Raw genomic sequence first — 72089 nt, 5'->3', positions numbered from 1 at the left:
GATAAATATAACTTTTAAATTTTAAGATTATGCAGTGTATTTTTACTTTTTTAGCCAATTTTCCCTTTACAGCTTTTTAGATAACATAAAAACATGAAATAAGTCGCCATTAGAATACTATCCGGTTAAAAAACCCATATAAATAAAAATGAGTGAAAAAATTAAATTAAATTTATTAAATAAATGTTTAAAAACGCGTTAAAAAAGATTGAATATGAGACATGGCAACAGGCCCAGATCTATAAATTTTCGGCCCCCTAGAAAAAAAATCAGCAGAGCCCCTAACTGCCTACTGGATCGATTTCTCTCCCCCCCCCCCCTCCGTCCTCCCAGAATAATGAATTGTTAAACGAGTACGTAACCTTTTTTTTAACTGCTTTTATATTTCTGCTTGTATTTTGGTTGGTTTCATTAAAAAATATATTTTTATTTATTTTTTTTTATTATTATTTTAAGGTTTATAACTTACCCGTTTAAAGCCCCTTAGGTGGTCATGGGAATTTTTAATCCCGATTTTTGAAAACTTTTTTTATTTATAAGCTATGTTTGTAAAGAAACAAGACTCCCATGACTTAATATTGTTCGAGAGTTAACCAATCTTTTAATTTCAATCCAAGCTTTTAAATAATTCCTAAGCTGTTCCCCCTTGCAGACTAAATCTTGATTCTGAAAGAGTTTTCACATAGAACGGAATTGGCATATACGTAATTTGGTTATAGATTCAGCTTTCATTCTGTAACAATACGAAACTTGAGATGGTAGTCAGAGATTTTTTACCAATCAAGGCAATTTTCGATACAATACAGTTTAGATGAAATTTTATGAGCATAACAATAACATAAAACTTAAATTGGTAGTCAAAAAAAAAGTCTTAAGTAAAAAAAAAAAAAATTATGCATACTAGTATGCATACTTTATATTATAGCCTGTGTCACCTGCAAAAATGTGCCTTTCATACAATAAACCAATTTTTTGAAAAAGTGCAATGGTTCCGGTGATTACCGGGAACGTATAAACAAACAAAGTAAACCGTCTCTCTTTATAATATTAGTATGTCTAAAAACCCTCAAAGGATAGCCCGAAATGCGGAAATTAGAACTTTTAGAAGCACAGATTAATATCCGCTATCTGCACTAATTGAATTCAAAAGCTAATTTCCACGAAGCGAATCTCAGTTACATTTTGTTAAAATAAAGTTTGGTGCATAAACACTCTGCGACTCTAAATGGTTTGCAACGTCCACGGCGAATGGAATGCCATATACCTTATTCTCTGCAACCTCACATACATGTTACAGTTAGACGGTTTTTATGCTGACCTCGTAAACTTTTTTTTCTTCAGTTCAAAGAGAACCTTCAACTATTTTGTGAGTGCAAAGGCGGGACAATCGGTGCTTGTGCTTGCGTTTATAAGAATAAAACGGTACGAAACATAAAACTGGTGGTGTAGACAAACTATTGGTTTAAAAAAATAGTATAAACACATATATGCATAATTTATAGCCTATGTCATTCAGTAACAATGCGCCTTTCATATAGTGAAGGATTTTTTCATATAGGTGCAGAGGTTCCGGAGATTACCTCGAACATATAAACACACAAAAATCCGCTCTCTCTCTCGCTTTATAATATTAGTATAGATAAAGAGATAACCTACAAGAGAAATATATATGCATATTTTTTCTTGTTCCATTTTTTTTCCTTCAGTTAAATGCTTGTTTTCAACACAATACAATTTTTTCATCAATGATATATTTACATTTAGTCATTTCGGAGGGGGTCCGGATTCCCCCCCTCCCCCTTGGCTACGCCACTGCATCACGGAAAAACTGATTCAAATATGAAAAATGCGAAGAATTGCGAAAGGAAATCAAAACAAGTATTGTTTTAATGAGCTATTCCTGATGGTGCATTGACTTTTTTGCACCACTCGGCGAGGCTATAGAGAAAAGAGCGCAAAATCTAAAACAAGGAGAAAATAAAATATTTTTATATTTTCTCCTTTCTTTCAATTTTTCAACAAAAATAGAACATTTTTTCGAAATACAGTCGGACCCCGATTTAATGATTTTTCTTTTCCCCCCGAGTAAAATGAAGGCAAAAAACCTATATTTAACGAATAATAAACTCCGAATTAACGAAATATTTTAACAGCCGATTTTTTTTTTTTTTTTGTTAATTTCAGTTTGGAGATACTGGATTGTTTTTCAAATGATATATCCATCTTATCCGAAGTAGAAAACGACTTTTTTTGGAATCAGAAATTTTTGACGGGCAATGGGGCAACTAATGAATAGCGATTATGATGCAGAATGCGAAAATGAAACTCTCATTACCACTGCTGCTTTTTCTAATGCTTTACATGGCCTGGAAACTAAAATCATATCTCCTGCAGCCAGGCCCGGCTCTTGGGGTAGGCAACCTAGGCAGCCGTCTAGGGCGGCAAATTTCGAAATTGAATTTTTTTTTAAATAGTATAAATATCTGTTTCAGCGTGTTAAGATTCACTGATTCAATGCTAAATAATAATAATGCTCATAATAATAACTTAGAGTGTGTATCAGTGCTTAGATATGCAAAACATAAGTTCAGAATTAAACTAGAAATTCAATTTACTTTTAGAGGCGGCAAATTGCGTGGTTTAAAACTCATTTGAAAATATTAATATCTGTTTCAGCGCCATAAGATGCTCTACTTCAACGTTAATAAAAATATAACTTAAAGTGTGTACCAGAATGTAACTAGAATCTCCCTTTAATTCTAAACATTTTACTATTATTTTCATTTTATTAAAATATCATTAGATTTACGTTATTTATTTTTTTAACCATGTGGTTTTTTTCAAGAATGTTTTTTTTTTTTTTTTTTTTTTTTTTTTTTGAAAAACTTCATCTTTTTCTCTCAAATGTTTTCATAAATTTTACTTATTATTGCAAAGAGTAAAATCCAATTGATGTAAAGTAACTAGCAAACCTTTATATAAATGAATTACAGATTTAATAAATTTAGAAACTTATATTTTTTAAAGTAATGCGAGTTTGCTAAATAGTTTTTCTTTTGTTTTCTGTTTTTCTTTCTTATTTTATTTCTATGTAACTTTAATATTAGGTGCATAATTAATTATACAAGGCAGATCAACTAAGTTTTTCTAAAATTATATGAAGAAATAAACCAAGTAGCTCTTTTTTTATTTATTCAATTATCATTATTTTTCAGTTTTTTCCATTTCAAAATAGTCTAAAAAGCATACTTTAACTAAAACTTCATTTACTACCTAATTCGCTTGATTATTTAAGATTTATTGAAATAAATTATGTACCATTGAAGCGGTGCATAGTGTATAATGCTTAACGCTAGGATATTTAAATGACGAGAGAAAAAAAATAACTAAAGGAGTCCAAGAACACTTAGAGTATGCATTAAATTGTGCTTATACCTGCATACTTTTTGCATCCCTGTTAGACAATGCACAGTCAGATCAAGAAAAGAAAATATATAAAATAATGAAAACAGAAAATATTCATGTAACTCAGTGCTCTTATGAAAAAAATATATAATGCCAAATTTTCACCCTTTCAAAGAACTTTTTTTATCCCAATATAATAAGTCTCACGTATGAATGCTGGAAAAATCAATAAACATTAATTTTTGTGACCATCTTCATTATTAATGTATGTTGGAAGAGTATTTTCATACTGAGACTTTTAATTATTATTATTTATTATTATTATTATCATTATTATTATTATTTGATAAAAAAAATTGTATTCTAAATGCATTAAACCAGGAGAAATAATGTCTAATGGAAAACGTGATTTTCTTGTACTTGTCCTGTCTCTATAATATTATCACTGATACATTCGATGAATAATTTACATGATTTGTAACTTTCTTTTAAATCTTTAAACAAAATATGCAGTGATCCTTTGATTTTTAAAGTTCTGTAATGTACATCAGACCTGTGATTCATTTGTAGATACTGCAAAATACTTTCCATGTTTAAGAATGCATGCTTTTTATTTTTTATTTATTGTAGCTAGCTATGATTATGAGGAAATTAATTTACAAGAATTTATTCTTGGTTATTTATGTCTGAACTATCACAGTAAATTATTTCTTTGATTATTTATACCAAGGTTCATTTACGTATTGTATTTTTTAAAATAGTTAGAGATTTTCAAACAATATTCTCCTATAGAAATCTCTACGTATAAGGAAATGAAATTACAAGATTTTATTCTTAATTATTTAATTAATTACAAAAAATTAAGTACAAATATGAATATTAAACATTCCTTAACAATTACTTGATAAAATCTTCATGATGTACCCAAAATATAATTGTTTTTCTTACAAATAGTGTTTAAACCAAAGAAACCTGGTTTAAACCAAAAAAAAAAAACATTTTTTTACCAACCCTGTTCAATGAGGGGGGAGGAGGGGGGCACTTGTCAACATCGCCTAAGTCGGCAGAACTACTAGAGCCAGCCCTGCCTGCAGCAGGCTATAAATGACACAGTAGTTGTTTCTCTCCATAGAGTTGAAAGAGAACTATTCCGAGTCAATTATCAAGAAAATTGTCAAACACCTATTAGTCAGTACTTTTAAAATTTTAAATTATCTAGTGTGTAATAAGTCATGAAATGCTGAATAAAAACTGTACACTTTCTAATTATGGATATTTTTAGGCAGTTGCTTATCAGGGCTTTCAGATAAGACAAGTGAAATTTTTTTCGCACCCCGGTATTACGAATAACCCCGATTTAACGTATAAAAGTTTCGGTTCCTATTATTTTGTTAAATCGAGGTCCGTCTGTATATGTTTTTCAAATTCAACCCAGAAGCAGAAAATGTTATCGGAATGTAATACAATTTTATATTTTCTCTTAAAACATCAATTTCCCCCCCTCCCCCACCAATCACCATAAGACGATGATTCACCCTAACGTTTACATTGATATTGCTTTAAAAATTTGAGATACATTTTAATAAAAGCATTGTTCAACAATGACAGTGATCAACAATAAACTTCAATTAGTATTATAGGTTAACTTACATGCACGTTACAGCAATCTGATACGAATTATCTCTTCCTCTAGCTCGAATGAGATTGCGTCTATGGTTTGGCATAGATTTTGCCAAATAAGAACATAAATTTTTTATCCCTTCCTCACTAAACAAAATTTTCTTAACTTTCTCAATTTTTGTTTCCTTTGATCAGCAGTCCATTTTACTCACACGTTTCTTTGCAATGCTCCACAAATTTTTGATATGGTTTACATCAGGACAGGAGTGTTACCAGGGAAATCCAAAACCATTAAATTCTGTTCTTGAATTTTTTTTTAAAAATATGATCTAGTTAAGAGATACCGACACCACCGGCAAACCTTTGCATCATATGCACAATTTTATCTTTCTATTTAATATAAAGATAATCTAATATTAATTATTAGACATGTATTTTTTAGAGCTCATCATCCCTTCAACTAGTACTGAGCTACCAGGTCCTCCAAAAGTAAAATAAACCCAAACATCTCTTTCTAAGGTGCTTAACTATTTGAACAAGATGTTTTTCCCTGATGAGTTCTCCATCACTTCACTTGACAAATCTTGGTTGAAGCCCTTGCACAATAAAATACGTTTTGTCACTGAATACAACCTTTTTCTAGTCTTGTGCACTCCAGGATTGATATTTTCTGACCCAGTCAAAGTGTTTTCTCTTCATTGCAGGGGTTAATGACTAATTTTTTTGATTGGTGTTCTTGCAAATCTCTGAGATTCAATTAGCCTTTGTCGAATTGTCGATGAACCCATGCTCACACCAGTAGCTAATAGTTCGCTCTGAAGATCTGTACTTTTTTTTTCAAGGATGCATTTTACTATTTCGTACAAGAAATTTGTCTGTTAGAGTTGTGGTCTTTAGTTTTCATTCACATTTACCCATTTGTTTTGGACACACTGTCCCAAAATTCTTTTGCTGATTCATAATCCTAGAAATACTGGATTTTCCAACACCAACTACTGCAGCAATATCTCTCCCAGCCGTAGAAGTATATGCAGACTAAAAGGGTTCTAGTTCTTTTAATTCTAGTTCTTTAATTCTAGGTTCTAGTTCTTTTTTTAATTCTAGTCCTTTTTCTTAATTGATAATAAGTTTTTAAATACACATCAGCAGCAGACAATTCACACAATCGACCACTTCTTGCAGCAACTGAAGGGGAAATTTTCGACATGTCATGATCAGGTAGTGAAATCGGAGTAGATTAGTCAAGGGCAGTCACGCATTTTAAGAAAATGCAGTTGAAACTGGTTTGAGGCAGAAAATCCCAGCAGAAGGAAAAATTTCTTTAAAAATATGTCCAGTTAATTTGCACAGTACTACAACACTAGCATGAGTTCTAGTAAAGTATAGCTTTGTCGATTTAACACTAAATATGCTTGAATTCCAATTTCAGAAACCCAAGTGAAGTAATTTTCCTTCAACCCCAGGTTAAACTTTCATGTTTAAGGAGCTACCTCTGCTTTTCTGTTAAATTGAATCCCCCCCCCCCCCCAATATCTTAAGCACTTTTAATCTCGATAACAGATGAATGTCCTCTTCTCTGCACCAGCTAACCTACTTGCTTAATGATGCCACACTTTTTTCAATCATATCCAATCACTATCTTCAACTCTTGACAATATTGATTGAATCCACTCTTCCCCCTTGTCAAAGTGTCACATTTCATCTTAGCCCACCCCCTCCCTCCCCATGTCACTCTACATTACATAAACATATGAAAAAATTCCTAATGTCAGATTTCTTGTTACTCTCTCTCCCCTGTGTCACAACCTATCACACCCCTCCTTATCAGGGCCCGATTAAGATATCAGGGGGCCTTAGGCCATATACTTTTTCGGGGCCCCTGTGTAGTCAACCCATGCAATTTTAGCCATTGGCGAAAACAGTTTTAGTTATTGGTTTTAAAAAAAAATTAGCCATTTGGGGGCCCCTAAAAGTGGGAGCACTAGGCCAGGGCCTCGTTGGCCTATTCAGTAATCAGGCCCTGCGTTCTTCTTCCCTCAAAGTGTGACATCATTTGTGGACGACCCCTTAGTGAGATTATGATCAAAATTTTGATCTTAAAGCACATGAACCATTTTCTAGTTTCCATGGATTGAATCTCTTCATTTATGTTCTTCTTACACAAACAAAAACTGAAATGTATCTTTTAAATGGGCTGTTAAACAGGCTCCGGCCAGCATAGCTGTGCAGTGTTGCCAGATGGTCAAATCCAGATTTCTCCAATTCCCTCCCAACTTTTCGCCAAAAAGCGATGTTTTCTATAAAAATTCCCCAAATTAAAAAATTATTTTTCCACTAATATTTTCATAAAATGAATTGACTTTCTCTGATAGTTTTGTCTCTTGAAATTTTTTTTTCTCCCCCAAATAGCCAAATTTTCTTATAAAATTCCCAACTTTTTTTTTCCTTCCCATTTTCGCTTTTTTTTTCTTTATCTTTACTAATAATAAAGCTGAAAGTCTCTCTCTCCGTATCTCTCTCTCTCTCTCTGCCAGGATCTCTGTGACGCGCATAGCACCTAGACCGTTCGACTGATTTTCATGAAATTTGGCAGAGAATCAGCCAGGTAGCATGGGGGTGTGCACCTTTAAGCGATTTTTCAAAAATTCGATTTTGTTCTTTTTCTATTCCAATTTCAAGAACATTTTCCCGAGCAAAATTATCATAAGATGGACGAGTAAATTACAAAATTAGCATAACGTGGAACCATAACATGGGCAAGCCAATTGGCGAGAAATTCATCATGCGTTATTTGGGGAACCAAAACATCTTTTAATTTTCTACTACGGGCAAGGCCGTGCAGGTGCCACTAGTCATAAATACAAGTGCCTGACCGAGAGATAAGAAATAACCAAATTTTTTTTTCTTCTCGCATTTACTACTTTGCTTCTGTATGTGCATTTAAACTATGATTTTTGTATATATTTATCCAAGAACATTTTTCATACACTTATTTTTGCCTGTTTCACGCATCAACTAGTAACTCAAGCAAAACTATTAATGCAAATTCTGTAGCATAATGTTCCACATAATACAAAATGCGAATTCCATAAAGTTGAGCAAAGCTAAACCAACGTTGTTTGAATGTAACTACCAGATGTCAAGACGTAAATTTTATCACAATTTTTTTTCTGAGGTTTTCTTTCCCCCAGGTTTTCCACAAGAGAAATTTTTTTCCCCAAAGAATTCCCCTCAAAACCCATTTCCCCAAAATTTCCCCAGAGAGCACCAGATTTCCCCAAAATGGGGAAATTTCCCCCAATCTGGCAACACTGTAGCTGTGCCCAGAGCCTGTTGCTGGTTGTCACATTTGTATTCGTAGCAAATGGGAGGAGCAGGTATTCCCATGAGGAAAAGTTCATGCTGCAAAATGTGCCAATGAAATTTTTAATAATAGATAATTTTCGCAGGTTGGTTTTGTCTCATTTTGGATGATCTTATTCTTTTGGGAGTTAGTCATTGGCCTTTGGAGGATGGGTACCTGCACCGCTGGTGGGATACTAACTAAACACTTATAAAGGGGAAAAGTAAAAATTTGATGTGCATTCCACTCATTTGAATGCTTAATTTAGTGGCTAATACACATCTGCAAAAGCTGACACCCCTGTAAACTAATAGATACATCTATTTCCACCTGTAAACAGGATTTGCCTCTCCATCTCATCGGTGGTCAGATTGTATGTGGTGTGTATTTTAAATCAACATAAATAGTGGAAAATCAAAAAGGAGCAATTTATTTGCAATAAATATGACAGTAATAATCACATGCGATTTTGATTCTACATTATAATAGATTTGAAGACCAAAAATTCTAAAAAGAAAAAGGAAATATTCCTTGAACTATAGAAAACTATGGAAAACTATAGAAGAACTATAGAAAAACAATGACTTTGTAATTCTTGATTTAAAAAATACAATACTTTTCATGACCACTATTTTGCACAGAAAGTGTTTTTTACTATTGTGTTTAAACTTATAATAGGCAAAACAGAAGATTAACGAACAAAATTTTAAAAATTAATCATTACACAGAAAATAAAACATGTTATTTATGAAAAGCAAATAAAATCCAGGTGAAGACACTTAACATTAAAAAAAGTTGATATCATGAAAAGTTTTAATCAGTCAAAGTTTTAAAACATTTTTTGGGGTTTTTGAAGTTAATCACAAGTACAAGTTTTAGGCGAAACAAAAAAATATTACTGCGATTCAAAAAAGCTGTTCTTTTTTACAGAAAGAAAATGTAAGCTTTGGCATAATGATAAATGCAATTTTTGGTTACAATACCCGAAATAAATACAGCTAGATATCATAAAAGCAGATCTAGAAAACCTACTCATTGTAAAAATACAAGCTGTATTGACTAGAAAGGAGAATAATTTCAATAAACTGCTTCCTAAATGACAATGTACAAAGTAATTTCACATTTAAAATATCAGCAAATCAATAAATAAAAGTAGAAAACTTTCAAAAGGGACGGGGACAACCATTTTGATATGAGTTTAAGTTTGTTCTCAAAACATAAAAACAAATAAATAAATAAATAAAACTGATTATCTTTATTTTGGACAAAAACAGTGAGAAGAGAAATTCTTTTTAAAAAACACACAACTAAAAAAAAAAAAAAAAAAAAGAACTAAATGGCCTCACAAACATATAGTTAGAATTTTCAGTGTCCAATCTTGATACGAGTTGGCTACTCACCTGCGTAGCACAGAAATTACAAGATGTTTTGAGAGTTTTAGAATATGTAGGGATATTTCAAACTATTTTTCTGTTGGTCAATAAATCTTTGTTCTATAGGAACATTGATATGACTAGAAGTTAATTATAGGATTATGATAATCACATTTAAATATAATATATTCAAGAGTACAAAAAAATATGGACAATGAAAGTATTTCTACATCACATCTTTGGTTTACAGCACAATACAGGAAAAAATAGAAAAATTAACCGCTCTTATCATTCTATTGTCTAGTTACAAAGATAAGAGGAAAAAGAGATCTTTTTAATAAGCATGTTTTAAAATGCAAAAGTAGACAAACTGTTAAAACATAATAGTACAAAGAAAAATGGCCGATATTAATTAAAATAAAAATAATGATTTTTTGTAAATAGTTCATACACATTAGGTCTTAAAAGTTAACATAGCATTTCAAAAAAGTCAATATTTAAAGTAAGAAAATCATGAAAATTAGTACACTGTTACTCAGCGGCGTAGCTACAGTTTCTGTCGCCCGGGGCGGTTCCTCTATTTGCTGTCCTTTCATTGATACACATCTAATACATTAAACTGTCAAAAAATTATTGAACAAATTGAAAACTTCATTTAAGGAAGAAAGGGGAAACTAATTTGATCTGTTTTCTTCCTACAAAAAAAAGTGGAAGGAGGTGGGAATGTTAGGAGCCTATCTCAGACAGCTATTCTAAATTTACATCAAAATCGCAGTTAAGAGTAATATTTTGGGGCCGTGGTAGCCCGATCGGTAGAGTGTCGGATTCGGGGCCGGAGGGTCCTGAGTTCGAACCTCGATGGTCGAAGACCCACCGTCGTCATTAAAGGGGACTGGGCGACGTTAAATACAGGGCTACGGAGTCGGAAGGAAAATGGCCGACTCCGACCCCGACTCCAGGATTTTGAAACGCCCGACTCCGACTCCAACTCCGACTCCGGATTTATTTTATTTTTTTACTTGTATTTTTTCAACTCCCTCTCTCCCTTCAGGGGAAGGGGGGAAACCTCTAAACAGAGATTTAAATATTAATTACTTTTTATGAAAATTTCGCATTTTGCTTTTTATTGTAAACCTAAGACGCATACAACGTTAGAAATACAATTTAAAAATCAAATTTTCGAATAGTTACGAGTTAAAAAGTGAGATGACATAAAAATCCCTTTTAAAAAATTTGAAAAGTATTATCAGTAATTTGCCCCCCTTTAATGTTTAACAAATTGATATTGATCAAATCGTGTGCTTTCAATTTTTGAAAGCTGTAACTTGAGAGAAAAAAAGCTTTTTTTCTAATTGCTCCGGGTGACACCCATCTGGTAGATGACACCAAAAGTTAATTTCAGAGTTTATAAAAAAAATATGAATATTTTAATTCTGAAAATTTTCGCGAATATGTTTTTAATTATATTTCATCAATACAATTTCAGCGAAAATAGGGCACATATACGTCAGGAGCTAATTTTACACAAAATGCGGGGGTATACAAATTTATACAAATAGCTTTTACTATACCTATATTTCTTCTTCGCTAAATTTTTAATTTACATTTTATTGGCTGCTTTAAGATTAACCTTAATATGAAGATTTTAAGATTAACTGCAATTATTGAGTGTTGTAATCACTAATAATAAGTCTTAATAAAGAAAAAAAAGCATGAGATTATTTCATCGAATCTTTTGGATTCGTGCTTTCGCGCCATAACTTTTTTGAATTTACCGATCACCCTTAAACGTTTCAACCTTAGCTACGGGCCTCGACTTACGAATTTGTTACATTTCTTTTACTATTTTATAACTGAGATCGAACAAAACACTATATTTCTATTTTTATTTGAAAGTGATTAATTGAAAATGTTAGGCAACAAAATCGTTTGCTGACAGTTGCTATTAGTTCAGTTCAAAAGCAAGCAAACTAGGGGACGGCTACAGAAAGTTCGGTAAGCACTCAGGCTAGCTGATTGCCATAACGGCTGCTATTTTCTCATTAGTATCTTTTTATACATGTAATCGAACCAATTGGTAGTCAGTTTTTAAAAATTGCAAGGAGAATCAGTGAAAAGAAAAGAAAATAAGAAGCCTGGAGTCGGAGTCGGAGTCGGCATGTTTTTGAACAACTCCGACTCCTTTACCCCAAAATCTATCCGACTCCTACTCTTCGACTCCGACTCCGACTCCACAGCCCTGGTTAAATATGCTCGTGGTCTCAATGTCCTCCAAGTGAAACGATACCTCTGGGGGTGCTAGCACCAGGTAGCTATTAGCTCCTGGACTAGTTCTAAATTCTCATTAACTGTTCGATCCGGAGATGGTGCTGCCATCTATCGGTATTTAAAATAATGGAGGCAAGGCACTTAGTATGCAGTCTTCGACATAAATACAGTTGTAGTCAGTTGTGACTCTGAATAGGAATAGGAGTAATATTTAGGGGGATGGAGTTCTCTCTCGAATCTTCATCAAAACTGAAGTTAGTTAGCATTTGGTGACGTTAGGAAGTCAGGGTCTTTTCTCGAATATTTTCGAAATCTATGTTTTAAAAATACAATTTAAGTCTGTCTTAGTGGACATTAAGGGAACGAGAAAGGTTCAAGGGCTCACTACAGAAATATTTAAACTTTGAAAATGAGAAGCACAATTGTAGTCACAACAAAATCTTACATTTCGAAGGGGTTTTTTTTCTTTGCCTCCAATAATAGATTTCAAGTATGATTCCCTTACTTTTAGATTTTTTTACACACATCAAAGGTGTTGAATCGCCACCCCTAAAACTATGCCGCCCGGGACCGACCGCCCCCTCCGCCCCACCCTAGCTACGCCAGTGCTCTGCCGTGCTAAGCACAGATGTGGTATCTGCACATTTTATCAAAATTGAGTTATTGTCATCAGGTGATCGTTGGTAATTTAATTTACCTAAATGTCAAGTTTTTTGGCGATTTGTGAATGCGAAATATTAAAAAAAGCTTTAAGAAAAAAGTCGTAACTGCACAGTTTGTGTGGTTTGCTAAGGCAATTTGAACATAAGTGACAAATACTAAGCCTTTAAAGTGGTATCTGCGCAGTTACCACTTTTTTCCTTAGTATTTTTTGTAGATACGACTTTTATACCTTAGTAAAGCAGCATATTTAATAATGTAGCAGTTTACACAGAATATTAAAATTAGTTTACCATTGAATAGTTGATACAGGTTGATAATAAAAACTAATACAACTTTGCATAATTGTTAAAGTAAATATTCAGCTTTTTCTATTTAAATGTTTATTTAAAATGCAATTCTAAAAATGAAATGCATGTAAAATATTCATATCTAATTCTTTCAGGCAAACAAACCGCATTTCATTCTGCGGCCAGTAATATTTTTATTTAAGTATCGTCTGCTGTCAAAATTATCTTCATGCTCGGTAAAAATGAATCTAGAAAATAAAACATTATAAAAAACACATTCTTTCAAAATAAAAAACAGAAAATTGTTATGGATTACAGTGTCCAGAGTTTTGAAAATGGTATCTTTCAGAAGGCAGATTCTGTTAGATTTGTATTAACAGAATAAAGCGAAACAGCTAAGTCCAAAGAAAGCAGATGTTTTTAGTATTATTTAATGATACTTTGAGCACGTTTTACTAAGCTATTTTTGTCGTATCTGTGCAGATACCCCTAAAAATGCCTAGTAATTGTCACTTACGGTGAAAATAGCTTAGTATATGAAACGGTTTTGAAAAGAAAATTTGTCGTAACTACATTTATTAATTTTAAATTAAGATTTTTACAAAAATGTAAACAACTACCGCAAGTTGAGCATTTAATTAAGCAAAGAAACGAGTTGTAAAACTTTAATCGTCAATTTCTCATTTTGAGCTCTACTGTAGATACCACATCTGTGCTTAGCACGGCAGTGCTGTTACTACTCATCCTCAAACAACCACATGAGGCAGTGAGAAGCAAAGGGATGTAAGTGGACATTTTCAAGTTTCAAGTAAAACAACTATAAAGATAAAGTTCCAGGTAGGCTTTCATTGATTTTTTTCCCTAAATCATGTTATACAACAGCACCTACCAGGGCTACTAGTACCATCTCTTGCCCCAAGACAGAGGAGTGGTTCACCTACCATTTGTGCTGGTTATCTCCAAATTTTTAATTTTGACACTTACATCCATTTGCTTCTCACTGCCTCGTCTTTTTTTTTTTTTTAAAATCTAGTTAGTTATTTTTACACAAAATGAGATAGTTGAAAGAAACAAATAATACAGCACCATCAACTCAAATTGTATAAAAAGAAATTCAAAGTATTTACATTACATATGATCACATCTTTGTGCATGAAAGTACTTTTATAAAATTGTTTGATAATTTATATTATCAATTTTGATTTTATTTTCTTTAAGTGACAAAATAGTTATTATTTATCTTTACATTAATTGATATTAGTTAGGAGCAACAAATAACATAGAACACAAAATTTAGGTAGCATTTTATGAAAGAAATATAAATATTCACATTGTATATGATTCCATCACTATACATAAAATTAAGTTTCATAAAATTGTTTGAAAGTTTCCATTAAAAGTTTTGATCATCAGAAAAAAAAAGGTAATAAAACAATTATTTCCATGATTGTTTAAACAACTATTTGAGTAGGTTGTCTAAATTTTTGCATTCATGTTTCTATCTACTAGAATACATGATGAAATTCCAAGAAAATAGAAAGATTCGAAAACTAATAATTGATACAACAAATTGGTGTGAAATGAAACAAAATACAATCAAGTAAAGGATTGATTAAGTAAAAACATCAATGTTTCACAGTATAAATATACTTTGACACTCAAATCAGTTGTGCATAGGAATAGAAATAAATTTGGCACAATCACGGAAAAAATAGTAATAGTACTGAACACATCACATTTTGTTCAGACGAAAATTAAATATAAAAGTATTAAATAAATAAGAACTATCCAAAAACGGTGGATGAAATAATCAAAATAAATATTTGTAAATCAACAAACAGCTATGTATAGGTAAGTAACAGTCACATATTTTAATGCTTCATCTGCATCTCAGCTAATACTATAAAACTTTCCTAAAAAGTCTTTGTTTAGACATAAAATTTAAAGTGAAAGATAAAGACAGTCTGTGAATTTTATACATAACTGAGCTTCTAAGTCTGATATACTGTCAGACTTTCTTCACTTCATAAAACACCCAGCTGGAAAATTCTGTTAAGGAAAATATTTGAAACTACAAAACACCAATAAATAAATTTAGTAAAAGCACTTATTTTAATGAGCATTTATTTCAGCGAAAATAAAAATTAGGTGATTTCATGAGCAGAAAATTTCACAAATTTTAAGTGAACATAGATGAAAAATTATTATGTATTTATGTATGCAAATAAACATTCTGAATTGATTCAGGATTTAAATTTATTGACAAAACTGCTTTAAATGGAAATTATAAAAAATATTGCAATTTAACTTAAAGGATACTTTTCCATAAATGATGGAACATATGCAGCATGTTTTTCAAATTGAACTTTGACAGGCAAACTTAAAAGTACATTTTCATATGTTTTCAGTGGTTCAAAGCAACTCTCCCCAAGAGCCTAGAAAAGATGTCAATGTAAATAACTCACTTGAATGAAAAAAAGTAAAGTGAAAACAAAAACAAATACAAAGAATACTTGTTTCTTATTTTTCAACAATCCTCATTTAAATAATAGCCGATGATTGAGTAACCCGCAAGTTTCAGCAATGAAACTCACGCCACGGCTTGATAGTTTGATAATATGTTTTGGTAATGTTTAACATGCAGGGAAAAGCTTTATCGTGACAAGGTCTGAACTCGATCTGGAAACTTAACTGTTTTACTGATGACAGTCATTTTAGGGGAATGAAGAATCAAAAAAGTGGTTGAAAAGATACGCTATTCACTGGAGTTTAGGGTAAATCCACTGGAGTTAGGGTTAAAATTTCAACTATCAAAATATCATCAAACAGGCAATTGCTTTGTTCAAATGTAGAAGAGTAGAAGCAATTTTCAACAGTCATACCTTAACGCGCGACTTTCTAGTATTTATATAAAAATACAGCATCAGCTACAATATATTTTCACTAGAAAGTTCTATGCATGTAAAACACCATAAATGAAACTTATTTATGTGGGTTATGTTTTGGAACTCCAACTTCATTTCAACACAACAAACAGGCACTTTTAATCTGAAATTGGAGAAGCGATATGAATCCTCACATTTAGTATTTAAATTATTGGTTCAAATGACTATTACTTGATTTGCTTGTTTTGAGGTAAAATACGGAAGCATTAAAAAACAATGAAATACAAAAAATATGAATTGTGATTGAATATAAGAATTGTGAATGAGTAATGAATTACATACATCAAATGAACACTCATATCACAGCAAGAAATCACCTTCTGGGTGGGAAGAAGGTGATTTTTGGCTGCAATATTGGTAGATAGTAGGGTTGCAACATCGATGTTTTACTTTCAATGTTTTTGAACCATCAATGTTTTGGTTTTGATGTTTTTGCATTTTAATTGAAAATTATCATAAAATCTGCTCCAATTTTCTCGCTAGGTAATTGAGTTTACTTATGGCAGGGACGTAGCCAGGGGGGGGGGGGGGGGGCGGGTCCAGGGGGTCCGGATCTGCACCCTTCCTGATAGGTCACTGTCCCCCTGCACTTACATAAACAGAATTTTCCAAAAAAAAAATTAAATAAAAAATTCTTTTTTCCTAAATATTTTCATTAAGTGACAACTTTCTCACGTTCAGTTTAGTTCAGAACAACAGAACCTCTGGGAGTGGGGGGAGGGGGGAGCGACAGAAGTCTTCAAAGTCTTCAACCCGTGGTACGAGTCGCAGACCTGCCCAAAGGAGACATTTTATCTTAGTCCCCTGCCTCGCAAGAAAATCGCCGGCAGCTATCCGAAAAAGGAGACATTATCGCAGTGCCTCTCCTCACAAGGAAATCACCGGCAGCTCGTAAGCAAACATTTATTGTTAACAAAAGCTTGATGAGAGTCATCAATGATGAAAATGTCGGAGACAGGAAGTTTGTAGGAATGTTTTTGCGGGAAGGTCATATAAAGAGGAAAGCAACAGCGGGGTCAGCCGCCCTTGTAATATAGCACCGTCTTTTTAGAAGGTGCCTAAGGCTCCTCGAGTCATGGATAGTGCAGAGCTCTGTTAGGTCACACATTCACTTTCTCTATCGCTGCCATTGGTATGAGTCGATTGCACGAATGATTTCCTCCAAAGTTAAAGGGAAAAATCAGGAGCAAAATCATAAACACATAAGAAAAAATTAGCCAACCCCCACTGAGTAAGTTGTATTGCAGTTTTTTTTAATGTGTTTTTTTCCTTTTTTTTAACAATAGGAGCAATTTTATGCATTCTCATTTATGCCTTTTTCATTTATTTAAAAATTTATTCAGACAAAAACAGCATCATTTAAAAGCATCATTTAATAGCATCATTTAAATTCATCAAAATATCATTTCATTTTTTAACCAATCAATTTAATTTATTTCACTTATAATTTTCATTCGTAACAATGATGAATTACTTATATAATTGTGTCCCGGAAGCTCGCAACTTTTAGCATTCATCTAATACTCTAAACATAGTTATTTTACTAACAATACGGAAATATAAAAATTTTAAATTTCTACAGTTTTTCTTTGGAGGTAATATTTGCCCTATTTGTGATAATATGGCAGCACTAAAATTAGATCCCAAATTAGATATACTGTAAAAAGCTAATCATCCTTCGGTGACACAATATAAAAGGTTTAGAGGTAGTTTGAAGCCTCAATTAGCAAACATTTTGCTTTAAGTCATCAGATGTTATAATCTAAAGGTTTAAAAAAAGACAAATTTCTTGTAAAAACTCTAAGAAAAGTTGTTAATGCCTTTCTACAACATGGTTGTAGATTGCCTTTCTACAACCATGAAACTAATGCCTGGAAATTCGTTCTGAATATTAGTTCATTTTCATCACAAGGTAACAGATTTTTTTTTCTTTCACTCTTTGTGAGCAAAAATGTACCGAAAAGAACTAGAATTTTTGCGAATGTTTTACCTTTTGCGTTTTTATATATGATTTATAAAAAAGGAAAAAAATTTATGTATCTGGAGGTAGTAAAAAAAAAAGATGAATAAATAAAGGTTAATACTAATATAACAAAATTGATTTCAGTGATATCAAAGTTTAAAAAAACAATTAAATTGAATTTTAAAAAAAAGTTTGGATGTGTTAGATTTTTTTAGTTTTAAGTTTGGAATGATTAACACATATGTAAAGATGTACGAGTTTAAAGATACATATATATTTCACAATGAAATTATTTTAAATCATTATTTTAAAATACTAACTGAATTGTGTACACGAGGTCAAAAGGAAAAGTTATTAATTAGTTTAACTGAAAATATATATTTTCTTCTATCTTCTAGTTCCATTTTTCGAATAAAATATTATATAATATTCGTGCATATGCTTCATTTAGCAAATTTTTTGATAGCTATTTACTGACTTCTTTGTATTTAAGAGTCATTTTTTTTAAAGCTGGACAAAGTGAATGGGAGCCTGATAGTTGACACCTTCGATTTTCCTGAAACTTTCAGAATATGTTGCTAGTATTGTGATAAGACAAAGTGTAGCTTCTTTCTTCTCAAATTTGACTTGTTGGCAATTCAGTGGAGGTCAAAGTTTAAGGACGTGAGAAAAAAGAGCTTAATATATGATTCCTTTGCTTCAAAACCAATGAGTGTACCAAGCCAATTTTTTTTTGTGGATACTACTTGATACTAGGTACATGCCAGCCGAAATATTTTGGTCGCTCATTCATGGCTTTGAGGGCAAAGGTCAATTGAAAATGCTATTTTTTTAACTTTTTTTGCCTTGTTTGGGCCCGGATATCTGCTAAAGCCGTGAGTAACCCTCGGAAATAAGTATATACCTAACTACTCACCACAGTATAGTACTAAGAAAAACATGAAATATCATGGGTTACTCTTTGCTTTAGTAGTTAAACGGTCTCAAAGTCGATGATTTTTTAAAAATAGCCAAGTTTAGACGTCAATAACTCTGATCGCGACGCATCAACAACTTTGGGACACAGCTGTAGTTATAGTCCAAGTGGTCTAGTTTAAGGTCCAGGTTAGAAACCCATGGCAACTAATAAACTTTTTTAGTTATACGGCCTCAAAGTTGAAAATTTGAGCTATAATTTCTTTTTTTTTTTTTTTTTTTCAATTACTCTATGATTGGTGAGTTAGTAACTTAGAAAAACATCTGTAATTACATTCAAAGTGATCTAGTTTTAGACTCAGGCCAGAAAACTTTGGGATCTAATCATCTTGCTTAATTAAACGGTCTCACAAAAATGATAATTTTAACATAAAGTGTCAAGTTTCAACTAAGCTAATCCACGAAAACAAGACTTTCAGACACAGCTGTAATTGTGCTCCAAGTGATGTAGTTTTAGAATCTGCTTCATACCCATGACACTTTTAAAATTTCAAAAAAATATATTTTTAATTCGAACTTTTACTTGTTCAATATAGTTAATAGCACGTGTTGAGTTTTCTCCCTTTTCAAAATGTATTTCTGATTTTTTTAAAAGTTTCGTACTTTATTTTATAGATGGCTTCATTAAATTATATGTAAAACCTATAAAACCGGATAGTAGTGGCTGATGTAGCCATTTTAAACAATCAACACTGAACCGAAGCTTTGAAAGGCGGAGCATTTCAAAATAAAATCTATCAACAACCAGCTTTTTTTAAATTTTTAGCAGAGAGAATGTTGGCCAGATATTGTGTAAAGGTAAGGTACTGCTATTTTTTTTAATGTTAACCAACTATTTTTTCATTTAAGTAGTTTACAAGTACTAGTGTTCAAATAGTTGTACTATTTTAATGAGACTTAACACGTGGTTTAGTAACAAACTGTATATAGTTTAACAAAATATGTTCAATTGAAAGTAAGGTAGACAAAAATTGATTCAAGTTTCAAAAAATAATCAATATAATTTTTTTCTCGTTAGTCAAATAAAATATTTTCTGAAAATTGTGGGAAAAGAATCAAGGTAGAAAATGTTTGAGACCTATTTTCGTGTTGATTTACTTTTTTTCTTTTTTAACAGAAAAAAAAACCACTGTATTAGTGGACCGCTATTGGTCAGGTCTGATATTTTACTTTACCCCTAAGTTGCATATGAGAAGTACAAAAAATATGCTTAGTGCACCAAACAAGGCCATCCTAAGTTCGTGACCTCATTTATGATTGACTACTCCAACTTTTGCACATTCATTAGATAACATATTTCCATGGAAAAAATATAATTTTCAATTACGTTTTCCTACACTGTTCTAAAAAAGAAAGGCAAATTGGCTAAACTAGGAACATTGGTCTCCAACTCTGAAAAAAAAACCTCCGAAAAGAAACCATTCTCTGTTGCCAATAGGATAGCATATTAAAACACATTTGACACGTTCAATAAACTTGTAAAAAAATCAAATTTCCTTCAGCGGAAAGGTGAAAGTACAATTGTCACATTTAAGACACTGATAAATTGGCATTTTATGATTTTTGGTCACTCAGCACAGTTCGTAGACATATGTTTAGCGTAGGCAAGACAGGATCATATCCTCCACCCCATCACCCGGTGTCCTAGTGAGGACACTGGGCTGATAAGGCTAACCATGACCTTAATGGGCAAAAATATGCTTTTCTAGGTTAAAAAATCAAAGGAAAAAGCAACGGTTCACAGCGGCATTTATGTTTTTTTAATTCTTCAACTACATAGATTGGGCTTCAAGAAAAATAAAGAACTATTTTTAAATACTTATAAACGACAGTTAACCATAACAAAACAAAATTTAAAATCACGCTGCCTTGACGTCATTTGCATCAACTACATCACTTAGGGTATGATTACAACTGTTTCTCGAAGTTACTAACTCATCAGTCATAGAGTAATTGAAAAAAAAAAAAGTTGAAATTATAGATCAAATTTTCAACTTTGAGACCGTGTAACTAAAAAAGTTTATTAGTTGCCATGGGTTTCTAACCTGGACCTTAAAATAGACCACTTTGACTATAACTACAGCTGTGTTCCAAAGTTGTTGATGCGTCGCGATCAGAGTTATTGACGTCTAAACTTGGCTATTTTTAAAAAATCATCGACTTTGAGACCGTTTAACTGCTAAAGCAAAGAGTAACCCATGCTATTTCATGTTTTTCTTAGTACTATACTGTGGTGAGTAGTTAGGTATATACTTATTTTCGAGGGTTACTCACGGCTTTAGCAGATATCCGGGCCCAAACAGGGCAAAAAAAGTTTAAAAAATAGCATTTTCAATTGACCTTTGCCCTCAAAGCCATGAATGAGCGACCAAAATATTTCGGCTAGCATGTACCTAGTATCAAGTAGTATCCACATAAAAAAAATTGGCTTGCTACACCCATTGGTTTTGAAGCAAATCAATCATATATTAAGCTCTTTTTTCTCACATTCTTAAACTTTGACCTCTACTCAAGGGCAAACAAATCAGTTTTTTAAAAAAATAAACTTCACTTTTTCTTATCATAGTACTACTAACACATCCTGAAATTTTTACGAAAATCGAAGACATCAACTATCAAAAGTGTCCAAGCTTAAAAAAAATGACTCTTAAGAATTATTTAATAAGTATCTGTACGTTCAATGGTTAAAAAGCACAGTAGACTCCGAATGCAAGAATGTCAGTTGTTGTTCTTACCCTCATATATATAACAGCCAATGATTGAGTAACGCTCTTGATCTCATCAACAATGAAACTCGCTCCACGCCATGATAATTTGATAACATGTTTTGGTAATGTTTAAAATGCAGGGAAAGGCTTTATTATAACAAGGCTGAACTGGATCCAGTAACTTACCTGTTTTACTGGTGAGACTGTCATTTCAGGGCACTAAAGAAACAAAAAAGTGGTCAACAATGAACGTTATCTACTGAAGCTTAGGGTTAATCCACTGGAGTTAGAGATTAAAATGTCAACTATCAAAATGTCACCAAACAGGCAATTTCTTCGTTCAAATGTGGAATCAATTTTCATCCATCATATCTTGACGGGTGATTTTCTATTTGTTATATAATTTCAAAATATCAATTTAAATCATATCTAGATTTTTAATTTACAAATTTTCTTAGAGTTTTTACAAGAGATTTGTCTTCTTTTAAACATTTAGATTATAACATTTGAAAACTTAAAGCAAAATGTTTGCTAATTGAGTTTTCAAGCTACCTATAAACCTTTTATATTTGTCACCGAAATATAATTAGCTTTTTACAGTATATCTAATTTTGGTGCAGCCGTATTATCACAAATAGGGCAAAGATTACCTCCTAAAGGATCGAAATCGGATGACTACCGCCAAATGTAGAAATTTAAAATTTTTATATTTCCATATTGTTAGTAAAATAACTAGGTTTAGAGTGTCAAATTTTGTTGTGATGATTCATTACTGTTACTATCGCTCATTTCCCTACAGTTGTTGTTTAAATTGAAATTTTAAATTTAGAATGGAACATTTTGCACATAAGTTGTTTTGAATCAGCTTAATAAACTAAATCAAATCCATAGTTCTGTTCATTTGTTTTCTTGAAGAGGGGTAAAGACTATACATAAAAATACTATGTATATACAATGTGTTCGTAAGTGTATTTATTCATTTTCCTAAGTTCTAAAAGTAATACTTCCTCTTATCACCCTTAAATGACTCTGCATGCGAAACTCCTAAAATAGAAAATGTCCAAGAAAAATGTTTAATATCTTCGATGACCTAAAAAACAGTATTTATAAACAAATTATCATTCAAATTTTCCTCAAAATTTTGACAAAGAAATTTTATTGTTTAACTGAATTCATCGTAAATACCATAACTGTTCCTTAGGTATCTATTTTAGCAATACATCACAAGAAAATACTTATCAACGAGCAACGACACTTTCTATGTATTTTAGTTGTTTGAACAGCTTTAATGTTTTCCTAAGCTTTTATACGAAAATACTATAAAAAAAGATGAAGATTAGAAGTATCATTCCATTTCTTATCGTTGAATGAATTCTAAAAATTTAAATGAATTAAGAAACATTTCGAGCTTTTCTTTAATGAGCCTTGGTGATATTTTCATCCATAGAAGCATTAAATGCAGTCCAAAATCCAATTCGAAACAGTCAGGAGTGGGGAATTATGGAGCATTTATTGAGTTACAGTTGATAATGTAGTTAAAATAAATATGAGCATTTTTTTTTTTTTTTTTGAAAGTAAATATATTGCAAAGCTTTAATTATCATATTTATATTACATCATTACTTAATTAATCTAATTATCATACTTATTAATTGTAGTTTTGATTGGAATAGTATCAATTTATACAATTAACAGTTAATGCTTCTTATTTAGCATGCCTCCATTTTTAAAGTTCGTGCAACCTTGGACCCCTCTCTTAGCAAAATCCTAGCTACGTGCCTGCTTATGGAGTTGCCAAAAAAAAAAAAAACATTTTTTGCACCCATTTTATAAGATCGATTTTTCTGTGTAGAAGATGATTTTTAGGAAGATCACTACAAGATAGTAGAAAATTAACTAGAGAGTGAGGAAGAGGTCAAAGCTATTGGAAGAACCTAAGACTGGTAGTCTATTTCAAGGCTCCAGATAATAAACTAAAGGAAAATCCTATGCGTTACTACGGTGAAAATTATAAGTTTAAAAATTCAGAGCTGGTAAAAGTTGCTTTAAAGTATTTGATAGTGATGGCAACTTCTGTTCCATCGGAAACAGAGATTTCTCTAACTGGTGGGATAGTCTGCGAAAAGAGAAATGTCTTCTGGGGGACAAAGTAAACAAACTTCTTTTCTCCAAACTGTCAACACCAATATTTGGTGTTACTTATCAACTTCCCCCAACAAGTCGCCCCTGTATTACTTACAATTTGTGTTTAATTATTAACTAACAGTACGACACACATTTTTTGCTCTTAAAAATAATTGTTAGAATTAATTTCGCATTTTTAAGATAATTAGCACAACCTTTTCTCATCATTCAACTGATGGTAAGTGCTATGATACATTTTTTGTTAGATTCTTTTTGGATGTAAATTTACTTTTAGTTTCATTCAGTTAGAAAATATTTCCTTATAACGATAACTAGTTTGTATTAATTGGTGCTTGTCTTATATTATAAATTTTTATCCTACTATAATACTAAGATGTTGCGAAATTATTCTTATAAAATTATATTCATGATTTGAGGTTCAGTATTTTCAAAATATTCGTCGGGTACGTATTCTTTTGTATTGCTTAAATTAGTGTAGCATATTCAAAAATGTATGTTACACATTGATAAAAAGTTCGATGTTTTTTGAGCGATGCATCAATACCATCAATGTTTTAATTTCTAACATCAATGCTTTGAAACATCGATATTTTGCCATCGATGTTGCACCTGTAGTAGTATAGAATTTGAATGAGACACGATCGATTGCCCCTTAATGTTCCTCTTGATAGTTACAGCCACCTCTCCAATTTTTTTCCCATTTTAAGGATAAAAACTCAACTCTGTAAACTACACATTATAACAGCAATACTGCTGTGGGCAGGTAAAGGGCAGTATCTACAGAAATGAGTTTTTGAGATATTTGAACAAACGGGTTTTAAGTTCAATACTAACAATAGAGAAATGTTGGAATTAGAAGTTTTTTCGCTCCTTCTTTTTTTTCAGCGGTAACCAAATAAGCAAGCTCGTACAATAAAGCTAATGCACAGTAGAAGATTAAAATGCAAAAAAATAGAGGGGGGGGGGATGAAATATTTGCAGTTTTTGCCCTAATACCTGCCCAAAGCAGAATAATAATAAAGTCTTTCTATGATATGTAGCAAATAAATCAATCCCAACACACTTTCTAAAAGTTTGTTAATGCAAATCTTAAATAGAAATTGTAAAAGTTTAAAACACAAAAGGTTATAATATTTGATTAAAACCTCTAAGTATCTTTCATAATTTTTCTCTTGAAGAGAATTTAAAATCATCTATAAAATAAGACCATTGTTTCACATTTTCTAAAAGGTTTTTTTGGAAAATTATTTTTGATAATCATTAATTTTTTTATGAATAAACAGCAGAGTATTTGAAAAATATCACAACCAACCTGCAATGTATTTTATTATGTCAGATAACAAATAAAATTTTAGAGTGGAAAAGATAAAATACAAAAATCACATACATGATTTAAGTAGCTGCCGTCACGTCTCAGAACTGCAAGAGACATGTTCACAATTTTCTTCACAAAATCCCATAATTCACCTAAAATAAAAATATGAAAATTTTCACCAAAATAAATAAATGTGTCAAAAAGTTTTAACAAAAAGCAGAAACAATAAATTATATTTAATAAACTTGAATTTTTGCCTCGTGGCAATGTAATATAACAGTACAATCATGAGTTTCAACTACTGTCAAAGAGAACATTGTTATCCGCTGCTACTTTGTTTTTTTATAAGCCACCAAACCCCATTCTATAAAGTCAATTCCAATTCTTTGAATTTTCTTAGTATAAATTCAAATTAATTATGTCTGCACAGTTGAATTATAGCAGATTTTTTAATTAAATTCTTCAGAAGCTGAGTTCTTGATACAAACCACTCAGGGACAGAAATGGGAGATTTTTTTTAAACATTTCAACTTTAGAACAAATTAACATATGCAACGAAACATACACATTTATCCATTATAATGGAACTAAATCTAATCTAGATCTTTTACTTGTGCCTGCAGATCTGAGTCGGTATACAAAATCGAGTAATACAATACCCGAGAGCATCTGGCTCTGGCTACAGACAAATCACAGCAGAAATATTTTTCCCTGTAAAAAACAGGCCCATTGAACATAAATCTTAAGTTTAATGGAATTTCTCGTACGCTAACTGGAAACTTTTCACTGACACGCTGTAAAATTTCTCACAAAATGAGCCAGTTTACCCCCCCCCCCCCCCCCCGCTCTTACTCAGATGTTATCTCCTCCAAAATTAACAAAAAATATCCTAAGAGGCAGGTTCAAGAGATACAATTATATCACGAATGTAGACTTTCAAGAATATATTCATAGCAATTATTATGTGCCGGGAAAAAAATGTTTTATTAAGCAACTCATTCTGAAAAACAATTGAGAAATATAAACAGAATTTCATATCTAATAATTGAATAATGTATTATTCAATAAAGTAATACAGTACTTCAGTATGAAATTTCCAGTATTTCATTCTGTTTAAACATCAATTTACTGATGGCATCCAGGAAAAAAACTCCTCTGTAATAGCATGAAGCATGAGGTTTTAGAAACAAATTAAAACCAACCATAAAAATGTTTCTTTTTAAAATCGCTATTTATTCTCAGATGTAATTTTTAGTTTTCATTGCTATGAAAAGTTCATTTTTCAATTTCTTTGTAAAATTCTTCAAATTCTTAATCTATACTTTTTTTTTCCAACTTCATAATGTTCCTATTTTTTTCTCCTTTGTTTGCCCTTTACTGTATTCATATGTGTAATTTTGAAGAAACGATAAGAGTTGTTTCCTTATTAGACTGACTGATAGCATTTTAGCATCAAATTATGCATTTAAAAATACAGCTTTCAAGATGAAAATAGTGTAAATGCAAAGGAAAAAAGAAAAGAAAAAGTGATTTATCCTTCTTAAAACAATGTAGTCAAATTAATGAAATACATTACATTTTTTTCTTCTCTTTATTTTTGCATTGCAACTCACAATTACAAAAATTCCTCAATTTAAAATTTATCAGCATATCAATATCATAAATCAAAATGATCATTTTTAAACTATGGAAACATTATTTGCTCAGAACTTTTTAAAGCTGTCAGTTATTTAGTTATTAGTTTTAATTTTCATTGACAAAATATGCAAATTTTATGTCATACATTTTTAAAAATTTGCCTGTAGCTTGTAATAACTCTAAATCTCTCGCAAAAAATAAATAAATAAAGGATTACAATGTCCTTTAATTAAAAATACTTGCTAAAATGGAACATATGCTTTCAAGTAGCAAAACAGACTAATTGAGGATGCTTGATTCAAATACCTTGTGGAGAGGTTGCAATTGGAATATCAGTCAAGTCATTTATAATAATATCAAACGATCTGCCTTCATCCTTATATTCATCCAGCTTTTTCAGACAATCATCAATTATAATCTGTTAAAAAAGCAGAATACATGTATTAAGAACCTTTTAGTTAGTATTTGGCAAATGCTTAATGTGCAAAACCTTAAAAAGATAAAAAGTTTGACAAATATAAAACTTTAAGAAGTTTTAAAGTGTAAAGTTTTAAATTAAATATGGGAGTGAGAAATTCGTACCCTTTTTCAATTTTTTTCCTATAATGAGAACTCTGGTGATATCATAACAAGAATTAGCACATTTTAAGATACAATAATATTTTTGAATAATCATTATTATTCTGATTACTGATACATAATGTTTTCAGATTTTTATTTCATTTTATTTATTTATTTATTTTTTTTATTCTTAACAATTTTTAATTAAAAAAAACTACAAGTATCCAATTACTTATTAAAATTTTCAATTAAAAATCTAAATAGGTGGTTATCATGCATCATTTAACTTTACTTTAACAAGACATGAGCTTGAAACATGCAGTATTTTTTATTTGTATGCAATATTTGGATACAATACACTCACAATGAAAATTATTATTTACCTTATAATTTGATCCTTCTAATTTATCCAACGAATCTCCACAACAGCCTCTGAGGTGCAGTCGACAAGCATCAATAACCATTTGGTCTATGTAATAAGGTTAAGGATTTTTTTTTTTTTTTCTTTCAATACACAACTTAAAAATAAAACACGCTGCAGATAAGGCTAGTTTGACCTTAAAGTAACTTAATTCACATCTGAATTAAAGTTCCATTCTTCAAGCCATGTGAATTGCATTTATATTTTAAATTTTATATATTTTTGTACTTAACTTTAATATAAACCCAATTAATAATATGATAATAATATAATAATAATAAATATTACTTCCAAAACAATTTTTCAAGACAATTCTAGTCTAATATGTACCTCATGTGCATGTTAACATTGCTAAATCCAATCTTATGCACAAATTTGCAGTTTTAAATGCGTTTCAGGGAAACAAGGAAGTTATCGGAGTAATTTAATGGAATTATACGAGAAAGAAAGATTTTGTTCTTGCATTGTCACACACTGAATGGATGCCATGTAAATTCAAAATGCTCATAACACAACTCTCACTACAAATTTGGAATACATAATGATGTCCTTTTTGAAATTGACTGCTTGATCAAAAGTAATTCCATTAATTAAAGAATACACTGTTAATATCAATGTTTTTGAATTACCAAAGTGTTTTTCAAACATTTGATGTTTTCACCATCAATGTATAAAGGTCTGAGTTTATCTAACACCAATGTTTCACTTTCAGTGTTTTATCCATGTCGATACTTTATAGTTGAAAAAAGAAAAAAAGGAACATCCAGTAGCGGATGGGTCAGCATAACCGGCCCTGGCATTTACTAGCCAGCCGGCCCCTTAAGAGCTGTTCCTTGAAGAGGAGATGCCATCTCCCCCCCTCCTTTTTTTTCCAAATATAAAAGGGAGAGCGGATACAGCTTCCAGTTTTAGGAGGTTTTATGAGGACTCATATTAGGAGAATTGCGTTTACGAATGTGGAGAAAAGGAATTAATGTTACGAACACTTCAATAGTAAAAAGTGTAATATTCGTGCAGATGATGGGGGTTCCGGGAGTGGGGGCGCTCCCCCAGAAAATTTTCGAAATAATAGCTACAAAAACGTATTGTTAGACTATTTTTAAATGATCTTGAGCAACGTTTGCGGGAGGGAGAATTTGGAGATTTCCCCAAAATTTTTCGAAATCAGAGCTTAAAAACGCATGTGTAAGCTATCTTTGGAAACACTAAGAGAAGGAAAGGGACACAGAAATTGTTTTCTAGGCAAAATATCTAATCTCAATTGAAGTTCCCAAAGTGCAATTTAGACGACAATTGACTCTTTATGGGGGAGGGCGATGTTTTTTGAAATTGAAGTTCTTCAACATGTTTGTTATACATTTATTGCCTTCCCCCTCAGCCCCCAGTCAGTATATGCAGGCTCTGTGAGCAATAACGATTGAAGAGGAGTTACTTTTCACGAGATATCACTAGAAAACAGAATGTATAATTTTAATGAACGCGTAAAGCGAAAATTCAGACGATTCTTGTGGAGGAGAATTAGGAAGTGATCCCCCAGAAAAAAAATGCTGAAATTTAAGTTCTAGGATCACACATGTATAGACGATCTTGACGATCTTTGCATAAGTTAGGGGAGAAGGAGTTTCGGGGGTGCTTTTTCCCAGCTATTTTTCCGAATTGAAACTTTATAAACGCTGTTGTTAGATCACTAATTACGTTAAGGATAGGATGGTTGTCATTGGAAATTCTTGAAAATTTAACTTGAAAAATGCAATTTTAGACTATCTCTGACAATGTTAAAATGAGAGCAAAGATACAGCGCCTCCCCCCCCCCCCTCGGGATTTTTTTTTTTTCATTTCTTGTCTTAAAAATGCATTTTAGATGATCTTACGTTATGTTAGGGATTAAAGAGGTTCTCCCCAGGAAAATTTTCGAAATTGAAATCTAAACAATGGGATTGTAGGTCTTCTTTGATAAAGTAAATGGGACCGACAATTCTTCGAAATTGAAGCTAAAAAAATGTTATTTTAATCGACTTTCAATGACGTGAGGGGGAGGAGTCTTCGAAAGATAATTTGTAATTGAAGCCCATAAAACGAATTTTAAGATGACCTCGCTGACTCTTCTTCGGTTATTTTTTGAAATTTGAAACGAATTCTAAAATTTCTTTTTGAATTCTAAAACGCAGCTGTAGATGATATTCGCTAATGTTAACAAGGGTTCGGGGGCTCTTCCAGAAATCTTTTTGGAATTGAAGCCCTAAAAAATTTCAGCCCATCTTTCTTGATACAAGGAGGCGGAGTGGTTCGATGACCTCTGAAAATTTTCTAAATTGAAGTCCTAAAAGTGAAATTTTAGATGATTTTTAAAGATGGAGTGGAGGCATTTCTGCAGGATTTGGATGATCACTCTCCTGGAATTTTTTGAATTTGAAGTCCTAAATACCAATTGTAGGTCATCTTTGATGACGGTAGGCTTTAGGAGAAGGGACGGGGTTCCGATTTGGAAACTCTTCCCCGGTACTCTCAAAATAAAAGTTCTAAAACGCGTTTGAGCTACCTTGGTGGTGCGAAATGAAGGGATAAGGTTCGAGAACCTCCCTCTCTTCCCTATTCCTGTCTAAGTCCCTATCTTCTTTTATCAAACTTCATTGATACAAATGTTGTGTGAAAACCTCCCCAAGTATTTCTTTTCAAAGACCATCTTAGTTCTTTAGTTTTTCTATAGCGAAATTTTCAATTTCCAACCTCATATTTGTACTTGTTTGAAACTAAAGTGTTTGGGATTCAATAGAACAATCTTTTTACAGTTTGGACTGATGTGGTACTTTTCAGTGACACCGTAGGTCTTCTTTCCCAACTTTTTTTTTTTAATATCATGCTTCCAGAATCTCTTGATAAAGTTTTTGTTTACTTTCGCTTTGTATAATACGTTCAAACACTTAGTATTCATTACAATATTTCAAATCACCCTTACTGCATTTTAACTTTTTTTTCTACTTGAAACATGCTTCGGCGGCCCCTATGAAATTATCATGATTATTTATCTACTAATTTCTTGTATTAAGCTGAAACATGTCACGGGTTTGTACTATATACTGAATAGTTTTTTTCGTTGAAAAAAATGTTCGAAATTTGACAGAATGTATCCAAACATTTGTGCTGCCTTTAGTTAGGTGAATTTTTGTAAAGAACCGTAGATATCCTCATAGAGATAATTGCCGATGATCGAGTAACGCGCATGTTTCAACAACGAAACCCGCGCTACGGCATGATAATTTAATAATATGTTTTGGTAATGTTTAACATGCAGGGAAAGGCTTTACTGTGACAAGGCTGACCTCAATCCAGTAACTTAACTGTTTTACTGGTAAGACGGTGTCATTTCAGAGGAATGAAGAAGCGAAAAAATGGTCAAGAATGAAAACTACTTACTGGAGTTTAGGGTTAATCCACTGGAGTTATGGTTACAATTTCAACTATCAAAATATCACCAAACAGGCAATGGCTTCATTAAATGTAGAAGAGTAGGAGCAATTTTCACCCGTCGTACCTCGACGGGCGAATTTTTAGTTTCTAAATAATATTCTAATATTTAATTGTTTCTTATTCAAAAATTGCATTTTCTTTTAAAGTTTTGCTGAAAACGAATACTTTTTTGTCACTGGAATTCCACTTGCTATTTTATTATTACTATTTATTTTTTTAAAAATACTGGGTACGTTTTCTTTCTTTCTTTTTTCTTTTTTTTGTTTATCACTAAATAAAAATTGGCAGCCTCGGTTCAGCAACCTTCTCTAGAGACAGCCCTGCCTTTACGTGTCGGTTGTCCCCTATAAACTAGAGGCAGCTGTTAGGGTCTTAGAAGGTCCTGGACAGTTATGCAACAAAGTTATCGTACCAGCCGATGAATTTATCGACACACCTTGAAACAGCTTACTCACAGAATGAGTTTGTAAAGTTCTTTTATTTTTTTAAATTTTGCGATCATTACTTTTCTTGCAACAATTTTCTTGTAAGTCGTTTAGAAATGCACCGGATATCAAGCCCCGGATCTGCGTACCCACATACCTCCCTTTCCCCAATGCGCGGGGGGTGAGGGGCTGTGGCCCGCGTCTTTAAAGGACCCAACGGACCAAAATTAATTGAAAAAAAAAACTAGTACTGAGACTTATTAAAGTTGCAAATTTTCACTGCTGGCATCTGGGGATGGGCCTAACTAATTTTGTTGCAGGGAGGCCCAAAATTTTTAGATCTGGGGCGGATTATTATGAAATTTCCATAGATATTTAAATAGTTTATTTTTTTAAAGGAAAATAAAAGATTTTTTTTTTTTTTTTGTACTATTCAATTGTAAAATTCAATGCGGCCCAAACAGAGGCGGCCCACCAGGCATTCGCCCGGCTGCCCGCCAGCCCCATCCGCCACTGGGAACATCTTAATAATTGTGCTGAAAGTTAACATTATTTTTTTTATTACTCAGGTGAAAAATTAAAAGCTGCTATGGTATAATTTCCTTTAATTTGTTTTGTTTCAATAATACTTTCATTGAGGTGTTTTCCTTGCATTAATTAATTTGAAAACAACATATTTTGAATGATTCATTAGAATTACAATCAATTTTGTTTCTCAATTTAATTTGAAAGTTCAAAAATGTAATCACAGTTATGTGCACTGTCAAATGAATTCTGTTCTGATAATATTATTTGTAATAGATTACTAATGTATGTATAGATATTTAAAAAAAAAAAAAACTTGCTGATTCAGAACATGGATTTTTCTTGGTCTAGGTATCAAGTGTTCAAGTTGGTCTAAGCATCAGTGTTTTCTTTTCGAACATCAATGTTCTTTTTTGTCATCGTTGTTGCATCTTCACTTTCAACCCATCTGTCTGTACTAAAAAAATGACTACATCATTGTATTTAGAACAAAATAATAGTAATAAAGTTTAGGATTTACATCTGTAATAGATTTGCCATAAAAGACTAAACACTACAGAAGATTCAACAATGAATATCAATTTGGAAGTCATGCACTGTAATTAACAACACTTTTCATACATAAATTTTACATTTTACAATTTTGACTTCAATTGCTTCAAGAACACTTGCAATTTTGGTATTTTGATTTATTTACTGAGCAGTGTCATTCAAAAGAATATTGTCATTATTATTTTCATTTATTTATTTACGTATACAGTTGATGCTTGATCTCAAACTCCTTGGAATCACAAAAGAAGTTTTCAAAAGTGTGAGTCATAAAATCGAAACCCATAAAAAACTATATAGTACACATGATTAATGTATTTATATAGCAAATTCTAACAATAAGCTATTAGATATCTTATTTTTTGTTTTGTTCCAAACAATGAAAAAAATTAATAAAATAAAATAAACAAAGACATTCAGATCGCAAGACCCAAGTTCTGCTGACCACTTTTAAACAAGTTAAATTAAACAATAATTTTTTACATTTCTTTATTAAAAAAATGAAAGCAAAGATGGAGGAAGATAGAATTACAATTGAAATGAAAGAATCCCCTCCCCCCCCCCCCGAATCACCGCCACTCACTGTACTAGTATAAATATTTTTTCAAGAGTTATCAACAAATCTATCGTTTCATCAAAAGTTTCAAAGGATATATCAACCATGGTAACAAATTTTGGGTTTTCTTTAAGAAGCTCGTGTAACAAACCACCATCGCCACCACCAAGAATAAGTACTTCTTTTCCGGAATATGGAATAATGCCATGTTTCATTAATCCACGCGTATAGTTCAAATCACTTTCCGCAAGGTCTGTAAAATTAGAAAGGATTACTTAGAGCTTTAGATAATTGGTATATAAAAAATTTAGACCTGCATCAAAATCATGGACTTAAAAAACAAGAGTGAAATATCAATAAAATGCAAGAAATAAATAATTAAAGATGTTTCATAACAAATCTTTAATATTCAGTTTAGATAAATAAGCCACTCAAAAATCAATGCTGAACTAAAGTATGTTTTGTTCTTTTAATGTATTTCTAAAGTTTAAAATTTTTATAAAATAATTACCAGGAATAATCTAAAAGTATACATAATCTAAAATAAATCTAAAGTATAAATAATCTAAAAGTAGTAGTAAAATCGTTATACATTCCTTTTAATTAAATTAACAAAGCAAAAATTTAATAATTAATACATTAATACAGATTCACATTTTCTGATACTTTTTTCCTACACTGCTATAGCCCAACTAAAAATAAAGCCCCCCCCCCCCCCGATTAAAAATATTACTACAAAACTTGCAGGGGTAAATTTTTTTAAGGTAGTAAACAAACAAATCAGTCTCTCTCAGATGCATAACTTGATTTATGCAAAAAAAACAATATGTGTGTTGAATAAATACAAAAGAGTTTTAAAAGTTTGTCTGGAACCACTATTTCAATTTCATTTTGATAGCCTACCATTTAGAGATAAGTATAAACAAAGCAAAACAAAACCAAGTTCAGAAATTATAAACTATATTCACCTGAGAGACAAATATACTGGCCAAAGGGTTAAGAAGCCCTTAGTAAGGTTAAATTATTTTTGCAAATTATATTTTTTCTGTGAAAACCGGTAGCAGAAACGGTGCAAAGCCCTACACAGATTTTTGAGGTGATCTGCAGACTATTTCTGAATGGGGAAGATTTTTTATTTTCTTTTTCTGCCCGAATTTTTCAAATTTAAAGCACAAATGTACAATTCAAAGTGAATAAAAAAAAGGAAAAAAAAGGCACCTAAACCTATGCAGGAGTCTTCAGTAGCAAAGAGGTCAAAAGCACTTGCTCTCGCGGCTGCCTGTGCCTTAGTTTTCTATTTTATTTTGAAGCTTTTTAACTTTTCTTTAACTCAAAATTTTTTAATTAGCATTTTATTTTTAGGCATTGCTTTTAGTTGATTCATAGTAAGTGTTATAACCAATCTAATGCTGGTCTACCTCGCAGACTATTTTTGGGTTTTTCAAACTGTTGCAAACTATAATGAAAAAAACTCTGCTACAGGGTTGTGCAATCATTTCTTTTGAAAAATGAAAATGTCCACAAGTTCAAATAAACATACTTATAATTAAAATTCATAAAAATTGAAATTCTAATGATAATTTTTTTAAATGAAAGTTAAGGGTTTGGAAACTGTGTTAATGATTTAAAAGTGAAATCCATGGTACAGTATCAAAAAAATTCCAATGTAACTCCGATACTGCATGTCTCCTATTTAGAACCCCCCCCCCCCCCCCAGCTTTTAATACTATTTTTATTATAACAAGATAGTAAGTTTTCTTTTAAAAAAATCTCAGCAGCAGATTTTATTTAGGCTTGAGACAGTGTCAATTACTTTATCAAAACATTGATCACATACACAAAATATTTAATCACATACACTAAACACTATTCTTACTTTGCAGATCATCTAAAATGAGACAATTCCCAAGGGTTGGAGAATGCAATATTTTAACATTCTGGTATGGAGAATCTTCATGGAAAATCACTTTGTCAAAATCATACTCTAGAAGACGTTCATCAGCAGTAGTGAAATACAGTGGAACAGCAGAACCTCTTTTTACAATTGGAATTCTGAAAGTGCAATATGATGTTTAAAAAACAGAATGTTTCTGACATACATGAAAGGATTGATTATATACAAACTAATAAGTCGACACCAGTTCCAGAATTAAAAGCTAAAAAGTAAATTTGAAAAATATTATCAATTTCAAGAATATTCTGTTCTGCCGGGGTCAGTGTTAGAAACAGTTAAGGTTCAACGAATACAGCACTAAGCTACCTTATAAAAGACTGATGTATACATTTTTAGCAAAGGAAAAAAGAATGATGTTACCAGAACGATATGGTGTCTTACAATTCAAATAGTAGGATATGAGAACTCAGAAAGAGCGAAAGAGAGGCTGAAGAGAACCAAGCCTTGCAACGAGTGGTCTCTTTCATTACATGTTCCAACCAATAGAAAGAAAAAAGAGACATGGAACATTCCACTGCCAAACAAAAAGGAAAATAGCTCTTTTTTGGTACAAAAGCTACAATATTTTTGTTTTCATAAAAAAGACTTCTAGACAGCATTCTGGGTATTTTATCAAGCTGAAACCATAGGTACGTCACTGATTTCAACATTATGAGAGTCCATCAATACTATTATTGATCTTTGGAAAACAATACTTACATGCAACAAAATAAAATAAATATACAACAAACATACTTGAACAATGTTTGAAAAAAAAAATCTTATAATTCTATAAAAAAATCCAATCTAAAAGCCATTTATATTTTGGCTATTTGAACATTTTCATTTTCTTTTTTTAATGAATTAACTACAATTTATACATTTAATTTGATATTTAAAAAAATTACAATACAATTTCCTTTTTATATCACAAAAGGCAATTTAACTGAAACATGTACATTCTTAGAGGTGTACCGTTTCCACCTCTTGTGTAAAGATGACAAGAGAATGCATGGTCTTTTAGAGATGTTTAATGCAATCAATATTTACAGCTATGTCACAAATTACAGATTATTTAATGTTACAAAGATATTTTGAACTACGAGAGCCATCGTCCGTGACTCCCCAGATCTTTGCTCTACGAGTGTCTCCCCCTTTGACCTATTTATTTTCTCTTATATACGGAGATTCGTTTGCCGGGGAATGCACCCCTGTTTACAACAGTCAGACGATGTTGACAAAATGGGTAAAGACATTTTCCTTCTGCTGTCTGAGGTTTCAACTGCGTTGACAGGATGGTTGAAAAATGTTCCCTATAGTGTCACAGACATCATATCACACCAAACGGAAAAAGTTTATGTGCACAACAAATGTCCAGCTAAGGATAAAATTCAGCTATTCTGAAGATCTAATTTCGAACATTTCTCAGAAAAGGGGAGCAAAAGCCGTATTTACGTGTGGTCCTATACTTATCCAGCTTCCATTTTGGTGACAGATATAAAACACCAGCGTAACATGTTTTTCTCATGATGAGTGTGGTCTGGGAAAGAATTTCTAGATCGACCCCACACATTGAATCGAAATAGCAAACAACTGGAGAAATCGCATCGGTATAGAGGCATCCAAAATGATGCTACTTAAAAACTCCCAGCATTAAATAACAGCATCTCCAATTTACACTAAAACTATCTAAAAGTCCTAAATTTTCTCTTTCTATTAAAAAAAAGTAAGGTCAAAGAAAATTTTGAAAGGAAGTCTGTGGAGGGCCTGCGTCCAGGAGACCCCATAGCACCCACAGCCTTGAAATTTTGTACAAAATTACGAGTCCCTGTGGTTTGCACATGGGGTTCCGTTTTTTAAAATTCAAATTAGTTTTTTTGTAATTTATTTTTTAAGCTCAAATTTCGCGTAATTGCGTATTATTGCCTATTAAAGGGGTGAAAAATTACTTCACATATGAATATTATATATCGTTGGCAAGGGTAGAATTTTCTGTGTTCTACGCAATTTGTTCCAATGCTCTAAGTTAAATAGGGCGGGAGTTATTTGCGTTTTTAGCTCGAACTTTTTTAGACTTAGCTAAAATTTAGGTACTACTTTCTGTATTAAATCTATTCAGTAAAAAGAGAAAAAAACTGTCCCACGGTTTTCTTTTTGAGATCACTGGAAAGAGCGGTTTTTTTTACTCCCGATCAAACTCGACCTATAGTTGAAAAACTTAGCTTCTATCTCCGAAAAAAAGTTAAAAGCAATTTTAATCAAGTTCGAAAAGTCTCATTTCCATTCATATTAATGATGTTTTATTTGGCCTTGCCAAAGATACGTCTTTTTGATTTGTTTGATTATTCTTTTTTACTCACAAACTTTAGGGTTTCGATTCTAACGGAAAATCTTAGGCTCAACTCAATTCAAGCCATGAGCTAAAGAGCAAAATATGTTACTAGAGACCACGAATATGAAAACGACTTTTCAAAGGTACACAACTGCAGTTTTGCAATGCTCAGAGCCTTTTAGCCCTTATCGCTCTGCAAGTTGGTACAAATTATTTTTAAACCCGGGGAAGGGGTGCTTTTTGTTTCAAAGGGAACTCATAATACGTTTTTAATCTGTTTCTTTTCAATTGACTATTTAAATCTTTGCGAATCAAATAAGATTGCAAAGCAATCTTCGAGGGTTTGGGAGCGTTAGTGAGCAGGGGGCAGAGCCCCCTAGTTAAATACGAAAAAGCTTGACCAAAAAAATCGACTTGTACCATTCAGTTCACCCTGACATTTTTTCACACCAGAAAAACAAATCCCTTCAATTCTCAAAAATTAATGAAAAACATTTTCAAAATCTATCTAGTTCAAAACGTGTCACAGGCTTAGTAAAGATATTAGATTAACTGCTTACATGCCTCTTATTTGAAATATCTCTATTAATTAATTCATAGACGATAAAAAAAAAACAATTTGACATCTAGTGCTTGGTTTTAAAATCTTGATTGGCAACTTTAGAAATCTGTGGTGACCTGATTATCCACTAATAATACAGATGTTAAAATATTTCTTCTAATGATGCCCTTTCTAATGCCTTTGTCTAAAATTCTAGCCATGCTTTTATAGGAATTTTGATCTCATTGGGGGGGGGGGGTCATTCTTGGAAAGGCAGTCCATAGAATTTAAGGGGGTGCACCATCGCCTTAAGGGATAACGAACTCCCCTGATTCTACCAAATCATGAAATTTTGTTTCTGCATCATCTATCATAGCAGCAAATACTGATTCCATCATTGAGAAACTTAACTGCTTTCTTTAGAGGTATGCAAGCAATGAGACAACTATCTAATAAGGTCAGTTGATTCTCCAAGGAAGTTCTTTCGTCATAAAATCTCCATTAGTGTGAGTCTCAAGCTCGGAGAAAAGGTGTACACTTGGTAAACCCTCCGAAGAGTCTTCTGAGGATTCCAGTTCACATTATGGAATGGTGCTCGATGTTGATAATAAAAAATCACCTAGGAAAAAGGACATGCCCCAACAATGTTTTCACTAAACTGTCCTTCAACCATTTAAAAAATAAATGTTTCCTTAAATGACTTAGTATTGGAAAGGCAGAGAAAAACTTTTTTGAAAATTGGAAAATTGCCAAACAGGGAAAGTTTTCCCCCAACACAACTGAGCTTACATTAAACTTGAGAAACAAACAAAAATGTAAATTTAGCCACATAAATGAATATACCTTTTCTCATTTAAATTAAAAAATAAAAAAGAACTTATAATTTGAACTTCATTCAGAAAAATCAAGCAAACTTACTTCTCTGCTTTAACTTTCAACTTAGAAGTTATTTTTTTCCTTAAATCTTCTAATATCTATATAAAAAAAAAGTTTGTCTCATAATAAATATACAATAATTGTATAACAAAATAAAACAGTTAGGAATGCAATGTGTTAATATCTATAATTACAAAATAAACTTACAGGATTTGTAAATGCTGTTTCATCCAGGCAATCTTCAAGAGTCAAAGTAATTAGCCCAAAAGGATAAGTCTTGAGAGTGATAGTCAAACTTAAAAAAAAAAGGACAATTATATAAAATTCGCTTTTTGAAGTATAGGGTAGACTGACCAACAAATAACACATGAGTGAACCAATGCGTGAACAGTTTGTGATTTGTTTCAAAAAATAAGGATTCAAAGGGCTTTCTAACATGAACTGGCAAACAGTATCTTCTAGTGCAGGGGCGGCAGTTCACCATTTCATTTGGGGGGTCGAGTTTCTTAAATATGTATAACCCCAAAGCGAAACCAAACACACATTAGCTAACAAGAACTTGTCATAAAATCGGTTTAATATGAATAAAATTAGTGTTTAGAAACAATTAAAATTTTGATTCATTGACTAAAAAGTTATCATACAAAAAATCTCGCTACTAAAGTTTTCATACCTATTGGAAAAGTTATAATGCATGATTTTCGGAATTCGGAAGAGCAGGGAATCGTGTTACTAATCTATCAGTGCCCAATGTCGTGCTCTTTTGCCAGTTCAGCTAAATGGAAAAGGTTTTTTCCCCCCCTTTGTGCTTCGAAAATATTTCTCAAAACTTCCTGAGACATAAAAAAATCTTTCTCTACTAGCTAAGCTGATTGTAATAGTTAAAAAATAATTAAAGTAACACAAAGTTATGTATGAAAACACTTTTTATATCTTGCTCTTCAAAATCACCCAGGCTACTTCAAAAAACTGTGAGGGGCTTAAACTTTTCATCATTGAATAATCTAGTCATATTGGCGCTCTCAGCTTCAATGAGATATCATCTGCCTCTAGCTCTGTCATTCACCATTCCAGACTGATGAGTCCATAACAAGGACGAAACTGCAGTCTCTGGATGTGAAAACTATTCTGTCGGTATATTGCTTGTAATTTTTCTTGCCTCATGCTAAAAATTTTATTCTCAGTTGAAATATTTTATTTTTTGTTTTCAAAATCCAATCCAAATAACCATAATTCCAGCCAACCATACAGAAAAATAATTATCATCAAATCTTGTGTTAATTTCGTTCGAAACTGAATCTATTACCTCATACAAAATATTCAAAAATCAATCTTTGACTTCACATCATCCTGTGGAATTTTTGTCACTTTTTTTTTTTTTTTTTTTGCGTCTCTTTAAAATTGGCTCGGAGGAAGAATTTTTTTTAAAAAATTTCACGATGATTGAAATATGCATGTATTAAAAATCTATTTTCAGTTTCAATTGCAGATTGAACTGTGTTAGTATGGTGCACAGATCAATTGTAGATTGAACTGTGGCGTGAATAGTCGAGTAGCGGATTGAAGATATAGATTTTGATAGAGTAAAGCATTTTTCAAAAACCTTTTCCCAATGCAAACAAATTGAATAAAAATTCAAACGAAGTCATACATGCTAAAGGGCATGATCTTTTTCACCATTGAAAGAATAGTTTTGCAATAATTCTTCCAGTCGTCAAATCACTGCTTTGAAGTTATAAATGTTTTTATCGTTTTAACTCTTGAAGATTATCTTGTGTCACTCTGCGATTGCATTAATTATAGAGCCCCATAAAATGTATTTGGTTGATATGTCTTTTTTTATTCAATAATCACATGCATTTTTAAGAAGTTTCTATGAAAGCATTATAATGTATTGAGCAGCTGAAACGTGTTTCTAGCAGAAGAAAGCGATGAACACTCATTAAATAAACATACACTTAAAAATAAGCGTAAACATGAATGTAAAATATCAAGGAATTTTCTTGTGAAAACCATGCTGCCATACCACTTTTCACAAGTCTCTCATATTGGACATACCATAGTTACACTGGGCACACAATTGTGAAATATTTAGCCTATATAAGGCAATGTCTTCTTTAGTTAAAAATAACCATGGTCCTCAATCAGTTTTCTACGTTCTGAAAAAGCCGAAAACACTTCATCAATTTTTAATTTATCATCCAAATAACGAAAAACACTTTTTCTAGTCTGAGAATGTGTCGAGTTTCATCAAATAGTTGCTGAGAACCAGCGAGATTTTCTTTAATGAACATTGATTTCCAACTTACATAAATTGAATTCACCCATTTTCTATCATTCTGCTCAAAATATTTGGGGGTGCGACCGCCCCCTCTTGACCCCCTATTTGCCACCCCTGTTCTAGTGATGGGCAAAATTGAGAACTTTTGAAAACTGAGATCTCGGAAATCGAGTACTTTTCATAATCAAGTGATTGAGAAACAAGTTCTTTTAAAACCGAGAACAAGCGATTGATAATAGAGTCATTTGAAATTAAGAACTGGAGATCTTTTGAATTGAGATCTCAAGTGATTGTCTTCTGGATTATTTTGAATCTAGAACTTGAGATGTATCAATCGAGAACTCAAGGTATGATAATCCCGAAATCGAGATACAAGAATTGTGAACTCATAGGCGGATTTAGGACTGAGTTCCTGGGGAGCAGGCTCAAATTTCGCGTAAATTGCTTATTACAGGGGCGAAAATTACTTGTACATATTCATATTACATATCGTTGGAAAGGGTGGAATTTTCCGGGTGCCACGCAATATGTTTCAAGGCTTTAACTGAATTATAGCAGGAGTTATTTGCGTTTTTTGCTCTATTTTTTTAGGCTTAGCTGAAGTTTAGGCATTACTTTCTTTAGTAAATCTATCAGTAAAAAGTGAAGGAATTGTCCCACAGTTTTCTTTTTTACATTTGTAAAAAATCTGCAGTTTCTACAGCTTTTTAGAACCGCAGTTTTTGCAGATTTTCGGCACAGCAGTTTCCGCAGATTTTCTGCACCGTGGTTTCTGCAGAAATTTCACTAAAATTTGCAGAATTTCTGCAGAAATTTTGTCAGTTTTCCTCTCACATTTGAACAGAATTGTTATGCAGCTCAGGCATCTCTTCTGCGATGTACGTTGCAAATTTAGTAGTATTCTGCTATGGGGCTTACTGCTTTAGATCTACACTACTCTTACTAATTTTTAGATCTACCCCACTAACTAAATTTTTGGGGCCTCGGTAACGCAGTTGGTTGGTGAGTCATTGTAGTAATCCGGATGTGGTGGGTTTGATTCCCGCCCGTTGCCCTGGTTGTAACGTCCTTCTCTGTGTTGTTAATTCTGTCCTCCACTATGTGCTTTAATTGTGCTACCTGTCATATTGGACGTGAGTTCATAAACGGGTCGTGTGTGACCAAGTACACGAACTTGAAATGTATGTACCTGTATGTTGTCAATAACTAAATTTTAGATCTAAACTACTAAAGAGCATAAACCAATGACTGGTCTAGGCTTGAAAAAATTCTGCACTCCACCCCTGTACTTTTTTGGAGATATCTAACTTGATCTATTGCAGTTAATCAGTTTGCACGATTTGCTCGCGCATGTGTGTAATCCATTTGCAATAATGAGAGCTTTTTTAGCTTTAAGCTTTAACTTACAGTTATTGTTTTACCTAAAGTTTAAATGTATGCAATTTTTTTTTTTTTTTTGATATTTTAAAGTTATTGTATACACTAGAATCACTTTTACCTAGCTTGCAAATTATCCACAAATTTGCTTATCCATGGTTGGTTACATGCCTCCCTATTCCGTGGATAATCGGGAGTTAAGTGTAATGAGTCAAATGTATTACAGTAGACGACTGTTATAACTCACACCTTGAGACCAGAGGTTTTGTGTAAAAAAGATTTTGGTGTTATACACATAATTCAAAAAAAAAAAACATGTTCAGAACATATCAGTATGTGTGCAAATCAGAATAAAATATAACTAAATTGGGTATTAAAATTTAAACTATGCAAATTAATTACCATTCACAAATAAAAAAGCTTCATACTAGAACATTATCCCACACTTAAAGGTTTGCATAGCAGCTGCATTTTCAAGGACAATGCAGCTACTATGCAAACTATTACTAATGTTTCAGCTTTGAATTCAGATAAAAAGATAAGAAACAGTTTCAAATTTTAATTTGTCCAAGAGTGTATTACGTTAATTATGGTTGCAACGTAATGTTATGTTCAAATGAATACATTAATTATGATTGCAATGCGAAAATAGTTGTTTTTTTTACTACACAACTTATTGTTTTATTCTGAAAAGTATGCTTTAGAGCACTGTATTATATAGATCAGCAATTTGAAGGCAATTGACTGTATTTATTATTAAATTTATAAATAAACTATTCTTAAAACGTAAGAAAAAACAACGTTAAAAAAAGCACAAATTGCCAATTACAGCAGACACGTGTTTCAGCGTTACAAGGAACGCCTTTTTCAATGTTAAAAGTAATGAGCTTATGGATGAGAAGACATCCGACAAAAGCCAAGAGCAGATAAGCATGCAGCTTAAATGATAAAAATAGCGGATTAACCAAACACCAATGAGAAAATTATTAACCGATCAGGAACCAATAGGAATGCAAGCAAAGGCCAAGAGCTCTCTCTTAAGTATAGTAAACCCAGAAAGAAAGAATTCAATTGGACAAAGATCAAGCGGAAGCTTAAACAAAAAGTAAATGTCAGTAACCGTGAACCGCAAGAAAGGAAAAGCTGAATGGAAGAAAAAAACACCACGAAATAAAATAGGATAGGGAAAGGAAGATAGATAAAAATGAATGGGGGGGGGAGGGAATGGGTAAAGGACAGTATTAAAGATATGGGAGCCAAATGGTGGAAAAATATGGAACTGCTTTAAGATCATTAACTAAGTTAGAACTGTTCCTCAAAATATGAAAAGATTCCCAAAAGTCAAGGTCTGATGAATTGGGGCATTTTTGGATAATCTGATAAGAGTTAAAATCAAAAGAGTGATTCGAATCCCAACAATGTTGAGCAATACTATACTTATTTAATTGTTGTTTTTTCACATAATTTTGATGCTCTTTCAAGCGAATTTTTAAAGCACGCCGAGTCTGTCCAATATAGGCAAGTTTATAACTACAATTAATTCTATAAATTCCACAACAATTAAGAGGGTGAATATGATTTTTTAGAGAAGAGAATGAAAGTTTATTAATAGGAGAGAGAACACCACCTGGAATTGGAAACATTTTAGAATCTTAGCAACCTGATAGTTTACAGATGGAATGAATGGCAAAACAACCAAATTCTTTCTGCTGTAGGTTCGGTTAAGAACATTAGTTTGGGATTTATTTGAAAGTTTTTTATAAATGGAATCAATCAAAGTTGGCGGATAGTCTCTATCAATTGCCAAAGCTTTAAGATAATTGAGTTCCACTATAAGAAGTTCTGATGAAGAACAAATATTAATTGCGCTATAAACAAAAGAATTGAAAGCAGAATATTTTTGATTTGGTGGATGAGACAATAGTCTATGAGGAGGTAAAGAAAAAACAAAAGGTTTGCGATAAACAGTAGTTTCAAAACCAATTTCAGTACAAGAAACAAGTACATCAAGAAATGAAATGCAATTATTCCGTTCTTTCTCACAAGAAAACTAAACCTGTATTTGCTAATACTGTTAGCTGTTCTGTTAAAGGCTTAGTTTCAAATTCTGATCTGGTTGTTACCAAAGCTGACAAGGGTAGCCAAATTGTTGTACTTGACAAATCATCTTATGTTGATAAAACTAATGATTTGATTTCTTCTGGTCCATATGTTGAAATTTCTAAAGATCCTAGTGATAAAGAGTTAAAAACTATTTCACCTGCTGTCAAGTTTGTTAAGCCTATTCCTTCAAATGTTAAACGCTCTGTTGTTCCATCTATTGCTAATTGTGTTAGTTTTTATGCTTTACCTAAGGTGCATAAAACTGGTATTCCTTTCAGGCCGATTGCTTCCAATATTGGTACGGCTTCGTACAAACTTGCAAAATATTTAGTCTCTGTGTTTTCTCCTCTGAGGAGTGACGATTTATTTACTATTAAAAATTCTGTTGAGTTTGTTAAAAAAAATTCATAGTTTTGTTCCAAATAATTCTTTTTGGCTTCTTTTCATGTTAACTCTTAATTTACGAACGTTCCCGTCGAGGGTTCATTGTTATGCCTTCGTAGAAGACTTTCTGAATTTCATTTCACCAATACGGAAATTGAGGATTTAATTTTCCTTACCTGTACTTGTCTTAAGCAATGTTCTTTTGTTTTTAATGGGAAATTTTATATTATATTAGATGGTCTGGCTATGGGAAACCCACTTAGCCCCATTCTTAGTGATATTTACATGCATTATTTTGAGGTTAAGCTGTTTCAAAAACTGCAGTTTCAATTTTATTGTTCGGTATGTTGATGATTGTTTTGTTGCATTTCATTTCTTGGTGTACTTGTTTCTCGTAATGAAATTAGTTTTTAATCTACTGTTCATAGCACACCTTTTGTTGTTTCTTTAACTCCTCATCGACTATCGTCTCATCCTCCAAATCAAAAATATTCTGCTTTCAATTCTTTTATTTATCGCACAATTAATATTTGTTCTTCATCGGAACTTCTTAAAGTGGAACTTAATTATCTTAAAGCTGTGGCAATTGATAGAGGCTATCCTCCAACTTTGATTGATTCCATTTATAAAAAACTTTCAAATAAATCCCAAACTAATGTTCTTAACCGAACCTTCAACAGAAAAAATTTGGTTGTTTTGCCATTATTTCCATCTGTAAGATATCAAGTTGCTAAGATTCTAAAACCTTTCCAATTCCAGGTGTTGTTCTCTCCTATTAAAAAACTTTCATTCTCTTCTCTTAAAGTTCCTATTCACCCTCTTAATTGTTGTGGAATTTATAGAATTAGTTGTAGTTGTAAACTTGCCTATATTGGACAGACTTGGCGTGCTTTAAAAATTCGCTTGAAAGAGCATCAAAATTATGTGAAAAAATAACAATTAAATAAGTCTAGTATTGCTCAACATTGTTGGGATTTGAATCACTTTTGATTTTAACTCTTATCAGATTATCCAAAAATGCTCCAATTCATCAGATCTTCACTTTTGGGAATCTTTTCATATTTTGAGGAACAGTTCTAACTTAGTTAATGATCTTAAAGCAGTTCCATATTTTTCCAACATTTGGCTCCCATATCTTTAATACTGTCCTTTCCCCATTCTTTTTTTTTTTCATTCATTTTTATCTATCTTCTTTTGTTTATTTTTACCTTTTTTGTTTTGGTTGACACCCCCACACCCCTTCTTCTTCTATTTATCTTTATTTTTTCCTTTTTCCGAATATTTTTGTTTCTATTTATTTTATTTCGTGTTGTTTTTTTTTTCTTCCATTCAGCTTTTCCTTTCTTGCAGTACATGGTAACAGACATTTTCTTTTTGTTTAAGTTTCTTCTGCTTAATCTTTGTCCAATTGAATTCTTTCTTTCTGGGTTTACTGTACCTAAGAGAGAGTTCTTGGCCTTTGCTTGCATTCCTATTGGTTCCTGATCGGTTTATAATTTTCTCATTGGTGTTTGGCTAATCCGCTATTTTTATCTTTTAAGCTGCATGCTTATCTGCTCTTGGCTTTTCATCCACAAGCTCATTACTTTTTGCATTGAAAAAGGCGTTCCCTGTAACGCAGAAACACGTGTCTGCTGTAACTGGCAATTTGTGCTTTTTTTAATGTTTTTTCTTACTTTTCTGTTCAGCAAATCATTCTTAAAAAGTTTGACAACTGTACAAATTTAACATGAAACACTTTTTATCAGATAAAGAAATGCTTCAAAGGCAATAGACTTAATGTCTACTTAATGAAATCTTAAATATTCAACTCCTCAAAAATTCTTGTGGACGGGCTCTTGCTCTTTGCATCTTCATGGTATTTGGGGAGAGGGATGCTTCTGTGTTCATGGGAAGATAGGATGGGTAAGCCCAAATGTCATGTTTGAGGGATTTTGGTTATGCCAAAAAGACACGGGTCAGCTCACAAAACATGTGCCAGCTTAATTTAAAATGTAGACAATTTTTTGAAAAGGTATTTTCAAGCAATTTACATTACATTAGTATTATTTCTTTATATTTTGAGGGACGAGGTTCCCCACAGCTACTGCATTGAGTTTTATTTTAAAATGTAACCAGTACAACTAAACAAGCTTAAAAATAATAGACTCACCTCCCACTTTCATTACTAAATAGAACAATGTATGAATCACCAAAAGCACCTTCAAACTTCTTTTTTACAAAGAATGGCTGCAGAATATCTTCTGTATCATTAATTATTTTTGCTCGTTTATCTAAAAAGTAAGGTTTTTAAAACAAAATAAAGTTTACAATATTGTTTGCTAATTCTTAACAAGAACAAATTGTAAGAATAAATGCAGTGAGTTTCAAGCTAAGTAAGACTAAATAACTAGTTTAGTCTAATAATTAAGATAAAGTAGTTTAGGCAAATAGTGCATTGATAATGCCTTTTAGGGAATCAAAAACTTACATTTTTACAGTGGTATAAATTCAAATTACACTTTTACAAAATGCTGGAGATATGTTTCTGTTCTGCCACAGTAGTAATATCAGCAGTTGTTAACGAATAATATTAAGATGTAATATCACATGGATAATTACCATAAAGAAACTAAAATACACATACATTATTTATAATTTTGAAACTGTTTTTAAAAAACAGCAAATTTAATGTAGTTGGCCACAATCTCAATTTTACGTAGTACATTTGAAGCATGGTATACATGTCCATATTCGAATAAATGCATGCAACAAACTGGGGGGAAAACTTTCTGTTCAAAATTTTTGTAGTTTATTTAATAACAACTTACTGTTAAAAAGATTGATTTAACAATTACAAAAATCACATCTAATCTCAAATTAATGGTTGAATGATGATTTGATTAATTTAACATGTAATACTTTTGGTACTTTGAATGAGGAAAGCTAAGGGCAGTTATGAAAAAGAAAAGATATCTTTTTTACAGAAATTGCTGAATGTATATCTGAAGGAAAAAAATTCAAAATGTGAATTGCATATGTTTTTATATATTTAACATTTCATGCTTTCCAAGAAAATACAACTATTAAAAAACTACTCTTTTATTTTTTTGCAAAAATTCAATTTTTTCCTTTTTTCCATAAATTTTCTAAGAAAAAAACTTTTTTTTTCAAGTGCCTCACAATTTCCAAAAATTTTACTACACATTTATCTATGTGTCATTCTACGCCAACTGAAACCACAACATGGTTTTTTGAACTTAAAGCAATACCCTTGTATTTGATATTATTTTGAAGGATTGATTTCTGGATTGAATTGGTGTTTTTGACAGAAATGCATAATTATGTCTAAAATTTGAGACAAATAGAGACATTTTCTGATTTTGATTTTTCGCTTTAAAAATATTGCTTTTTAAAACAGCAATAAATGCTTAAAATACAGCGACTTTTCATACTTTTAATACATGATGGTTCATTGATTCTGAGTATATGTGCGCAATGATTTTTTCATTCAACAAATATTTTTATTTTTTAAAATTGAAAAGCTTTCCAGAAATTAATTTTTCCCCTCTGTTACAAAATTCTAAATAAATTTACTTTGTGCAAAATATTAAAGAGTTTCAAACTTAAAAATAGGTATACACGGTAAAATTTAATAGTTTACTCATATTTTGTAATAATTTTGAAAAGTTCTTACTAATTAGAAGAAATATAGCCATAACAGTGGGGACATGGATGTGTAACAGAGGAGACACAGCTAGAACTTCTTTCCTCTCTGTTACAGCTTGACGTTGGATTTTTTAATAAAATCTCACTTGCTGACAATGTTTATAAAGAATTCTGGAAGTGCATAAATGGGTAATAACATCTTGTTTAAACCTATATCCTCAGTGTTTGATCACATCAGGGTTATTATGCTCCTTATTAGCTCCTTATGGGGCGCCCATATAGGGGGGCACAGCCCCCCCCCCCCCCCTTTGAAATTAGAACTTCCTTGCTTTTAGTAGTTTTTTCTTCGCAAAAATGTGAAAACATTTCTTCTCCAGCTGTTAATGAATAAGTCATTAAAAATATCAAATTTTAATAACTCTAATCTGCACTAAAATCAGTTTCGATGGGGAAATATCCTGTTAAACCATGGGGGGAAATATCTGAGCTCCCCCCCTACAATTTTGCATATGGGCGCCCATGTATTAACTCACTGCTTTTTAAGAAAAGAAAAATAGAGCCCTTAAATTCCTGAAATTTTACTACTATCTCCTTACAACTCCTTATTTTTTATTCGGAAAGTAAATGGCCTTTAAGTTTTTCTTCTCTACCTTAAAGTTATCTTTCCTTAAGGTTCAGATCATCCCAAGGACAGTAAAACAAATGGATCTACTTTGTTCAAGAGGATTGGAGCAGAAAAACTGACATTCTCATTCTAGTTATAACCCCTTTTTCACCATCAGGATTTTAATACCACTTAGTGTCCATGTAGGCGGACCTGTCTGCCCCAATCTGATTTTTTAAAAAACCTTGAATTTCGCTGCTACTAAAATACTAGCTTTTTAAAAATTTAGCCTATTGTTTGATGTATTTTTAAGAAAAATTTTTGGAGACTAATCTCATCACTTTGCAATAATAAGCTTTGGTATTTTACTATGCAAGTACATGATGTTTGGGTCCTCGTACCCATGCATTGATTACTGCATTAATCACAATTCTTATTTTATTAAATTTCTCTTCAATTTGAACTGTGAAAACGGTAATTAGTTTGGTATTTTAAACAGGTTGTCAATTAGTTTTTTTTTTAACTGCACTTCTTTGTTTTTTATTCCCTGTTGCTTTTTATATCATCCTACAGTAGAATGAATACAGAAATGAACTGCTTTTGTTTTGCAAAGCAACTTTGAATGAATTAAACATGCATTTTTTCTCAAATTTTATTGCCTTACTAATATTTTTCAGTCTTCGAGATTTTGATCTACTTTCAAGATTAAATAATTTTTATGATTTTTTTTTCTATAAAATACTGGCCTGATATATTTGTCCAAATTTCCTCTAGTTCTATCTCATATGAGTAAAACATTATTATTAAACATGCCAAAATTGAACATGAGCTTCACCCCAAAAATTTTTTGCCCCCCCCCCCCCACCTCTAAAAATGACCCCTGCAAAAACCAGAAGCTATAGCTGGATCCACCTTTGATGCATACTCATTTTGGGATAGAAATGTACTCAGTTATATATATGAGATAAATTCACTTCATTAATCCAGAACAAAGAGTTGTGAAAAAACAAATTAAAAATAAAAACTTCTTGTAAAATCAGTACACATACCTGGATTAGATAAAATTGCAGAATCAACCTGTATATCAATCATTGATGTTCTTGCTTCTAGCATAATTTTTGGTTGTTGCTAAAAACATACATTTTTACTTAATTTTTTTTCTTATAACTATTAAATCAATTTGCAAAAAGAGAAAAAATAGTGTAACCAAAAACATGAGTTGAATAAAAAGTAAAATAAGAAATAACAATGTCAAATAGCACAAATTGCAGTTTATTTCTTATTCTACAATATACATGAGTTTAGTTTTTTTTGGGGTGTGGGGGGGGGGGGGGTTGAGGATATGTATCAGTTGATATATATCTGATATGTATCACAATATATATCCAATATTTATTTTGAAAATATCATATTTTGATATTTATTTTTCCAACTTCAGTATTTTCAATATAAAAATTATATTAATTATAGTAATATTGCTCATTTATTATTAAAAATAACTAAAAAGTTATGTACTATATTTTTATGATGTATTAATACATCATTAACATAACAAAATAATACAATATTCTTTTTTTATTTTACATTCATAAAATTAATAGTAATGTAACAATTTTAATTTACGTTAAAAGCACCTAATTAAACATTGGTTGGAAAACAAGAAAATGTCTTACAGGGTTCATACTCAATTTGGATAAAAAATTCCATGACTTTTCCCAGACTTTTTCAGGCCTTCATAAAGTTTTTCATGACCTTGTCACACGAAGAGAATAATACTATTTAATGTAAAACTTAACAGTTTCCGGAAATGGGCATTAGAAATATTGTTACGTGAGTGCCACTAAGTCATTGGAGCACTTACTTGTGACTGAAAAAACATCAGTGCACACTGCAGAAACTAATTATTCTTATTTGTCTTTATAATACAAATTCAAGCAAAATAAAAAAGAGTGAATGCAACACACTGATGTTTAAATGTCTAACAAATATTTAACAAAATAGGGCCATATAGTAATGCATGGGACAAAAATTGAATGAGTCATTACTAAGTTTCCAAAAAAAAAAATAATTAATTCATAAAAACATTGTCCTTTGGTGTCAATAGTGCATCTAATCATCCATGTGACTTGACAGTATATGCATTCATTAAAATAAAGCCACGTTTTTCAGCAAATTCCTTTTCGTAAACCAGATATTTCAGTTGGCCACGAGGATCAGTTTTGCGAGCTGTATGTAGACTGTTTTAGAATATTAGAATTCCCCTATTTCTATGTTCTATTGCCTGTCTAAAGTCTTCATTTTCTAAAGCCTTCAACATATTAAGATACTCTGGTAAATTTAATAATGAATTTTTTACAAGTAGTTGAAACAAACTTGGATGCAATTGAACTACTCTTTTTGAGGGAGCGCAGCAAAATCAAGAATGTGCAAGTCCACTACTGAAGAATACAAAATATAAAAAGAGCTGAAAATAATGGTGGATTCAAAATTATTGACGCCCCAGTAGTAAAATCACATTACAAAAAAAGGCGAGCGGCTGTTACAGAAGCAGATGAAATTGGATTTCAAAACTCGGATTTGTTTTTGAGATCGTTCAATTTATATGCAATATTACTAAATCACTCAATATTTCAAGCGCTCTTTTAGCTATTGTTACTTTTTTACTGCCCAAGACATTTTTCCATGACTTAAAATAAATTTCCATGACTTATATTGAAAATATTAATTTTCCATGACTTTTCCAGGTCTGAAATTTGTTTATTTTTTTTCCATGACTTTCCAGGATTTCCATAACCCGTACGAACCCTGGTCTTATGACTGCTCCTAAATATTGCATATTGTTTATTTCTGAATCATATAACTGTAAAAGTAGCTAACAGAAGACAAATGAGTAAAGCAGCTAATGCTAAATTAACTCTATTAAAATTGACAAAAATGTAAAATGAAACATTAGGTATGAATAATGAAAGAAACATGAATTTTAAGTCTACAAATTATAATAATTAAAGAATGATTTGAGGATACATTTACTATCTTGAAGATATTAATTTGTGCTGATTGAAAATATCGGATAATATCATGATATTTTCATACCCTTAGTACAACACTGCTCTGATCTCTTAACAAAACATCAATTATGAGTACATTATGAACTAGTTTCAGAAAAATTTAAATAATTTACTTTTTTTAATTAAGTTATTTTTTTAGTTTTTATGTCAAAACAAAACAGCAGGGGTTCCCAACCTTTCAGGATTTGCGTCTGAGTCCCCCTCCTTGGACACTCATGAGAGGTCATGCCTCCCCCCCCCCTTCCTCCAACCACCACAGCTGGTCAATAAAGTCATAGTAATTGGAAACTGAAACTGGTTATTAAATGAAAATATAGATAGAAGTTTGTTTGCTAACAATATTTAATATTGCAACATATAACATTTTCTGAACATAATTATCAGAGCACATTTGAGGCATTGAGAAGCAAAAGATGTAAGTGGACCTTTTCAAATTTTGAGTAAACACATTTAAAGTTCTGGTCTTGGGTAGGCTTTTAGTGAAAAGTTTTTCTAAATCATGCTGTACAGCAGCACCTACCAGGGCTACTAGGGCTATATCTTGTCCCAAAGCAGAGCAGAGGTTCACCTACCATTTGTAGGTGATCTATTTATTTTTAATTTTTGCACTTATATCCCTTAGCTTCTCGCTGCCTCATTTGTCTTTGCTAACAGATATTTTTTTAAAAATACAACTGTTTTGTTGTGTAGCATATCACTTTGCATATTTCAGAATACAAATATTTTCTTCGACAAAGAGGACTTTGGTTAACTACACTAAAATCCTGTTTTTATGGGGTAGATAGGGACCCCATAAAAAATTTGCTAAAAATTATCCTATTAAGCACTTGTTTTAAAGATAAGTGAATAAATTGAGTCTCAATTTAAGTAACATTTTTACACTGAACAAAAACAGGTTTCAGTAAAATTACAAATTAACTTGAAATAATTGAGGATCTAGCAGAGAATGGCATGTAATACGAGTCACTTTCACTTTAACAACATTAACGAGAGGTCTGTTAATAGAAGCAAGTTTTTGTAGTAACTGTCACAAAGAGTACCTCAGGTTACTTTCAGTGCCTCGCTTGAAATTTCGACTATCTTACGCATGATGATACAGAAAATAAAAATTGAAAAATAATGTGGATGAAAACTGCACAAAAATAGGGCAATAAATATTGAAAATATTTACATGTGACCACAAATTTGAGCAAATTATATATGTTTCAGGGTGTCCACTAGGGGGGTCATGCGGCAGACTGAGCCATTGAAATTTTCAGATGGCATTGTTTTCAGGAGTATTTTTCTCATTTGTGGGGGGGGGGGTCTTCATGATATTTAGGGGGGCACCCTTGCTCTTAAGGGGGTATCCCTGCATATTTTATTTTTTTTAAACGTTCGCACCCCATTGAAATTTTTCTACAACCCAGGTTGAGAACTCCTGATATGCAGCACACAGGGATGAGAGTGGTCAGAGAGCAAAAAGGAGGAAATACAAAAAAATTTCGCAAAAGGGATGATATTCAAAAAAATTTCGTAAAAGGAATGATATCCAAAACCCCATCAAAATAGAGCCTGAAAGCCATGATATTCAAAAACTCAACAAAAAATGGCTATTTTTCCAGTTTTGAAGGTAATACGTATTTAATTAAGTATACGTAATAATTTTGTACAATTTGCTGCATTGTACCATTTCTTGCAAAAGTGTTTACTCCTAAATAAATCTACATTTTGAAAAAGAAGCAACAAATTCTAACCCCTGAGTCCTTGAACAAAGTGTTGGGGGCCAGAGGTCAATCTTGGCTGCATCACACAATAGTATCAACATTTCATATTTTTTAGAGAAAAATACATTTTTTTTCATTAAAAAATTTTGAGTTCATAGTGTTAAACAATTGAGAACATAAATTTTAAAATTAAGTCTGTTTGTAAAGTAGAAATTTACAAGAGAGAGAAAAATCTAAAATTTCTTTATGTGGTCGGCCATACTTTTCATAGTAAGAATTGCAAATAAATATATATGTAGATAAACGATTGGTTATCTTTTTCCTTGCATTGGAACATAAAGTTTGTTTTTAAAACATCCAAATACGATTTCGGAATCAAAAGATTAACTTGCAGCTGCCTCATTTAATAATGAAATCTCAAAACTTTTAACAGGCTGTAAAGCCTAAACCATTTGAGATTCACCATAAATATTTTTTACACTTTCATAAATACACAAAAAAAATAACCATGCCAAGTTTCAATAAATTCGAGACTGAAGGTGCTAAGCCAAGTTTTTTGATTGACTTTTGCGTCTTCCGGCACAGCACGTGTTTGACGTCGTCGGCATGATTCCAAAACATACGTTTTTGGCAGATATAGCGGAAGATGAAGATTCAAGGGGGAAAATGAAAAAAAATAAGATATCAAAAACCAAAAATTTTTAAAAATCGTATTTTTTTCCGATCTTTGAGAGAAAAATAAGGCCTGAAAATGACAAAAAAAAGGAGGAAAGGTTTTAAAAACCAACACAAAAAGCCGGAATTCCGGCAAAAGCCGGAAAAATCTCATCCCTGAGCACATAAATATGAATGTTTTAACTTTATTTTGAAACTCAATATGTGTGGCTTAAAAATTTGTGAATGAATCCAGTTCCTTAATTCGTTTATTGATCAAAATTATTTTGCTCCAAAGTGGTCACATTGACAAGAGCTGTGATTACTGGTGAATTAGACTGAGATATGAAACGAAATGTACTACTACATTTCAAATTTCATCCAAAAATACAGAACAACCTTTGAAAACAAGAAAAAAAAATAAGAAGAATTACAAAATCACAAATCCTCATCTATAACCATGAGCTTCTCTAAAATTACTTCTGAAACTTGAAAATCGCAAAAACATTGCTGACTGGCAATAATAAGTATTTCAGAGCTCCAAATTTACCTCCACCTTCCACCCCCTTTATATACTGTTGATTACTCATACCACATTAGAGCGAACATGTAAATAAGCTCCACGTTGCTTTCCAGAAAATGCGAATGAACATCTTTAAGGTTCTCAAAAGGAAAGACATCTCCAATCGACATTAAACTATAAGAACCAATTTAGAGACTAATTTAAAAAAAAAAAAAAACAATAATTCAAATATTTTTCTTTGGATTCAAATCATACTATCACTGCGCATACTTTTGGACAATATCTAAAGAACAAATAAAATATTTATTTCAAAACTTATTAACAGATATAAGCGTTCCACAATACTTTTCCTCAGCGTGTTCATAGACCAGCCGACCTCCCGTCGTAAAGTAAACAATTCAGTTTAAAAATAGATGCTATAAATGTGAAAGAGCCTAACGTTATCGATATGGATAATAATCAGATTAGTTTCTACATTTGCCACATGTAGCGCTACTTGCAAAACTATGGATATGTTCGACAGAGTAAATCGTAAACTAACCGGCTGCATTCTAAGGTTGTTTCAGCATTGAACAACCGGTTGGTGACTCCTGTGAACATTCCAGGCCCGTCATTTGGGGGTGGGGATAAGGGAGTTTACAATTCATTCTTCTCCCTTTAATCTCCCTGCTTTCTAGCTTTAAGAAATCTAAACGGCGGGCCTAAAACCAGGTAGGTTAAAATGAGTCCCTGCCTGGGACACTCACCATGAAAATCATGAAATCAACCGTCGGTTAAACCGGCTGCTCGGTTCGAACGAAACTTTTTTTTTTTTTCACGCTGTTTGGTTTCCTTCCACTATTCGCAACTCCAACGAACTATAGGGGGCACTGCAGTCACTGTCTAATGGCGGAATTGAAAACTAAAACAAACGCATGTGGTAACGAAGAAAATGCTAAAAGTGTTGTGATTTTTGTTCGTATGTATGATTTTTTCGCTTTATTCATTTGAAAAGATTTTTCAAAGTCTTTTGGTTATTCTGACCCATATAGAAAGAGATTAGAAACCAAAAAGTATTACGAAAGTAAACAATTAATGCAGAACACACAGTAAGTTGTTCTGAAGCAGCCATTTTCACGATGTTGAATTCGGAATTCATAAATTTTTGGTTCGCTTCGAACGGCATTTTCATTTTGTACCGTTTTTTCTATACATTAGTACATATTAAGTTCAGTTTCGTGACATTTCCAGCATTTGTTGACATTTTTGTCACATAGTGCACATACGTGGCAGACTGTCAAGAGTAACGTTTAACACTAGATAATTTATTTCTATGACTATATGATTGGATATCCAAAGAAATCATGCATTTAATTCATTCGTCATGGAAATGATTTACCTGATATGCGAAATCTTGTCAAGATACATTATTCTTTCACATAATTTTAAAACCATAAGCCTATAAACAGATTTTTGGCGAACTTTTATTTTTTATTGTTCAAATTCTTAACGTTCTTTCTGGATTTTTCAATCTGTTCTGCGATAAATATTTTCAAGAAAATTTATTTGCATACTGTCTATTTCAGTAGGATACTGTAGTAACAAAGGTTATTTAAATCATTTATGTGGAATTAGGTTAAGGAAAAGTGTCCAGTCAATGTTGTTAAGTTCATTTTTTTTTTCCATCGAATTGAAAAACTGATTCAAATTCACTCAGAACAAAATAAATAAAATGTGTACTCACAGTTTATATATGGTGGTAGTTTTCTTTTCAGTTGATTGACCATTATTTCTTTTTGCTTATCGAATTCTGTAATCTTACTATCATTTTATTCCACTCATGATAAAAATTAAAAATGGTTTAACTAAAAATGCGAAAACTCGCCAAGGCTACTTTGCTTGCACAATACTAAAACTACTATAACCCTAAACAAATTTGGCGAAACCTTTCAGCTGAGAATAAAAGGAATAAAGTAAATTCTTTCTCGGTTAAACATTTTTCATTTTGTTCTACGATAATAAATTCAAGAAAATATTTTGCATACTGTCCATTCCAACTAAATGCTGCTGTAAAATATGATTAGTTAAATTAATTTAAGATTAAAAAAAACTCATATTCTTACAAATTCATACAAAACAATAAAAAATTTTACCTGGTATTACGTTATCCAATTTTGTTAATCCAGACTTTTCTTGTTTACGCTTCCACCATTTAATACTTTTTTGAAAGAAATAAGAAAAACTAACATTATTTTGAGAAGCTCGAGAATACTACTAAGGGACGAATTAATTTCTGTAGCTGAAAGCAAACTAAGACACATCGATTGCGTTAATAAATACTCAGAACAAACTGCCTGTGTTTACGTCAACAGACACACGTGATGCGCAACGTGGCAATGTTTTAGGTGCAGACGCAGTTTTATAAATCACCGCAAGGTAGCGTATTCGAGCGCTGGAGTTCCGAATTCCTAACTCCAATAAACTATAGGGCAGTAGCAGTCAGCTGCTTTTTGCATAGCAACGGAACCTGGCAACCGTTCCTGGTGGACAAGCAACCTCCAGTTCGCCGTATTAGCTGCATGTTATTGCGAGTGCGATGTTATTCTTTTACGCTTTTTCTTTGTTTAAAATGCATTCTGAATATTGTCAAAGCCATAATAATGAAGAAAAACGATGAAAAACTGAAAAAATCAAGATAATCAACAATAAGGACCAATATTTATTGAGTAAAAATGAGCTTTCAACAAAGCCATCTGACTTGACGGACTTGAATCCTGCATTATTCGATTTATGGCTTCAGTGCCAATGCATTAGAAGAATTTAAAGCGTACTGAAGTTTAAAAGCTTATTACCTTTTCTCTTGTGGATGTATTTCGGATTTTTTATGTGTAAAATTTCGGCGATATATGTGCGGTGACTGAAACGATAAGTAAAAATCATGTTTAGCATACCGGCGTCTGTCCAAATATTTTTGCAATGACCTTGTTTTATGCGCGTTTAATTATATAAAAATAAAATTCGATTCATTTTCTAAAGGATTGATTTTTGTTTCGAATATCATATTTTCTATGAAATTGATCCCAGAATTTATGCTAAACTTGGTCTCCTAAGAAATACAAAATTTTTAGTGCAGTTTTTCAAGAGCAGATTAATTGTTGAATTGTTAGAACTTCATGAGCAAAAAAAGACAGCACACCAGACACAGATTCAGTTTTCACACTTGCTAATAAAACTGAATTATTGGTGAACATTTTAAATAAATGGAAGAATAGAAGAAATTTTTGGCTCTCAAAAACTAAACATGCCTTGACATAAAAGTAGTAGAAAGCATAAATAATAAAATAATTAGTGTTTTTACTGTTTAGAATACATGCTGGATATTGAGTATGTGTATTATCTGCAAAGATAAATGATTTTTCTGATTTTGAAATATTTAGAAAAACTTCCTTTGCCAACTTTTTAATCTTCTGAATATTGATAAAAGTTATCCTTCTCGTACAACTCAGATTTATAACATGAATTGTGGAGTATATCTGCTAATTTGCATAGTAAGTTTTCAGTCATGGAAGTTTTTAGACAGACCTGTCATTTAAGGGTCAACTGCCCCCCCCCCCTCCCCCTCAGGCTTGTCATTTCGAGTTTTCCAGGGAGGAGCAAGCAATGCAAAACCCTTTTACATGTAAAAACATTAATTTTTCAATGGCCAGCTTTGAAAAATTAATGTTTTTTTCATAAAAGAGTGCAGGTTTTGTTGTTTTTCAATAAAAACTTGCATTAAATATAGCCCTTTGCCCCCTCCCCGAAAAATTCAAAACGACAGGCTTGTTTTTTGAATCTTTACAACAGTCCTAAATAAACTGTTATTTATTGTGGTAAATTAATTCCAATTCGTAAAGCAATATGTGATTCCATTTTGAGCAGGATTCTTTTTTGTAGTTATTGTAGAAAATTCGTTTTTGATCTCTTAAATACTTGGTTTTAACAAGGCGGGTAGGTTTGTGCCAAGCCTAATCGGTGCCCTTGTGCAAGTGTTTTTTAGGCACCTTTATGCTATGACGTTCAGGAAAATCTAGTTAACACCTGTAGTGAGGTTTTGTCGACAAATATAGAGAGGAAAAAATACGGTTAAATTTAATTGTATGTTTTGGTTCATAGCTCGAAGTTCTCTCGAGTTCAGTAGCTCACCTGAAATGCTAATGCGTTTCCAGAAAATAAAATACAGTGCACCATTTATACTTATCTTTTTTATATGTTCTTATCAATTATACGTTTTTTAAATTGGTCCCTGCAGAGTCTAATACACATTAACCTATACTTATAATACATATTTTTCATTTGTTTGCTTTTTTCATACAGTCCCTTCAAAAACGTATAAACGTGCTTTACTGTATTCTAATACTGAAGTTAACGCCAATCTAAATTTCTCTCTAATCTTTAACTGATGAATAATTAATCAAATTTTTATGAATATCAAAACATAACAGGGTACTGACTATATTTTAAAATTGAAACATAATAACATAGAGGATATTTCACCTCAAAAACTGAAATTTAATTTTTTTCCTGCAAAATAATTCTTAGGTACGGAATTGTTAAAAAGGCGTTGAATTTAATATCTAAAACAAATGCATTGTGCAAAGCTCTATTTTTTTAAATGCGATATCCAAATAGTTGAAGAAAATGGTGGTGGAGAGGGAGAATCGAGGTTTTTAATTTTTGGTCAAGTGGTCACTTGATGGAACTAAAAGGTTAACCAAATTATTGTCTACAGTATTACAATATATAAATATTACACACAAGTAAATAATATGTAATGTGCTTATTTTTATGTATGATAACATGAAGCAGCCAAATTACCACAAATGATAGTTAAAAATCTGAAAAATACATATTGCACAGATTATAATCCAACATATTTACCACAAACAATGGCACAACCAAAGGTAGATCCAGGGAGTTAGAACCCTCTCCAAAATGAGAAAGAAACTTCAAAAATGGAAAAAATCCATTTTTTACACCTAGTTTTCTTACATAGCACACATACAAAAAAAAAACTAATTCAAGTGCGTAGAATTCCATATACAGTGAAATCCCATTACAAAGAACAAAATGTGCGGTCCCATTTTAAAACGTATTAAGATGATGTATAAAACATCTCATTTTAACAAAGACATTTTTTTCAAAAATTTGTTCCACGAAATATTTTTTTCAACGTCAGTTCGAATATTTTGTACTTAATGCTGTTTTCAGAAACTAAAAAACAACTTTCACAAGTCGCTATGTGAAAACTCCATTTGTACTTTCAAAACAGAGCCATTCAAGGTGGAAATGCACTCATACTGAAACATGGGTTTATGTGTGACAACAAAAGCTAGTGTCTATCCAAGCGCTGTCGATTTCTGCACACCAAACACAAGGCACCTTGTGAATTCGGAAAGGGTTCTTGTGGTCAGTATAATAACGATTATCAATTAGAATCTTTTATAATGTCTACTGGGACCAAATGTCTTGCATAAAAGAAAATAGCAACACTTTTTGTGATGAGGACCAGTGAATAAAAGTTCAGTGTTCAATATTTTAATTTTTTTATCAGAATAATTAATGTGTTAATTATATTTTAGATTTTTTGTAACTGTAAAAGTTGCATATTTATGTATATTAGGGTGTAGGTTTGTAAAACTGACACTTTTATAAAAATAAAGTAAGTTTTTAGACGATTCCGTTACAATGAAATATTTTATCAGTCCCTTGGAGTTCGTTGTAATGGGATTTCACTGCATTTCTTTTACTTATGTAATGCAAGGATCGATCGAATTTAAAAACAAACTTTTTCCTCCTTTTTTCATTAAAAAGAAAAAAAAACCTAAGGATTTCACAAAACAATGATGTTACGACTAAAGACAATTATTCGATAGCGATTATGGGAGGGAAGGAACTATAGATGTGGGGTAGATTATTGCAGGGCCGTAGCTAGGATTTTATTTCGGGGGGGGGGGGGGGATTTATAACGAAAAAAGTTTATAGATAAAAATGCAAAGGGCAGAGGCCCGGTAGCAGATGTTAATTTATTCTGTTAAGTCCTCTCTCTCAATTGCCAGACTGTCATCAAACCCGTTAGAGTTATAAAGGTAGGGTACTCTGTTCTAAGGAGAAGAGGTGGTTTCTGTGCCAACTCATTCTTTTTACCTACCCCAACAACTGTTTGATAATTTTTAGGATATCATAGCTATGGGCTTAGAACCCATAAAATTCGACATAATCATGAATTTTTCATATGAGGGCTGATTTTCACTTATAACATATACATGTCAGCAGTGCTGCAATTAAGAAAAAATGTTTGAGGGGACGCATTAAAAGAAAAGGTGGTTTCAAAGCAATAGGGAAGTTGCAACCTATTAAATGTTCATATTTTGGCTATTGCATATTGTTAATTGACCCTCAAAACTAAAAATTCACCATCGCCGAATTTTAAAACACCGTGGTTGATTTTTAATGAATTTTTAAAAATCCACGCGCAAAAGTGCGCTCTTCTGAAATGTCACGAGCCTACGTCACAGGGTGCGAATGGTCAGCCTTCCGCCGAAGATCCCTTGTTTTCGCTAGGGACATTTTGAGCGCGCTGATATTTTTATTTTTTAGAAATTCAATAATCCTTTTGAACACACTATGGAGGCCGGATTCGTTAAAGCACAATCTAAATAATCTTCCTCAAATAATATCAATGGTGAAATTCGAATATTTCCGAGAGGATGAGAGGTTTAATGTTCCAGAAACGCGAGGAGATAAGCCTTTTACGTTTCATCTTCGAAGTCGAATGCACGTTCTTTGATTTCTCCCATGACATGGGAACCGGTTCGCTAGCGTTTCTCTCCTATCGGACGTCACTTCCTATGCCATCTGACGTCACAGGCGCTTGAACTTTAAAAATTAATTTAAAAAAAACTACTTATCGTATCGCAAAAATTTTTTCACCTATGATGTTCATACATGTTACTCTATCATATAAAAATAAAATTGAAAAATCGAAAACTTCCCTATTGACATCACATTTGCATTTATTACAGTAAAAAAAACAATTTTACTACAACTACAGCATTGTGTGTAAGTATAAATATGTATGTATGTAAAAAGGAGCAATAGAAATTTCATTGGAAATAAAAGTTTTTATTTGAATGTGTTATTTTTGTGCCTTCCATTCAAAATTAAATTGATTTCGATGATTTTTGAATGATAAAGCATCAAAAAGTTTTTCTCCCACAATGGGCAGTTAAATTGCAGATACAGTGGAACTCCATTCTGCTGGTCTCTGAGAAAGACTACTGATACGTTAAAATATTCCGGATTTACTTTACCCTTTTTCAGAAAGTCCACATGATTGTTTTTCTACAAACAGATCAAAATAACTTTCCAGCTACAAGACTCACAGAATTTTTTTTAAAGATAAATGTTTTATAGCTGTTTGAAGCCGCTCTGGCATCCTTTTTGCCCCGTCTAATTTTTCTTTGTCTGTGAGAAGGATTTCCTCTGACCGTCCAATATTCCTTCATGGCAGTTAAGGACTAGAGCTGCCGGTCCCTTCTTGAAATTATTCCAGCAGTTGGTGACACGTGACGTCTCATTAAATAACGAATTCCTTCAAGATCAGATTAACTGAACGCCTTTGATGATAATAACGAAAACAAAGAAGATATAATCGAGAATGTCCCCACAGATGATTAAGCAATTTTAAGTACAAAAACTCTAAAGCTATTTACATTTGTAAATGCCAACCAAGAAGTGAATTTGTAAAAAAATGTTAACGAATCGTGCTATAAATGAAATTGTATCAAAAAACAAGTAAAAAGATTACACATTTCCCCCCTACTTCATTGGATAAGAGTCGATTTTTAAACAATGTGTTCAGATTTTGAACAAGGCGCTGATTTTAAGTTTTCCACCTTGGAACGTTTTTCATCACTGGTTCTATAGAAAGCGTAAAATCAAGTTTTCACTAAACCATAATTTTCTGTTCATTCTGAAAACTTAATACAGTCATCTCTGACTTATATATCAGCACATGGGATCAAAATAAAAATAAGTGGCACATTCATTAATGGAATTCACATTTTAGATCAAATTAAATTTCAAAATTAAATTTCAAACCAGTTTAAAAAGTTGACACAGATAAAGCAAAATGAACTTAAAATTTTAACACAAACCATGAACTATTAAGTTTGAATTTATTTCTGTCCACATGGTAAAAATACATTATGTGGTAATCATATGGTCTAATTTAGTGAGAAACTTTATATTTAGAATATACTACTATGTTACTCCGTCCTTGGTTGCAGAAAAGAGTCCATATTTCTGTTGTCAAATTCAATGCATCCTTATGAAGTGCAAATAGTTCTTCCAAATTTTCATACCAACAAGATCATTCGCAGGGCAGAATTTTAAAGACTAACTCTGTCTCTGAACAAATGATCCAGCTAGTGAAAATTTTCCTTGTGTTTCTGATACAACTTTTTTGGCACTTCTCATCCGTAGAGAATCATAAAAAGCTTATTAAGCTCGTGGTAGTGTTTGCAATCGGGTAGTAAAAATATTACCATCGTAATGAAAAAATAAAAACGGGGAACACATAAAAAGACTCACATCAATGTAATTAAACAGGAAAGCTGTTCTGATTAACATAATAAAAAACTATTAAATTTATAAATAGATAAAACATTTCAGTTAAGGAATTTTATTCATCTATTTTCAGTACTTATATCTGAGTAACATTAAAATATCAGTAGGGGAGTTACACTGAAAGTATTAAGTGCCTGGACATTAAACAGGACTAAAGCCCCCTATAAACAATCGCTTAAATTTTTATATTAAAAGCCGCATTTTTTAAGCGCTACAGGGGCGAAATGTTTGCGAGACTGTCCCGGGATTACATTCTTTTTCGATAGAACATGTATTAAGCACATATCCTTTGCCTCTTTTGGGAATTGTCATAACTATACAAACGTTCAAGAATAATAAATTTTTAATAAAGAACATTTAAGCATAAATCCAAGGGTCAATTTTTGACAACATGGTCTGTAGAGTTGGAGGGGAAATGAAAGAGTCCGGCAATTTAGAGCCTTCGACTCCGACTCCTTTACCCCAAAATCAGTCCCACTCCGGCTACGTAGTCTGATCAAAATTTATTGCTTAAGAAACACTGAAAAACTTAATAGCAGCAGAAAATAACACCCACAATGCACAGCAAAAGAAATAGTATAGAAGGCAACAAATGTCAAACAAACAATTCCCAAAAACAAAGGGAGGAGGGGGAGAGAGTTCATAAAATTTGTGGCAAACTGTTTATTTTGTGACTTTGACTTATCTAATCTCAATGTGATGAGTTTTACTGAGAGGAAAAAGTGCAACGAAGTTCGTTTAGCATGAAATTGAATAGCAACACAACGCGGAGCAAGTCGGTTCAGTGATTATAAAAAAAATTTTTAGAATCTAAACATTGCGTATTGTGGTTAAACGTAACACGAAATGTAATGACAAAATTTATGACAAGGCAAAAAAGTTATTTGATGAAGGGATGGAAAAAAAAAGCAGAAATAACACCCACACTACAGGCAAACGAAGTTGTGACTTTGACTCGTCGAGAATGCAAATAATTTTTGATGCAACGCAAACGTAACAACAATAATAGCAACATAGCGTAAACATCGTGGATGGGTGAGTGAAGTAAACAAAAATTTAATCTCACTCTAAAAAAGAATCTGTACATAAAATGAACAAAATACTGGTTGTATTAGTCACTTCAACTTATCTAGTATTAAAATAAATGCTCATCAATGCCAAGAAATTAGTTGAACAGTGCCTAATTCAACAAAAGTTAGATCACACGCAGCATTACTATGTAAAAACATGGAAGCGAACGAGATGCTTTGACAGCCGAGTGAACAGCACGTTTAGTTGTCAGCAGCACTAATGGCGGATGGAAAAGGTAAAACAAACAAATGCCGTAACTTATAACTTGCTTTGACGCTTTGTGAATGACAGTAATTTTCCGAAATGGGAAGATTGGGCGCCGAAGATTGGGTGCCGCATATTGGGCGCCAGGAACTTTGGGCGCCGAGCATTTTGGGCGCCGGGAACTTTGGGCGCCGAGCATTTTGGGCGCCGGAAACTTTGGGCGCCGAGCATATTGTGCCCAGTATTCCTGGGGCCTAAAATGCTCGGTGCCTAATGTTCCCGGAGGCGAATTTTGAAACGCTCTCAATGCTTACTTTACGGTAGCTACCGGTTAGTTAACCACGTGACAGCTAATGATCACGTGCTCCAATCAACTGCTTAGAACGGTAACCGATTGATCATAGACCGCTGGGGTTAGTAACCGGTCGACCGGTGAGGTTCGTCGAACACAAGGAATGCTTGCGTTCGCCGAGCTCAACTAGTAGCTACCGGTTAATCGATCACTTGACATCTAATGATCACACAGCGGTTAGCAACCGGTTACTCAGTGGTCAACCGGTTAGGATCGCCGAACAAAACCAATTACAGTACATTGGCGAAATGAGAAATAAAAACGAGCGCGTTCTATTAAACAGCATGGTGACCTGGATACATTAAAGCAACCCCGAGTAAAATGCAAACAGAGCCGCCCCTTTAAATTGTGAGGTAGAAATTGCAATGCGAAATATTGCTGTTTAAAGTTTTAGTTCGTTTTAATTTCACGATTTACTGTTTTTTGTGTTGTGAAATATTTCCGTTTTCGTAGGGTTTCTTCTGAACCTTAATTTACGTCTGTCAACTACCAACAGGGCCGGATTAAGCCAGCGCGGGGCCCGTAGCAAATGTTTCCAAGGGGCCCTCGTTTTTGCATGATATAGTAAACAATAGAGCTCTTCTTCATGGGGGATGGGAAGTGCACTTATAACACGCATGAATACATAAATGTGGACACAATTTTAGAGCTTTACGACACTTAGGACCCTCTTATATTGCCCCTCGTCTTCCCGTTACTACACGTTTTCAACTTTTAATTTCCAAAACGCAATTTTCGGACGATGCAAGGGGTCCGGGGGTTTACCCCCGGAAAACTTTCGATATTTCAATACTAAAAACTGGTGATATTAGGAAGAGAAAATTCGGAGATCATCATTTGGAGAAACTGAAGTCAAAGAACGCGATTGCATCCTATCTTAGATAAGATCAAAGGGAAAAAATTGGGTTCACACCAACTCTCTCCAGGCAGTTTTTTAAAATTGAAGCCTTAAATAAAACTGTAGATTATCTTTAATGATGCTGCAGAGAGAGGGAAGAGGGGCGTTCAAGGAGGTCCCATTGGAAAATTTTCAAGTTTATTACGTATAATTAATCTAAAAACACAATTTTAAGCAAAAATTATCGAAACTATATACTCTGAAAGGGTAGTTTTTTACCTTCTTTGGTGATTTGGGGGCGGAGTTCACGAAAGCCATCCCCTGGAAATTTCTCGAAAGTGAAGTTGTGAAAACGTGATAGATTAAAGGCCATCGCGGGTTACGTTTCTGAATGTAATGGGGTTCAGGCACTCTCCAAGGCAACCCGGAAAATTTTTGAAGTTGAAATCTAAAAAGGACATTTTGGACATCGTTAACAATGTTGGAGGAGGAGAGGTACACTCCTATAGAAAGTTTTCGAAATTATAGTCCAAAATACGCACATTTAGGCCACCTTATTAGACGACGTTATAGGACGGGATCGAGCTCAGGATTACACTCGTGGAAATTTTTCGAAACTGAAGTTCCAGCAAGCAGTTTTAGCGGAGTTTTGATTATGTTAAACTATTTTCTTAGTGAATTTTTCTAAATTTCAAGTTCGAATGAAAAGTTTTTGGTTACCTTTGGTGATGCAAAAGAAAAGGGTTAGATTTGGGGCATGGGCGGCAGCTTTTTAGTTCCCTCCCACTCAGAGGAAAAAATTAAAAACGATATTTAAAGTCTTTCTTCTACCCATAATTATTTTAGTTCATCAAAAAATAATATCCTCTTACCAATTTATTTCGCTCAGCATAAGTGTGAAGTCTCAGAATCTTCTTCTTTTCTTCTATCATGATCTCTTAATTTTGCTCATTGTTGTTTACAGTGCCGGATCTACGGGCTCGTGTCGTGGGGAGGGGTGGAGGATTTTCGAGGGTGACAAATTGGCATGAAGTTAAGTAACCAAAGAGGATTTAAGGATAACTAATAATTACCTTTTCAGGACTCCAATTTCAAATGCTTTAAGAAGAAAGTCACTCTCAAACAATTTCTGGATGGTAATTCTTTCCCCATTTCTTGTCTAACATCGCCAAAGAGAGCTTTGAAATGTAGTTTTAGGATTTGGGTTTAAGAATTTCAGCATCCTCCTTCCCCGACTATGAACGAAAATCCCAATTTCCGAAAAACACCGGAGAAAGCCCTTGAACCATCTCGATTTCAAAACTTCAAAAAAATGCCAAAAGAGAAAACCCATCTACTTGCCTAGCTTCTCAACATTCGGGGGGAAAAGCTCCTAAACCATCACTCTTTACCCAAAGCTAAAAGTAAAACTAAAGATAGCCTGCGCCTTGAAATAATTCAGTTTTTAACATTTTACGGAGCAAACCCGTACCCCCCCCCCCCCCCCGATAACGTCTCCAGTGAACCTAAAACCGCGTCAGAATCGTTTCTGGGGGAGTTTCCTTTCTCTAATCTTCCCACATAGCTTGAAATTTTGTTTTTAGCTATACCATGGGACGATCCTTCAAACCCTTTCCTCTCAAAGATAGCCTGAAATTAACTTCAGTTTTGAACACAATTTCAGGAAAGAACCCCTTCCCCTATCCTCTATTGTTATCAATCAACCTAAATTTTCATTTTTTTTTAAGGCTTGAATAGCTGAAAGTTTTAGGACCCTAACTTCCTTAAATTTCTAAAATTGACTTCATTAAAAAAAAAAAAAAAATCTAGAGAAAACCCAATTTTCCGTTCCCCAAACATTGCCTAAAATTGTAATTTTTAGGTCAGTTTTGAAACTTTTCTGACCCAAAGGAGCTATTTCTCCTTCCACTAACAAATATCAACTAAAATTGCGTTTTTAAGACTTCAATTGAGAGAAATTTCTGGAAAGCAATCCAACGAAAAAATAAGATTTTTAATTTACCTGAGTGTTTAGAAAAGCTAGATCTAATTAAAAAGAGAAAGATATAGATAAATTTAAACGGATTAAAATGCGGAAAGTAATTTTTTTTTTCGGGATTTTTTTCTCATGGCGCGGGGCCCCCAGAAGCGCGGGGCCCGTAGCATTTGCTACTTCTGCTCTATGGCTAATCCGGCCCTGACTACCAATCACTTCTGAAATGCTCCAAATTCAGAGTTAATTACAATACAATATGAATAGCAACCCCTTCTGATTTTTCGCATGCCATGAATGTAAGGGAAAAAAACGGAAACGAACAAAGGGTGCAAGAATGCACTAGCCAAGGGCACTCACTTTGGCTCCCCTCCCCCCTCTAACTTAACTATCACAGGTGCTATGAATTCAAAGTCAATTATACAATATTTGATTAAACTTCTTTGATAGGGAACATTTTAATATAATTAAGATTTTGGTGCAATCTGCAAATTGTTATCAATTATCAGTTCATTCAGGCAAAATTAACAAGGCCAAAAAAAAAAAATTTTTTTTAGAGCTCTGAATATATTATTATCATTAGCATACAAATGAACTCACACCTATTAGACTATAATGATTTAGTACAGTTAAGGAGTGACACAAGCTCGGAGCATAAAACAATCGAAATGGAAAAGCTTACAGTTCCTGGGGTCAATGACTACTGATTGCGAGTAGTTGGTGGTAGTCAAACGTGTCATTTTAATTTTTTCTTGGAAATGGGGGGGGGGGGAGTGTGCAAAGGCTGACACTGGTCGCTCAAATTCTCACGAGCCCCACAGAGCATAGGAGCAGTGACTCAACATCTTCCCACCCATCCTCTCCACTTTTCATTTTTATTTTTATAAAACTAAAAACTGAGACAGATGAAGGTGAAATTAAATTAAATGAAAAGGATTATATTCTTTCCTGAGATAAAATGTAGTTCTTAGATCATTAAATTTTAGTATTTTTTACAGATTTTCTCACGATATTTTTATTGTTAAAAAACTTTATGAAATAATCAAAATCTTCAACATATTGTTCAGAGAAAACCAATAAATTAAAACATCAACAGCATAAGAGAAGCGCACTCAGATTGTATTTCAGTTATTATTCTCAAGAATATAAAAAAAAATCAACAGTTAAAGAAACTCATTTTGAAACAGCATGTACAGTCCCTCAATATTTTTTTCGAGCAACGGGACCCCGGAGGAAAAACCAAAGACGGGGCGACCAACCGCTCGGTGAGCATATGGGTTTCGGCGCCCCCACACGATCGTCGCGAGAACCTCCGCAACGCTGTAACAGGGCTCGGAGAGCGCCTCCTAGTGATTTTTTCCAGGAACCTTCGCAACGCTGTAAGAGAAACGGGCTAGGAGAGCGCCTCCTAGTGGTTTTTTCCAGGAACCTTCGCAACGCTGTAACAGGGCTCGGAGAGCGCCTCCTAGTGATTTTTTCCAGGAACCTTCGCAACGCTGTAACAGGGCTCGGAGAGCGCCTCCTAGAGTTTTTTTCCAGGAACCATCGCAACGCTGTAAGAGAAACGGGCTAGGAGAGCGCCTTCTAGTGATTTTTTACGAGAATCACTTCAGACCTGTTCGCGAACCTTGGTCATCGTCCTTAAACAGCGCCATCTGCCTCGTTCACGACGCCACCTCGCGAATTTTTACGAGAATCATCTTTATACGCGAACCTTGGTCAGCTTCGCCTGGAAACAGCGCCATCTGCCTCGTTCACGATGCCACCTCGCGATTTTTACGAGAACCACTTCAGACCTGTACGCGAACCTTGGTTAGCCTCGCATGGAAACAGCGCCATCTGCCTCGTTCACGACGCCACCTCGCGAATTTTTACGAGAATCATCTTAGAACTGTACGCGAACCTTGGTCAGCTTCGCCTGGAAACAGCGCCATCTTCCTCGTTCACGAGGCCACCTCGCGATTTTTACGAGAGCCACTTCAGACCTGTACGCGAACCTTGGTCAAATCGCCGCCATCTGCTCGTTCACGAGGCCACCTGACGAATTTTACGAGAACCATCTTAGACCTGCACGCGAACCTTGGTCAGCCTCGCCTGGAAACAGCGCCATCTGCGTCGTTCAAGAGGGCACCTGACGAATTTCACGAGAACCACTTCAGACCTGTACCCGAATCTTGGTCAAGTCGCCTGGAAACAGCGCCATCTGCGTCGTTCACGAGGGCACCTGACGAATTTTACGAGAACCACTTCAGACCTGTACCCGAATCTTGGTTAACCTCGCATGGAAACAGCGCCATCTGCGTCGTTCACGATGCCACCTGACGAATTTTACGAGAATCATCTTAAAACTGTACGCGAACCTTGGTCAAGTCGCCTGGAAACAGCGCCTCGTTCACGATGTCACCTGGTGAATTTTTACGAGAATCACTTCAGAACTGCTCGCGAACGTTAGTGTTTGTTTTCGATTCGAACGTTGCTTTCTGTAAGTTCACGCAAACACGGTTAAAGAAAACGTACAGTCCTTAGATCTCTTCGAGGTTCTGCACCTCAGGGGTTCGGAGGAAGAGAGAATGGCATTAAGAAAGAAAAATTGATGAAAATCGGAATACGGATCCAACGAGCCCTTAAACATTCGAACTGAAATATTTTTGAAGTTTGAAGATTCGATTAGGAATGAGATTCAAAAAATTGAACTGGTATTTTTTTGGAAATCATCAACGTTAAATGACGACGATCGCTTTCTTTTGAGATTGTCACGTTTTTTCAAGTCAAGTGTTTTTTTTTCCCTCAAACAACTTACATTTTTACTTCACGTGTTGAAGATGTTGGCATTTTAAAACTTTACGACTCCAAAAATGACAAAGTCCAGCATTTGCGAAATAAACGAAGATTGAAACCTCCAACAAATTGCTCAAAAAAAAAAAAAAAAAAAAAAAAAAAAAAAAAAAAAAAAAAAAAAAAAAAAAAAAAAAAAAAAAAAAAAAAAATATATATATATACATATTTTTTTTTTTTTTTTTTTTTTTTTTTTTTTTTTTTTTTTTTTTTTTTTTTTTGTATTTAAATTTTAGGTTCTTGATCTTAGGGTTTCAAAAAAATGGGACTTTGAAAATTTCGAAAGTTTACCTCCAGGCCTTACAAACATTACAAGGGCATTTTGCATTCGCTTCCCGCAGCAACTTCTCCATGTTTTTGATGGCCGAAATATTTTCCTCGTACGTCTTGGCGAGTGTCCGATAGTTCTGCGAATCGAAGAAATTTTTCGTCGTCCTGATCCGGCATCTACTACGGCCACCACTCAAGTCGAAGCAACGACGACGGCACAGCGGGCACATCCGGTCCGAATTCGTCCTCTTGGCGGTAGCGAACCATTCCGAAATGCAAGCCCAATGAAAAGAGTGACCGCACGCTAGTTTTTTCCCGTCGCAACGGACGATCGCGTCCAGGCAAATGGAACACGTCAATCGTCCTCCCCTCCGCTCTCTCGCTGAAACGTCGCGAAGCTCGTCCATGTCCGATACTTCGGCGACGACCATCTCCAACCGATCGTCGGGAAATCGTTCCGTGAGAGCCTTTCTCGTCTCGTTCAGTAGTCGATTCAAATCGAAGTACGTTAATAGGTAACGATCGGGATAGATGCTAGTGGCGAGGAAGTGCTCGATTTTGCTCTTGAAATCCAATTCGAAGTCCTCCAATTCCCGCAAAACTGCGTTGCAAGCGGTCAATTTCGTATTCCGAATCATGACGGAAATCGTTGATTCGAAACAAGCTGCTGGAATCTTTTGTAGCTCACAAAGGTAGGAAAAAAAAAAAAAAAAAA

At 32.9% G+C, this 72089-nt stretch overlaps 1 protein-coding gene across 1 annotated transcript; it reads right to left on the bottom strand.

Moving 5' to 3' along the window:
- Positions 1–14713: 14713 nt before the first annotated feature.
- On the bottom strand, positions 14714–50387 carry LOC129225073 (spermine synthase-like). Its single transcript, XM_054859622.1, has 11 exons — positions 50282–50387; positions 47133–47253; positions 39043–39130; positions 38878–38933; positions 35030–35205; positions 33252–33406; positions 27593–27682; positions 26955–27066; positions 25083–25162; positions 15279–15394; positions 14714–14998 (listed from the first exon to the last, which is right to left on the bottom strand). The coding sequence occupies exons 1-11, from the start codon at positions 50343–50345 to the stop codon at positions 14968–14970; spliced, it is 1089 nt and encodes a 362-aa protein (XP_054715597.1). The 5' UTR covers positions 50346–50387; the 3' UTR covers positions 14714–14967.
- Positions 50388–72089: the final 21702 nt, after the last annotated feature.

Source organism: Uloborus diversus, chromosome 6 (genome assembly GCF_026930045.1).
Source record: "Uloborus diversus isolate 005 chromosome 6, Udiv.v.3.1, whole genome shotgun sequence".
Lineage (NCBI taxonomy): Eukaryota > Metazoa > Arthropoda > Arachnida > Araneae > Uloboridae > Uloborus > Uloborus diversus.
Note: the sequence above shows the minus strand (reverse complement) of the source record. Positions and strands in the feature narration are given on the sequence as shown.

Coding starts and splice junctions, on each gene's coding strand:
- LOC129225073 (XM_054859622.1), bottom strand. CDS start 50,345: ATGCTAGAAGCAAGAACATCAATGATTGATATACAGGTTGATTCTGCA. Junction 38,934..39,042: donor AAACAGCATTTACAAATCCT/GTAAGTTTATTT, acceptor TTTTTTATATAG/ATATTAGAAGATTTAAGGAA. Junction 35,206..38,877: donor TTGAAAGTTAAAGCAGAGAA/GTAAGTTTGCTT, acceptor TTGCACTTTCAG/AATTCCAATTGTAAAAAGAG.